Source organism: Protomyctophum bolini, assembly GCF_963924005.1.
Source record: "Protomyctophum bolini genome assembly, chromosome: 6".
Taxonomy (NCBI): domain Eukaryota; kingdom Metazoa; phylum Chordata; class Actinopteri; order Myctophiformes; family Myctophidae; genus Protomyctophum; species Protomyctophum bolini.
The window spans coordinates 49,969,688-50,041,776 of NC_137867.1; the positions used below are offsets into that span (position 1 = coordinate 49,969,688).

At 35.5% G+C, this 72,089-nt stretch overlaps 1 protein-coding gene across 1 annotated transcript; it reads left to right on the plus strand.

Annotated features, from left to right (window-relative positions):
- The first annotated feature begins 11,035 nt into the window (after window positions 1-11,035).
- Window positions 11,036-58,638, plus strand: wdr41 (WD repeat domain 41). Its single transcript, XM_080765576.1, has 13 exons — window positions 11,036-11,362; window positions 13,539-13,654; window positions 14,565-14,613; window positions 15,381-15,503; window positions 16,609-16,671; window positions 17,154-17,268; window positions 17,759-17,821; window positions 42,256-42,360; window positions 44,162-44,349; window positions 50,273-50,394; window positions 51,393-51,478; window positions 51,572-51,705; window positions 58,029-58,638. Exons 1-13 carry the CDS (start codon window positions 11,315-11,317, stop codon window positions 58,173-58,175), a joined length of 1,359 nt encoding a protein of 452 aa, XP_080621702.1. The 5' UTR covers window positions 11,036-11,314; the 3' UTR covers window positions 58,176-58,638.
- The last annotated feature ends 13,451 nt before the right edge of the window (window positions 58,639-72,089 follow it).

The window sequence follows — 72,089 nt, forward strand, 5'->3', positions numbered from 1 at the left end:
GTTTTTTTTTTATATATGATGATCCTTATGGATGGTGATCCAGAATAACATCATTCAAATGTATTAGTATTTACATTTTGGATCGTGGTAAATTCAGCGGTTGAACGTTGGGGTACTGAATTGCTTCAACCCATTCTGACCTGAGAAAATATTCTACAAATGTCTTGGTTTTCTGAAAAACCAAGTCAACTTCAACCTTTTTCATGTCAAGGAGTCCCAGAATGATCTGCCGACCCCCATCTGAATATATGTTTTTTCCACGGACCCCCCCTCCCCCAGGGACCCCCCCCCACGGACCCCCCCTCCCCCAGGGACCCGCCCTTCCCAGAAGCAACAATTTTAGTTCAAAACGTTTGCTCTGAAAGATTTGCAACAAATTTTCCCTGATTAAAAAAACATATATATATATATATCAGACCTACAAGTGAGTGCCGCACTACGAGCTTGTAGATCTGCTAATGAGCAACTCTATCAGCTTGTAGATCTGCTATTTTCCAATATAGCTAAGCAGGGGTTCCCACACAGAATGGATTAAGTAGCATGTCAAACAAATGTGATGAGGTCAGCACATGTTGGCTATGGCTGCTCTTACTAATGCTTGGAATGGATTCAAATGAGATTCTCTTTTGCTTTTTAGGCCTGTAGGTTTTCAATGGTACCCCGACGTTGGACCCCTGAATTTACCCTCATCCAACATTTATATAATAATCCATTTTGTAATGTTGTTTGGATGACCGTAAGGATCATAAAAAAAACAACCTGTGAACGATTATTTGGGCCACGCCCCTTTTTAGCTTGGATTGACTGGCCTATAATACGGTGTGTGTATATATTATATTTAGGAGGCTTGTTAGATGAAGAACACTGCCCCCCGGGGGAGGGACTTGGTATTGTTGCGGATGAATGCTGTGCATTCTTATACTTGTGTTTTTTTTTTTTTTTTCGCCTTTACAAATTATACCCCCCCCCCCCCCCCCAAAAAAAATACAATGAAAAATGAACGACGTCTCCGATTTGTGAATGGACCGACATGTCATATAATTGGTCCTCATTAATTAATGTTCATGATAAAATACCACCATATTTTCCTACTCAGTCTGTGTCTCATAGGAGGGCTGTGGGCAGTTCAGAAACCAGTCTGTGTCTCATAGGAGGGCTGTGGGCGGTTCAGAAACCAGTCTGTGTCTCATAGGAGGGCTGTGGGCAGTTCAGAAACCAGTCTGTGTCTCATAGGAGGGCTGTGGGCAGTTCAGAAACCAGTCTGTGTCTCATAGGAGGGCTGTGGGCAGTTCAGAAACCAGTCTGTGTCTCATAGGAGGCCTGTGGAGTGTGGACAGTTCAGAAACCCGTCCACCAGTGAAAAAAAACTAGAGTACAAACAAATGGTGGTATTTTGTCATGAATATTAGTGAGTGAGGACCAATTCCATTTGCCGGGTTGAAAAGTGGTGAAGTGGTCCTTTTTTTAAAGGATGAAAAATACTCATGTTTAATGTGTTATTATTACTATTTATTAGGTTCACAGCTGTCACTAATAATTATCCACGTATACTTAGATTTTACCAAGTGTGTGTTATCTATTTTCAATTATTCTATTACCCATTCAGACCTGAGGCCAAAACCAAAGTCTTCTAAATCCTGACAGTTTTCTGATTAAACCTCGTGTTTCTATGATGTCATCGCTTCTCTGTTTCATGTCAAGGACCCCCCCCCCCCCAAATATGTAACACAATGACGTGTATGACACACACACACACACACACACACACACACACACACACACATACACACATACACACACATACACACACAAAGATTTGCACTCGTTTTCGTAATTAAAAAAAAATAGCAGATCTACAAGATCGTAGCGCGGCACCGAGTGCCGCGCTACGATCTTGTAGATCTGCTATTTTCTTTTCAACAGCTAAAGTTTTTAAAATAATGGTTAAAGTTGCTAAAAGCTATAATACGGTGACACAGATTCGTCCTCAGGTCTAAATGGGACTTTTCTTCTTTTTTTTTTTTTGTGCATTTTCATCCAATTCTTTAAGATGTGACAGAATTAAGTGCATTTTAAGAACATAATAATGTACGCCGAGCCGTGCGTTGCAGAAATGCTATAAATTGAGATCGTTCGCGAGAAACAAAACCTTTTTTCTTTACATGAGAAAGTACGTGTCCTTATAATTGAATTTAATTAAAGTATGTGTCCTTATAATTGAATTTAATTAAAGTACGTGTCCTTATAATTTAATTTAATTAAAGTACGTGTCCTTATAATTTAATTTAATTAAAGTACGTGTCCTTGTAATTGAATTTAATTAAAGTACGTGTCCTTATAATTGAATTTAATTAAAGTACGTGTCCTTATAATTGAATTTAATTAAAGTACGTGTCCTTATAATTGAATTTAATTAAAGTACGTGTCCTTATAATTTAATTTAATTAAAGTACGTGTCCTTATAATTGAATTTAATTAAAGTACGTGTCCTTATAATTTAATTTAATTAAAGTACGTGTCCTTATAATTGAATTTAATTAAAGTACGTGTCCTTATAATTTAATTTAATTAAAGTACGTGTCCTTATAATTGAATTTAATTAAAGTACGTGTCCTTATAATTTAATTTAATTAAAGTACGTGTCCTTATAATTGAATTTAATTAAAGTACGTGTCCTTGTAATTTAATTTAATTAAAGTACGTGTCCTTATAATTTAATTTAATTAAAGTACGTGTCCTTATAATTGAATTTAATTAAAGTACGTGTCCTTATAATTTAATTTAATTAAAGTACGTGTCCTTATAATTGAATTTAATTAAAGTACGTGTCCTTATAATTTAATTTAATTAAAGTACGTGTCCTTATAATTTAATTTAATTAAAGTACGTGTCCTTATAATTTAATTTAATTAAAGTACGTGTCCTTATAATTGAATTTAATTAAAGCACGTGTCCTTATAATTGAATTTAATTAAAGTACGTGTCCTTGTAATTGAATTTAATTAAAGTACGTGTCCTTGTAATTGAATTTAATTAAAGTACGTGTCCTTATAATTGAATTTAATTAAAGTACGTGTCCTTATAATTGAATTTAATTAAAGTACGTGTCCTTGTAATTGAATTTAATTAAAGTACGTGTCCTTATAATTGAATTTAATTAAAGTACGTGTCCTTATAATTTAATTTAATTAAAGTACGTGTCCTTGTAATTGAATTTAATTAAAGTACGTGTCCTTATAATTGAATTTAATTAAAGTACGTGTCCTTATAATTGAATTTAATTAAAGTACGTGTCCTTATAATTTAATTTAATTAAAGTACGTGTCCTTATAATTGGATTTAATTAACGTACGTGTCCTTATAATTGTTGGTGTGAGCAAAGATATGTTTGTGTAATTATTCCTGTTTGTTGGAGACTTGAAGACGATGATAAAAAGTGCTTTGTGGAGATTTACCTCCGTTTCGCTCGGGTTGTGTTTTTAGTACACACACACACACACACACACACACACACACACACACACACACACACACACGCAAACAAACAGTAAAACTTGTTCATATACTTTTGTCGTCCAACCAGGCGTGCATACGTTGGTCCTACGTACAACTGACAACATGCGTGGCGGGTTAAGACTCATGTTTCTATATCAGTGGTTCTCACAGGGTTAAACCCTCATGTTTCTATATCAGTGGTTCTCACAGGCTTAAAACCTCATGTTTCTATATCAGTGGTTCTCACAGGGTTAAACCTCATGTTTCTATATCAGTGGTTCTCACAGGGTTAAACCTCATGTTTCTATATCAGTGGTTCTCGGGTTAAACCTCATGTTTCTATATCAGTGGTTCTCACAGGGTTAAACCTCATGTTTCTATATCAGTGGTTCTCACAGGGTTAAACCCGATCATGTTTCTATATCAGTGGTTCTCACAGGGTTAAACCTTCATGTTTCTATATCAGTGGTTCTCACAGGGTTAAACCCTCATGTTTCTATATCAGTGGTTCTCACAGGGTTAAACCCTCATGTTTCTATATCAGTGGTTCTCACAGGGTTAAACCCTCATGTTTCTATATCAGTGGTTCTCACAGGGTTAAACCTCATGTTTCTATATCAGTGGTTCTCGGGTTAAACCTCATGTTTCTATATCAGTGGTTCTCGGGTTAAACCTCATGTTTCTATATCAGTGGTTCTCACAGGGTTAAACCCTCATGTTTCTATATCAGTGGTTCTCACAGGGTTAAACCCGATCATGTTTCTATATCAGTGGATCTCACAGGGTTAAACCTTCATGTTTCTATATCAGTGGTTCTCACAGGGTTAAACCTTCATGTTTCTATATCAGTGGTTCTCACAGGGTTAAACCCTCATGTTTCTATATAAGTGGTTCTCACAAAAAAACGTTCGCTCTGGAAGAATATATATTGAAATATTTGGGCCACATTTTAAGGGCCGGTTAATACCTTTTCATTTGAAATGAACCCATTCTGCAAACTGTTAATGTTTTTCAATCAATCAATCAATCAATAATTCAAACTGTCCTGAATGAGACAATGAATACCTGTGTTTTAAGGCAGGTACACAACGCCATCTAGTGGTAGAACCACGTCAGAGCAGGGGAAACGGTTGGTTGATTGAAAAATGTATTAACAGTTTGCAGAATTACAGTACATTTCAAGCACAAACTCAATACAAAGACTTAACTGTGAGTGGACGACAACATAAAGCATTACACTTGTTTACAACAGGGTCCACCTTGTTCAATTCATCAAAACATTTAGAGATGTACAAATAGACACTTCTATATAGTTAAAGAACAGAACAGGAATTCATCATATATAAGCAAAAAGGGAAAAGATACATATACAGTGAGGGGGGAAAGGGGGGGGGGGGGGGGGGGGGGGGGCGGTGGGGGGGATTCAGATTTTCCGGGGGCCAGTTTGGAATTGCAGCCGTCCGTATAGGTGCCCTTTGAGAGCGGTTTTGAAGGAGTCAAGGGATTCACATGTCTTAATGACTGTTGGTAGGGCGTTCCACATTTTGGTTCTATGATGCGCTGATTGACTGAAGTATTAACAGATTTACAGTACATTTCAAGCACAACTCAATACAAATACAAAACTGTTAATTGTGTACTGCACCATAAATAAAGCATTACACTTGTTTACAAGAGGGTCCACCATGTTCAATTCATCATAAAATACACTGTGTTTTTGCAGTGTATATTAATGATGCCTATAGGTACAGTGTTGCATTGTTGTTAATGATCTCTGTTTGCCAGGTCGGACGCTGTTGTAATGACGTCACGGGTCACACGTACATTGCTTCACCTGTAACCCCTTAAATGTGGAACGCCCTACCAACTGGCGATAAGAAATGTGAATCCCCGGCTAGACTCCTTCAAAACCGCAGCACTTATGGGACGGCTGCCACTCGAAAATGGCCCCTGTAAAAAGAGTTAATGCGCCTCCAATATTTATTGCGAATTCAGTGAGCACTTACTATGAGACCTAGCAGATCATGTCTGTGTGTGTGTCTGTCTGTCCCGCTTTTGTAAAGCAGCTATACGTCCAAAACCCAAATATGTACGAGCTGCGTTCGCTTCCCGCGTTTGCGCGTCTTACTTGTATATATATATATATATATATATATATATATATATATATATACTGTAGGCAAATGTTTTCCTTTTTTTCCTAAACGTGTATAATATTTATATTTTACATAGAAGTGTATGTCTGTATGTCTTTAAATGTTCTGATGAATTGAACATGGAAGACCCTCATGCAAAGAAGTCTTGGTGCTTTATGTGGTTTTATCCTCTTCTTTAAGCACATTTTGTATTGACCTGTACCTTCGTAGAACTGGACCCATTCGGACCTGTACCTTCGTAGAACTGGACCCATTCGGACCTGTACCTTCCTAGAACTGGACCCATTCGGACCTGTACCTTCCTAGAACTGGACCCATTCGGACCTGTACCTTCGTAGAACTGGACCCGTTCGGACCTGTACCTTCGTAGAACTGGACCCATTCGGACCTGTACCTTCCTATTAACTGGACCCATTCGGACCTGTACCTTCCTAGAACTGGACCCATTCGGACCTGTACCTTCCTAGAACTGGACCCATTCGGACCTGTACCTTCCTAGAACTGGACCCATTCGGACCTGTACCTTCCTAGAACTGGACCCATTCAGACCTGTACCTTCCTAGAACTGGACCCATTCTGAAGCTGTTTTTCAACACTGCACCGCAGAGGTACAGTATATTAATGGTCTACTTCCAGCTGTGTTCAGAGGTACATTATATTAATGGTCTACTTCCAGCTGTGTTCAGAGGTACAGTATATTAATGGTCTACTTCCAGCTGTGTTCAGAGGTACATTATATTAATGGTCTACTTCCAGCTGTGTTCAGAGGTACATTATATTAATGGTCTACTTCCAGCTGTGTTCAGAGGTACAGTATATTAATGGTCTACTTCCAGCTGTGTTCAGAGGTACATTATATTAATGGTCTACTTCCAGCTGTGTTCAGAGGTACAGTATATTAATGGTCTACTTCCAGCTGTGTTCAGAGGTACAGTATATTAATGGTCTACTTCCAGCTGTGTGCAGATCGAGGTACAGTATTTTAATGGTCTACTTCCAGCTGTGTGCAGATCGAGGTACAGTATTTTAATGGTCTACTTCCAGCTGTGTGCAGAGGTACATTATATTAATGGTCTACTTCCAGCTGTGTTCAGAGGTACAGTATATTAATGGTCTACTTCCAGCTGTGTGCAGATCGAGGTACAGTATTTTAATGGTCTACTTCCAGCTGTGTGCAGAGGTACATTATATTAATGGTCTACTTCCAGCTGTGTTCAGAGGTACATTATATTAATGGTCTACTTCCAGCTGTGTTCAGAGGTACAGTATATTAATGGTCTACTTCCAGCTGTGTTCAGAGGTACAGTATATTAATGGACTACTTCCAGCTGTGTTCAGAGGTACAGTATATTAATGGACTACTTCCAGCTGTGTTCAGAGGTACAGTATATTAATGGTCTACTTCCAGCTGTGTTCAGAGGTACATTATATTAATGGTCTACTTCCAGCTGTGTTCAGAGGTACATTATATTAATGGTCTACTTCCAGCTGTGTTCAGAGGTACAGTATATTAATGGTCTACTTCCAGCTGTGTGCAGAGGTACAGTATATTAATGGTCTACTTCCAGCTGTGTTCAGAGGTACATTATATTAATGGTCTATACTTCCAGCTGTGTTCAGAGGTACAGTATATTAATGGTCTACTTCCAGCTGTGTGCAGATCGAGGTACAGTATTTTAATGGTCTACTTCCAGCTGTGTGCAGAGGTACATTATATTAATGGTCTACTTCCAGCTGTGTTCAGAGGTACAGTATATTAATGGTCTACTTCCAGCTGTGTGCAGATCGAGGTACAGTATTTTAATGGTCTACTTCCAGCTGTGTGCAGAGGTACATTATATTAATGGTCTACTTCCAGCTGTGTTCAGAGGTACATTATATTAATGGTCTACTTCCAGCTGTGTTCAGAGGTACATTATATTAATGGTCTACTTCCAGCTGTGTTCAGAGGTACATTATATTAATGGTCTACTTCCAGCTGTGTGCAGAGGTACATTATATTAATGGTCTACTTCCAGCTGTGTTCAGAGGTACATTATATTAATGGTCTACTTCCAGCTGTGTTCAGAGGTACATTATATTAATGGTCTACTTCCAGCTGTGTGCAGAGGTACATTATATTAATGGTCTACTTCCAGCTGTGTGCAGAGGTACATTATATTAATGGTCTACTTCCAGCTGTGTTCAGAGGTACAGTATATTAATGGACTACTTCCAGCTGTGTTCAGAGGTACATTATATTAATGGTCTACTTCCAGCTGTGTTCAGAGGTACAGTATATTAATGGTCTACTTCCAGCTGTGTTCAGAGGTACAGTATATTAATGGTCTACTTCCAGCTGTGTTCAGAGGTACATTATATTAATGGTCTACTTCCAGCTGTGTTCAGAGGTACAGTATATTAATGGACTACTTCCAGCTGTGTGCAGAGGTACATTATATTAATGGACTACTTCCAGCTGTGTTCAGAGGTACAGTATATTAATGGACTACTTCCAGCTGTGTTCAGAGGTACAGTACATTAATGGTCTACTTCCAGCTGTGTTCAGAGGTACAGTATATTAATGGTCTACTTCCAGCTGTGTTCAGAGGTACAGTATATTAATGGTCTACTTCCAGCTGTGTGCAGATCGAGGTACAGTATTTTAATGGTCTACTTCCAGCTGTGTGCAGAGGTACATTATATTAATGGTCTACTTCCAGCTGTGTTCAGAGGTACATTATATTAATGGTCTACTTCCAGCTGTGTTCAGAGGTACAGTATATTAATGGTCTACTTCCAGCTGTGTTCAGAGGTACAGTACATTAATGGTCTACTTCCAGCTGTGTTCAGAGGTACATTATATTAATGGTCTACTTCCAGCTGTGTGCAGAGGTACATTATATTAATGGTCTACTTCCAGCTGTGTTCAGAGGTACAGTATATTAATGGTCTACTTCCAGCTGTGTTCAGAGGTACAGTACATTAATGGTCTACTTCCAGCTGTGTTCAGAGGTACATTATATTAATGGTCTACTTCCAGCTGTGTTCAGAGGTACATTATATTAATGGTCTACTTCCAGCTGTGTTCAGAGGTACATTATATTAATGGTCTATACTTCCAGCTGTGTTCAGAGGTACAGTATATTAATGGTCTACTTCCAGCTGTGTTCAGAGGTACAGTATATTAATGGTCTACTTCCAGCTGTGTGCAGATCGAGGTACAGTATTTTAATGGTCTACTTCCAGCTGTGTGCAGAGGTACATTATATTAATGGTCTACTTCCAGCTGTGTGCAGAGGTACATTATATTAATGGTCTACTTCCAGCTGTGTTCAGAGGTACAGTATATTAATGGTCTACTTCCAGCTGTGTTCAGAGGTACAGTATATTAATGGTCTACTTCCAGCTGTGTTCAGAGGTACATTATATTAATGGTCTACTTCCAGCTGTGTTCAGAGGTACAGTATATTAATGGACTACTTCCAGCTGTGTTCAGAGGTACAGTATATTAATGGTATACTTCCAGCTGTGTTCAGAGGTACAGTATATTAATGGTCTACTTCCAGCTGTGTTCAGAGGTACAGTATATTAATGGTCTACTTCCAGCTGTGTTCAGAGGTACATTATATTAATGGTCTACTTCCAGCTGTGTTCAGAGGTACAGTATATTAATGGTCTACTTCCAGCTGTGTTCAGAGGTACATTATATTAATGGTCTATACTTCCAGCTGTGTGCAGAGGTACAGTATATTAATGGTCTACTTCCAGCTGTGTTCAGAGGTACAGTACATTAATGGTCTACTTCCAGCTGTGTTCAGAGGTACATTATATTAATGGTCTACTTCCAGCTGTGTTCAGAGGTACAGTATATTAATGGACTATACTTCCAGCTGTGTTCAGAGGTACATTATATTAATGGTCTACTTCCAGCTGTGTTCAGAGGTACATTATATTAATGGTCTACTTCCAGCTGTGTGCAGAGGTACAGTATATTAATGGTCTACTTCCAGCTGTGTTCAGAGGTACAGTACATTAATGGTCTACTTCCAGCTGTGTTCAGAGGTACAGTATATTAATGGTCTACTTCCAGCTGTGTTCAGAGGTACAGTACATTAATGGTCTACTTCCAGCTGTGTTCAGAGGTACATTATATTAATGGTCTACTTCCAGCTGTGTGCAGAGGTACATTATATTAATGGTCTACTTCCAGCTGTGTTCAGAGGTACATTATATTAATGGTCTACTTCCAGCTGTGTTCAGAGGTACATTATATTAATGGTCTACTTCCAGCTGTGTTCAGAGGTACAGTATATTAATGGTCTACTTCCAGCTGTGTTCAGAGGTACAGTATATTAATGGTCTACTTCCAGCTGTGTTCAGAGGTACAGTATATTAATGGTCTACTTCCAGCTGTGTTCAGAGGTACAGTATTTTAATGGTCTACTTCCAGCTGTGTACAGAGGTACAGTATTTTAATGGTCTACTTCCAGCTGTGTTCAGAGGTACAGTATTTTAATGGTCTACTTCCAGCTGTGTACAGAGGTACAGTATTTTAATGGTCTATACTTCCAGCGGTGTGCAGATCGAGGTACAGTATTTTCTGTTACTTCTAAATGTGTACAGCAGTGGTTCAGAATACAAGGATGAAGCTGGAAGAAGACCTAAACTCATTGGTACGCACTGCCATCTAGTGGTACAACCATGTCAGAGCAGAGGCTGCGGAGACATTATGATTTATCATACCTTGTGCGTCTTTAATGGGAAATGCACAATGTTTAACCAGTGTACTGTTTAATGCATTTAATATAATATAAACATTAATAAACAACTGCATAGATCAAAACATGTGACCTACTTTTTATATAATTTTGAGCATTATTTTATTTTTTTATCTTTCTGTGTTTATAGAAGTGTGAACGCTGCTGTAGAATGATTTTTGTCCATCCCAGGCTTCCGTAGTAATGAGCAGTGTTGCCATGTCCGCTTATTATGAGCGACTTTGGGTTTATTTAGTCGCGGGTTGTGGGTTTTTGCTCTTGTTTCTGGCTTGTTTCTAAAGTGTAGTTGTTTATTTGGTCTTGTTTAATGTTGTTTGAACCAGTGATTTTCACGCAGTTCCATGTCATTTGGACCCCCAAATAATTGTGTAAATTTGTCTGCAGACCATAATCTAAGCTGCAGAATATAGAACATCTGAAAATATTGTATGCACAGGGACAAGATTTGTGTTGTTAAAATGTAAAAATATATTCCACAACTACATTTAATTATTATTATTTTTTTTAAATGAAAATAGCATCTACATCCACAAGAAAATAGCATCTATAATAGCAGCTTGTTTTCATAGAACCGGTCGCTTGATAATCTTAAATCTGGCAACACTGGTTGTGAGTCACGTGACCGTTATGGTCGACACTGTTATGTCTTCCTGCAGAAAAAAACAACAAAACCATCGATATTTATCATTTTAACGCTTTTAAAAAGCTCTTTATTCACCAGATTGGACTCGTCTATGAACACAGCGATGATAGAAACCACAGGCTGTGACAGTCAGTGTGTTTTAGTGCTGCTAAATATCATAAAAACGACTTTATATGAGATGATGATGATGCAGCTGTTCTATGTTCACTAAGAGCTGTTATTGATTATTATATCATAAATAAATCAATAAATCAGTCATTATGCTGCGATGGATCCTCGGAGGACGAGAAGCTCAGGGTGCGGTGGAGGTTGTAAGATTTATACATTTACTGTCTTAATACTGTAAGATGTATCCATAAATACTGTTATATTGATTTGATTGATTGACATTTGTATTTCACAGTAGGCTATGTAGTAGTAGTAGTAGTTGCGAATGCAGTGAGCACTTACTATGAGACCTAGCAGATCATGTCTGTCTGTCCGTGTGTCCGTTTGTGCCCATATATGGAGCTGAGTGATTTGTTTGTGATTGATGCAACACACTCCATATTTGGACGTATAGCTGCTTTGGGGACTCCTTATATGGTTATGGCTAAGTTAAAAACTTAACTTAAAAATAACTTAACTTAAAAAAATAATAACTTAAAAATAAATCTTAAAAAACCCAAATATGTACGAGTTGCGTTCGCTTCCCGCGTTTGCGCGTCTTACTGGTAGTAGTTGTGCTTAACTGTAATTCTGCAAACTGCTAATAAATACTCCAAATCAATCAAGAATGAGTTTATTTCAAACGAAAGCTATGATTTCCAGTTTTGATGTAGAAGTGCTAAATGTTCTGATGGATTGTAAAAGGAACCTGTTGTGGGTTGTACTTAAACGTAAACAAGTCTAATGCTTATCAGTGTGCTTGATCGATCAATCGATTGATTGAAATATGTATTAACAGTTTGCAGAATTACAGTACATTTCAAGCACAAACTCAATACAAATAAACTGTTAACTGTGAGTGGACGACCCAATAAAGCATTACACTTGTTTACAACAGGGTCCACCTTGTTCAATTCATCAAAACATTTAGAGACATACAAATAGACACACTTCTATATACAAAAATCAGGACATTTTGAAGGCGGTAAAAAGGGAATGGAAACATGAACAGCAATTAAGGGGGTTGGAGGTGCCCTTTGAGAGCAGTTTTGAAGGAGTCTAGGGATTCACACCGTCTAAATGGCTGCCTGTTGGTAGGGCGTTCCACATTCTGGTGACATAGGAGCAAAATTAATTTAGTCCAATCAAAATATTCTGAAAAAAACATAAAGGGTTGAAAACCACTGATCTAAAATGATATCCGAAAAGGTCCTTAATGCGGTCTTGTTGGATTCAGGTCCTAAAATTGATTTATACATACTATAACTGTATGTTATTTTAAGGGGCGACTGTGGCTCAGGAGGTAGAACAGGTCGTCCAATGATCCGTTGGTCGGCGGTTCGAATCCCGCCTCCTCCTCCTGTCTACATGTCGAAGTGTCCTTGGGCAAGACGCTGAACCCCGATGTGGTGGTTGGTGCCTTGCATTAACCTGACGCTACCAGATCCAAGAAGCTTGCTACACAAATTTGTTTCACAGCTTATTGGGATCTGGGATCTCGGAAGCAAATTCGATGACGGGGCTTTTCCTTTTTTTCAAGATACTTGGTAGATGATTGGATGGGACCGTCTGTCTATCACCGTGTGGGCGTGCAAACACAACCAATCATATTGACGTGTCTATATAGCTTCACATCCGGTTTCGCACATATCCCGCCCTTAGCTCACGCTGATTGGTTCGGTACGGAGCGTTTCGGTGTTAGCTCAATAACTCCCTGAGAGATCCCAGATGGAAGCTGTGTTGGGGAACATGGTTACCCGATACCGCCCCCATCTGGCAGCGTCAGGTTAGCCTTGCATGGCTTCCGCCGCAATCGGTGTATGAATGTGTGTGTGAACGGGTGAATGTAATGCACAATCTATGTAAAGCGCCTTGGATAAAGTCGCTATATAAATGCACCATTTACCATTTTATTAAACGTGTGTGTGTGCGTGTGCGTGTGCGTGTGCGTGTGTGTGTGTGTGTGTGTGTGTGTGTGTGTGTGTGTGTGTGTGTGTGTGTGTGTGTGTGTGTGTGTGTGTGTGTGTGTGTGTGTGTGTGTGTGTGTGTGTGTGCGCGCGCGTGTGCGCGTACTGTAAGTCAACTTTTTTATATAGCACTTCTCACAGAGAAGACTCAAAGTGCTTTTCATACAAAGAATTAAAGAAAAAACAATATAGAACAAAATAGTACAGAACAGAAAAGTGCGTGCGGGCGCACACTGTATGAGGGAAATCACCCTTAACAAACAAACACTATAGATTATAATTGTGTTATTGCTCTTGTGTTGTTTACATTGTGTTGTTTACATTGTGTTGTTTACATTGTGTTGTTTACGTTGTGGTGTTTGCGTTCCAGAGGAGCAGTGTGATGTGCATCGGAGAGGAACAGCCTAAAAACGTCTTCACTGAACTGCAGGTCCTGAAAGGACATTTTGACATCGTTCGCTTCCTGGTGCAGATCGATGACGTCAGGTGACAAATCATGACAATAAAGTAAACACATCCGGACAAATGATTAGAAAGGGTTTAGGACTAGTAGTCACTAGATCCCAAAATGTTCTCCCCTAATATTCATGCTTAACACATTTAGCGCTATCACTTATTGAACGATTAGGACCTAATTCACGCCAGCATTTTTTCCAGTCGAGCTCTTATTTTGAAAAGCCACATTTTCCGTCGAGCGGAAGTGGATTATCCCAGCCAGCTAGACGGTTTACATGATGGATCTATGCCGAAGGGCTTCCGCAAAGGCGTTAAGCGTCAGTACCAAAATTAGGCTTCAATTGCCGAAGCGATTCGGCAATGCTGCTAAAAGTATTAATGGTTGTAAAGGTAAATATGTGTTTCATTTAGCCTACAGTATCTGTTGTATTTCTACTGTGTGTTATGTTTATAATAATAATAATAATAATAATAATAGCTCAAATTTATATAGCGCTTTTCTAAATACCCAAAGCGCTTTACATGGGAACACAAGGAACAGACTTTATTAAGGAAAATAATCGAAGCAAAACATAACAGATACAACAACAGCACAGGGTTAAAAAGACACAAGGATAAAACGAGACCTCAGCTGGAGGGAAAGCTATTCTGAAGAGGTGGGTTTAGAGTGAGGTTTTGAAGGAGAGGAGAGAGGGAGCAACTCTGAGACGGTTATAAGGGAGTTCATTCCAGAGTTTGGGGGCCGAAACATAGAAGGCCCTGCCCGTCCCCCCAGGTGTCCCCCCAGGTGGCCTTGCGGACCTTGTGGTGAGCAGCATTTTATAGTGAATTCTTTGTTTGACGGGAAGCCAGTGTAGGTCGTGGAGGACGGGTGTGATGTGGTCTCTGGAGCGTGTACTGGTGATAATGTCATATTTCACCTGTTTTCTCTTATTTCCAGGTGTGCGTCAGCAGGAGACGATGGCCTGGTTTTGGTTTGGAATATGAAGGTAAATATCATTCTGTATTATCGGTCCGGCCGATGTATCGGTCGTTAGTTTCTTTACGACGTCGTATCGGCAGTTATGCAACCAATTTGTCCCGATTTCTTTCAGCCTTTACGTCCATAATGTTTTTCGGGGGTGTCATTCGTGAAAATGTTCCAAAAGCTTCCAAAGTAATTAAAAAATATCTCAAATCTACAGATCTTGTAGATCGGCTATTTTTTAACATTTTCTGATGGGTTTAAATATTTAAATAAATAAATTCAAGTTAGATGTTGTCAAATAGAAACTTGACTCAAATCTAACATTTATTTTTTCAAATGCATTAGTCTAATCAATTTGAAAAAAGACATAAATAAATTAAACCATTAGACAATGTTGCACATTTCTGAGAAAACATCGGGGGTCTAGGACTCGGTCGGCTCAATTATTATAATATATATATATATATATATATATATATATATATATATAAGTATTTCACTCGCATCATAAAAGCATTGTATGGTTCTGGTTTGGAATATGAATTTCATTCTGTATTTCAACTCATAACGTAAATTCTTCATTACATTTGGTTACTGTAATTATGCTAGGTAGCTGTTGTCACTGCTATGGATTAATGAACCACTACCAAGCGGCCTAATGTTGAGATAAGAATGATGTCGTGGAAATGTTCTTAAGATTGTCGTAATTGTCTGATCTACAAGCTCGCATCGTGCGTGTGCGTGTGCGTGCGTGTGCGTGTGCGTGTGTGTGTGTGTGTGTGTTTCCAGACAGGACAGAGGTTGGTAGAATGCAGAGGTCATTGTCAACAGATCACCTCCATCACGACCTTGACCTCCACGACCTCCTCACACACCTGGCTCATTACTGCCTCTAGTGACCGCACGCTCAGCGTATCCTCTAACAGTCGTACTGCCATGGGTCCTTGAGGGAGTTCCAGGGGGTACCTATAGCTCAATTACAAACCTTATGGGTCTGTACTGTAACTCTGAGCGTGTACAAATGGAACCAACTGGACCCTTATGGGTCTGTAACTCTGAGAGTGTACAAATGGAACCAACTGGAATCAATTAATATTGATTTTACAATATAAATCGGGGGTCCCAGAGATGTAAATGCCATTAAATGGGGGTCCGTAGAACTAATGCATGTCACACTGGGGGTTCCATGAAATTAATATGTTTTTCGGAATCACTGCTGGAGCCGTAAAGATCCTCCCGTATCGGGGGTCACTGGCGTGTGTTTTCAAACGGGGGTCCGTGGCCTAATACATGTTGATTTGGGGGTCCGTGGCCCGATAGATTTGATTTGGGGGTCTACGCTACCTAGATTGTCGTCTTACCTTTCCGGTTTCGTCGTCATAATGCGACGGCCTCGTCACCAGGTCCGCGACAATTAAATAGCGGGTTTAGCGTATTACGCAGGGGGGGGGGGGGACATTGGATTAAACCATTTAACCATCTAAGACCCAGTGTTGCTTTTTAGCAACAATTTTATTTTAATTAATTACTAAAAAAATATATATTTTCTTTTTTCACCTAAACGTCATCAGTGATGTTCATTGCAATGCCATTTCAATGCCATTGGTCATGATATTTGCATATAAATACCCCCCACAGAGGCTGAAATTCACACAAATCAATCAATTTAATAAAAGTAGGTAAAATAATTGTAATGTATGTTTTTTTTGTGGTCATTAGAATGTCTAGAACAACGTTTTATTCATTATTGTGAAAGATATCCCCCAAATGTAAATTAATTTATTATATTATTATATACTTATTATATAATTATTATATAATTATTATAAATTTTTCATCAAACTTTATTTTTTTTAACATATGTTTTAGTCTTAGTCCTAGTAGTACAAAGTAGTAGTGAGGTTGAAATCTATTTCTTGCAAGTAGAAATGAATGCGGGTCTTAGAGGGTTAAAGTGTTAAAGTGTTTTAACGCACGCACAAGCGCACATTTTTCTCCTTAACGTCGTTGTGATCAGCTGTGGGATCCAGACACGGGGAACAGAGTGCAGACCATCTCTGACCTGCAGTCGTCTGCCAAGGTAAACCATCCATGCATCCATCCATCCATCCATCCATGCATTTAGCCATCCATCTAGCCCTGGCCCAGTGCTTACAGTGAGTCTCTCTGGTCATATTTTCACTCCCGTGCGCGGTTTTTCTAATACCAGCAAATAAACAAAACGACGTAACTACTCACCGAAACAAAGCCTGCTAGATCTTAAGGTTAAAAGTGTATTCTCGTAGCTGGGAAGCGTCTCAGGTCCCCATCAGTTTCTCTCTAAAGTGCACTTTGTGCCATTTTAATAACGCAATGTGTACCCTGAATTTACCGGGCAGTCATTTCTTCTACTATGGCAGGTTTTGCCTGCGCCGATCTGGTTGGATTCATTTTATTTAATGATTAAAATAATATGTATTATTTGCGCGTGTGCGTGTGCGTGTTCGTCTGTGCGTGTGCGTGTGTGTGTGTGTGTGTGTGCGTCTGTGCGTGTGTGTGTGTGCGTGCCCGGCCCTCCCTCAGTGTTTGCTGGTGCTGCATCAGACTGATGGTTTATGGGCTTCGGGCGGAGCTGAGCTGTGTGTCTGGAACACTGAGTTCACCCTGAAGTGTCAACGACTCAACCACACTGACACAGGTAAACCACACTGACACAGGTAAACCACACTGACACAGGTAAACCACACTGACACAGGTAAACCACAATGACACAGGTAAACCACACTGACACAGGTAAACCACACTGACACAGGTAAACCACACTGACACAGGTAAACCACACTGACATACAAATTGGGTACCTCCCCAGCTCATCATACACCATATTGCTACAGGTAGTTGTTTTAACTTTCAGGATATACTTGAGAAATGTAAGATGCAATTTTTCTAGTTTTTCACATTATTTATAGTATTTCACATATGTACAGCCCAACATCCATCCGTCTATTCTCCTGTGATGGTCACAGTACGATATGATCATCACAATATCCATACTGAGGGTATTTCTTTATATGTATTTTGATAGGATATCTGATGTAGATTAAAGCAAAGGGAAACAATAATGCCATGACAGTAAAGATAATAATGTTATTAACATTAATGGATCATTGCTGTGTCGTCCGCTGTAGGAATCACTGCTTTGATCGAGTTGCCCAAGAAATGTCTGGCAGCGGCAATGGATAAAGAGATCGGTAAGAACTAATTTATATATACAGTTATGGATAAAGAGATCGGTAAGAACTAATTTATATATACAGTTATGGATAAAGAGATCGGTAAGAACTAATTTATAAATACAGTTATGGATAAAGAGATCGGTAAGAACTAATTTATATATACAGTTATGGATAAAGAGATCAGTAAGAACTAATTTATATATACAGTTATGGATAGGATAACTAATTTATATATACAGTTATGGATAAAGAGATCGGTAAGAACTAATTTATATATACAGTTATGGATAAAGAGATCGGTAAGAACTAATTTATATATACAGTTATGGATAAAGAGATCAGTAAGAACTAATTTATATATACAGTTATGGATAAAGAGATCAGTAAGAACTAATTTATATATACAGTTATGGATAAAGAGATCGGTAAGAACTAATTTATATATACAGTTATGGATAAGGAGATCGGTAAGAACTAATTTATATATACAGTTATGGATAAAGAGATCAGTAAGAACTAATTTATATATACAGTTATGGATAGGATAACTAATTTATATATACAGTTATGGATAGGATAACTAATTTATATACCGGTATACAGTTATGGATAGGATAACTAATTTATATACACAGTTATGGATAGGATAACTAATTTATATATACAGTTATTGATAGGATAACTAATTTATATATACAGTTATTGATAGGATAACTAATTTATATATTCAGTTATGGATAGGAGAACTAATTTATATATACAGTTATGGATAAGGAGAACTAATTTATATATACAGTTATGGATAAAGAGATCAGTAAGAACTAATTTATATATACAGTTATGGATAAAGAGATCAGTAAGAACTAATTTATATATACAGTTATGGATAAAGAGATCAGTAAGAACTAATTTATATATACAGTTATGGATAAAGAGATCAGTAAGAACTAATTTATATATACAGTTATGGATAAAGAGATCAGTAAGAACTAATTTATATATACAGTTATGGATAAAGAGATCAGTAAGAACTAATTTATATATACAGTTATGGATAAAGAGATCAGTAAGAACTAATTTATATATACAGTTATGGATAGGATAACTAATTTATATATACAGTTATGGATAAGGAGAACTAATTTATATATACAGTTATGGATAAAGAGATCAGTAAGAACTAATTTATATATACAGTTATGGATAAAGAGATCAGTAAGAACTAATTTATATATACAGTTATGGATAAAGAGATCGGTAAGAACTAATTTATATATACAGTTATGGATAAAGAGATCGGTAAGAACTAATTTATATATACAGTTATGGATAAAGAGATCGGTAAGAACTAATTTATATATACAGTTATGGATAAAGAGATCAGTAAGAACTAATTTATATATACAGTTATGGATAAGGAGAACTAATTTATATATACAGTTATGGATAAAGAGATCAGTAAGAACTAATTTATATATACAGTTATGGATAAAGAGATCAGTAAGAACTAATTTATATATACAGTTATGGATAAAGAGATCGGTAAGAACTAATTTATATATACAGTTATGGATAAAGAGATCGGTAAGAACTAATTTATATATACAGTTATGGATAAGGAGATCAGTAAGAACTAATTTATATATACAGTTATGGATAAAGAGATCAGTAAGAACTAATTTATATATACAGTTATGGATAAAGAGATCAGTAAGAACTAATTTATATATACAGTTATGGATATAGAGATCAGTAAGAACTAATTTATATATACAGTTATGGATAAAGAGATCAGTAAGAACTAATTTATATATACAGTTATGCATAAAGAGATCAGTAAGAACTAATTTATATATATACAGTTATGGATAAAGAGATCAGTAAGAACTAATTTATATATACAGTTATGGTTAAGGAGATCAGTAAGGAGAACTAATTTATATATACAGTTTTGGATAAAGAGATCAGTAAGAACTAATTTATATATACAGTTATGGATAAAGAGATCAGTAAGAACTAATTTATATATACAGTTATGGATATAGAGATCAGTAAGAACTAATTTATATATACAGTTATGGATAAAGAGATCAGTAAGAACTAATTTATATATACAGTTATGGATAAAGAGATCAGTAAGAACTAATTTATATATACAGTTATGGATAAAGAGATCAGTAAGAACTAATTTATATATACAGTTATGGATAAAGAGATCAGTAAGAACTAATTTATATATACAGTTATGGATAAAGAGATCAGTAAGAACTAATTTATATATACAGTTATGGATAAAGAGATCAGTAAGAACTAATTTATATATACAGTTATGGATAGGAGAACTAATTTATATATACAGTTATGGATAGGAGAACTAATTTATATATACAGTTATGGATAGGAGAACTAATTTATATATACAGTTATGGATAGGAGAACTAATTTATATATACAGTTATGGATAAAGAGATCGGTAAGAACTAATTTATATATACAGTTATGGATAAAGAGATCGGTAAGAACTAATTTATATATACAGTTATGGATAAAGAGATCGGTAAGAACTAATTTATATATACAGTTATGGATAAAGAGATCAGTAAGAACTAATTTATATATACAGTTATGGATAAGGAGAACTAATTTATATATACAGTTATGGATAAAGAGATCAGTAAGAACTAATTTATATATACAGTTATGGATAAAGAGATCAGTAAGAACTAATTTATATATACAGTTATGGATAAAGAGATCGGTAAGAACTAATTTATATATACAGTTATGGATAAAGAGATCGGTAAGAACTAATTTATATATACAGTTATGGATAAGGAGATCAGTAAGAACTAATTTATATATACAGTTATGGATAAAGAGATCAGTAAGAACTAATTTATATATACAGTTATGGATAAAGAGATCAGTAAGAACTAATTTATATATACAGTTATGGATAAGGAGATCGGTAAGAACTAATTTATATATACAGTTATGGATAAGGAGATCGGTAAGAACTCATTTATATATACAGTTATGGATAAAGAGATCAGTAAGAACTAATTTATATATACAGTTATGGATAAGGAGATCAGTAAGAACTAATTTATATATACAGTTATGGATAAAGAGATCAGTAAGAACTAATTTATATATACAGTTATGGATAAAGAGATCAGTAAGAACTAATTTATATATACAGTTATGGAAAAAGAGATCAGTAAGAACTAATTTATATATACAGTTATGGATAAAGAGATCTGTAAGAACTAATTTATATATATACAGTTATGGATAAAGAGATCAGTAAGAACTAATTTATATATACAGTTATGGTTAAGGAGATCAGTAAGGAGAACTAATTTATATATACAGTTATGGATAAAGAGATCAGTAAGAACTAATTTATATATACAGTTATGGATAAAGAGATCAGTAAGAACTAATTTATATATACAGTTATGGATAAAGAGATCAGTAAGAACTAATTTATATATATACAGTTATGGATAAAGAGATCAGTAAGAACTAATTTATATATACAGTTATGGTTAAGGAGATCAGTAAGGAGAACTAATTTATATATACAGTTTTGGATAAAGAGATCAGTAAGAACTAATTTATATATACAGTTATGGATAAAGAGATCAGTAAGAACTAATTTATATATACAGTTATGGATATAGAGATCAGTAAGAACTAATTTATATATACAGTTATGGATAAAGAGATCAGTAAGAACTAATTTATATATACAGTTATGGATAAAGAGATCAGTAAGAACTAATTTATATATACAGTTATGGATAAAGAGATCAGTAAGAACTAATTTATATATACAGTTATGGATAAAGAGATCAGTAAGAACTAATTTATATATACAGTTATGGATAAAGAGATCAGTAAGAACTAATTTATATATACAGTTATGGATAAAGAGATCAGTAAGAACTAATTTATATATACAGTTATGGATAGGAGAACTAATTTATATATACAGTTATGGATAGGAGAACTAATTTATATATACAGTTATGGATAGGAGAACTAATTTATATATACAGTTATGGATAGGAGAACTAATTTATATATACAGTTATTGATAGGATAACTAATTTATATATACAGTTATGGATAGGAGAACTAATTTATATATACAGTTATGGATAGGAGAACTAATTTATATATACAGTTATGGATAAAGAGATCAGTAAGAACTAATTTATATATACAGTTATGGATAAAGAGATCAGTAAGAACTAATTTATATATACAGTTATGGATAAAGAGATCAGTAAGAACTAATTTATATATACAGTTATGGATAAAGAGATCAGTAAGAACTAATTTATATATACAGTTATGGATAAAGAGATCAGTAAGAACTAATTTATATATACAGTTATGGATAAAGAGATCAGTAAGAACTAATTTATATATACAGTTATGGATAAAGAGATCAGTAAGAACTAATTTATATATACAGTTATGGATAGGAGAACTAATTTATATATACAGTTATGGATAGGAGAACTAATTTATATATACAGTTATGGATAGGAGAACTAATTTATATATACAGTTATGGATAGGAGAACTAATTTATATATACAGTTATTGATAGGATAACTAATTTATATATACAGTTATGGATAGGAGAACTAATTTATATATACAGTTATGGATAGGAGAACTAATTTATATATACAGTTATGGATAAAGAGATCAGTAAGAACTAATTTATATATACAGTTATGGATAAAGAGATCAGTAAGAACTAATTTATATATACAGTTATGGATATAGAAATCAGTAAGAACTAATTTATATATACAGTTATGGATAAAGAGATCAGTAAGAACTAATTTATATATACAGTTATGGATAAGGAGATCAGTAAGAACTAATTTATATATACAGTTATGGATAAAGAGATCAGTAAGAACTAATTTATATATACAGTTATTGATAAAGAGATCAGTAAGAACTAATTTATATATACAGTTATGGATAAAGAGATCAGTAAGAACTAATTTATATATACAGTTATGGATAAAGAGATCAGTAAGAACTAATTTATATATACAGTTATGGATAAAGAGATCAGTAAGAACTAATTTATATATACAGTTATGGATAGGACAACTAATTTATATATACAGTTATGGATAAAGAGATCGGTAAGAACTATTTTATATATACAGTTATGGATAAAGAGATCAGTAAGAACTAATTTATATATACAGTTATGGATAAAGAGATCAGTAAGAACTAATTTATATATACAGTTATGGATAAAGAGATCAGTAAGAACTAATTTATATATACAGTTATGGATAAAGAGATCAGTAAGAACTAATTTATATATACAGTTATGGATAGGACAACTAATTTATATATACAGTTATGGATAAAGAGATCGGTAAGAACTATTTTATATATACAGTTATGGATAAAGAGATCAGTAAGAACTAATTTTATATATACAGTTATGGATAAAGAGATCAGTAAGAACTAATTTATATATACAGTTATTGATAAAGAGATCAGTAAGAACTAATTTATATATACAGTTATTGATAAAGAGATCAGTAAGAACTAATTTATATATACAGTTATGGATAAAGAGATCAGTAAGAACTAATTTATATATACAGTTATGGATAAAGAGATCAGTAAGAACTAATTTATATATACAGTTATGGATAAAGAGATCAGTAAGAACTAATTTATATATACAGTTATTGATAAAGAGATCAGTAAGAACTAATTTATATATACAGTTATGGATAAAGAGATCAGTAAGAACTAATTTATATATACAGTTATGGATAAAGAGATCAGTAAGAACTAATTTATATATACAGTTATGGATAAAGAGATCAGTAAGAACTAATTTATATATACAGTTATGGATAAAGAGATCAGTAAGAACTAATTTATATATACAGTTATGGATAAAGAGATCAGTAAGAACTAATTTATATATACAGTTATGGATAGGATAACTAATTTATATATACAGTTATGGATAAAGAGATCGGTAAGAACTATTTTATATATACAGTTATGGATAAAGAGATCAGTAAGAACTAATTTATATATACAGTTATGGATAAAGAGATCAGTAAGAACTAATTCATATATACAGTTATGGATAAAGAGATCAGTAAGAACTAATTTATATATACAGTTATGGATAAAGAGATCAGTAAGAACTAATTTATATATACAGTTATGGATAAAGAGATCAGTAAGAACTAATTTATATATACAGTTATGGATAAAGAGATCAGTAAGAACTAATTTATATATACAGTTATGGATAAAGAGATGGATAAAGAGATCAGTAAGAACTAATTTATATATACAGTTATGGATAAAGAGATCAGTAAGAACTAATTTATATATACAGTTATGGATAGGATAACTAATTTATATATACAGTTATGGATAAAGAGATCGGTAAGAACTATTTTATATATACAGTTATGGATAAAGAGATCAGTAAGAACTAATTTATATATACAGTTATGGATAAAGAGATCAGTAAGAACTAATTTATATATACAGTTATGGATAGGATAACTAATTTATATATACAGTTATGGATAAAGAGATCGGTAAGAACTATTTTATATATACAGTTATGGATAAAGAGATCAGTAAGAACTAATTTATATATACAGTTATGGATAAAGAGATCAGTAAGAACTAATTTATATATACAGTTATGGATAAAGAGATCAGTAAGAACTAATTTATATATACAGTTATGGATAAAGAGATCAGTAAGAACTAATTTATATATACAGTTATGGATAAAGAGATCAGTAAGAACTAATTTATATATATACAGTTATGGATAAAGAGATCAGTAAGAACTAATTTATATATACAGTTATGGATAGGAGAACTAATTTATATATACAGTTATGGTTAAGGAGATCAGTAAGGAGAACTAATTTATATATACAGTTATGGATAGGAGAACAAATTTATATATACAGTTATGGATAGGATAACTAATTTATACATACAGTTATGGATAGGATAACTAATTTATATATACAGTTATTGATAAAGAGATCAGTAAGAACTAATTTATATATACAGTTATGGATAAAGAGATCAGTAAGAACTAATTTATATATACAGTTATGGATAAAGAGATCAGTAAGAACTAATTTATATATACAGTTATGGATAGGAGAACTAATTTATATATACAGTTATGGATAAATAGATCAGTAAGAACTAATTTATATATACAGTTATGGATAATGAGATCAGTAAGAACTAATTTATATATACAGTTATGGATAAAGAGATCAGTAAGAACTAATTTATATATACAGTTATGGATAAAGAGATCAGTAAGAACTAATTTATATATACAGTTATGGATAAAGAGATCAGTAAGAACTAATTTATATATACAGTTATGGATAAAGAGATCAGTAAGAACTAATTTATATATACAGTTATGGATAAAGAGATCAGTAAGAACTAATTTATATATACAGTTATTGATAAAGAGATCAGTAAGAACTAATTTATATATACAGTTATTGATAAAGAGATCAGTAAGAACTAATTTATATATACAGTTATGGATAAAGAGATCAGTAAGAACTAATTTATATATACAGTTATGGATAAAGAGATCAGTAAGAACTAATTTATATATACAGTTATGGATAAAGAGATCAGTAAGAACTAATTTATATATACAGTTATTGATAAAGAGATCAGTAAGAACTAATTTATATATACAGTTATGGATAAAGAGATCAGTAAGAACTAATTTATATATACAGTTATGGATAAAGAGATCAGTAAGAACTAATTTATATATACAGTTATGGATAAAGAGATCAGTAAGAACTAATTTATATATATACAGTTATGGATAAAGAGATCAGTAAGAACTAATTTATATATACAGTTATGGTTAAGGAGATCAGTAAGGAGAACTAATTTATATATACAGTTTTGGATAAAGAGATCAGTAAGAACTAATTTATATATACAGTTATGGATAAAGAGATCAGTAAGAACTAATTTATATATACAGTTATGGATATAGAGATCAGTAAGAACTAATTTATATATACAGTTATGGATAAAGAGATCAGTAAGAACTAATTTATATATACAGTTATGGATAAAGAGATCAGTAAGAACTAATTTATATATACAGTTATGGATAAAGAGATCAGTAAGAACTAATTTATATATACAGTTATGGATAAAGAGATCAGTAAGAACTAATTTATATATACAGTTATGGATAAAGAGATCAGTAAGAACTAATTTATATATACAGTTATGGATAAAGAGATCAGTAAGAACTAATTTATATATACAGTTATGGATAGGAGAACTAATTTATATATACAGTTATGGATAGGAGAACTAATTTATATATACAGTTATGGATAGGAGAACTAATTTATATATACAGTTATGGATAGGAGAACTAATTTATATATACAGTTATGGATAAAGAGATCGGTAAGAACTAATTTATATATACAGTTATGGATAAAGAGATCGGTAAGAACTAATTTATATATACAGTTATGGATAAAGAGATCGGTAAGAACTAATTTATATATACAGTTATGGATAAAGAGATCAGTAAGAACTAATTTATATATACAGTTATGGATAAGGAGAACTAATTTATATATACAGTTATGGATAAAGAGATCAGTAAGAACTAATTTATATATACAGTTATGGATAAAGAGATCAGTAAGAACTAATTTATATATACAGTTATGGATAAAGAGATCGGTAAGAACTAATTTATATATACAGTTATGGATAAAGAGATCGGTAAGAACTAATTTATATATACAGTTATGGATAAGGAGATCAGTAAGAACTAATTTATATATACAGTTATGGATAAAGAGATCAGTAAGAACTAATTTATATATACAGTTATGGATAAAGAGATCAGTAAGAACTAATTTATATATACAGTTATGGATAAGGAGATCGGTAAGAACTAATTTATATATACAGTTATGGATAAGGAGATCGGTAAGAACTAATTTATATATACAGTTATGGATAAAGAGATCAGTAAGAACTAATTTATATATACAGTTATGGATAAGGAGATCAGTAAGAACTAATTTATATATACAGTTATGGATAAAGAGATCAGTAAGAACTAATTTATATATACAGTTATGGAAAAAGAGATCAGTAAGAACTAATTTATATATACAGTTATGGATAAAGAGATCTGTAAGAACTAATTTATATATATACAGTTATGGATAAAGAGATCTGTAAGAACTAATTTATATATATACAGTTATGGATAAAGAGATCAGTAAGAACTAATTTATATATACAGTTATGGTTAAGGAGATCAGTAAGGAGAACTAATTTATATATACAGTTATGGATAAAGAGATCAGTAAGAACTAATTTATATATACAGTTATGGATAAAGAGATCAGTAAGAACTAATTTATATATACAGTTATGGATAAAGAGATCAGTAAGAACTAATTTATATATATACAGTTATGGATAAAGAGATCAGTAAGAACTAATTTATATATACAGTTATGGTTAAGGAGATCAGTAAGGAGAACTAATTTATATATACAGTTTTGGATAAAGAGATCAGTAAGAACTAATTTATATATACAGTTATGGATAAAGAGATCAGTAAGAACTAATTTATATATACAGTTATGGATATAGAGATCAGTAAGAACTAATTTATATATACAGTTATGGATAAAGAGATCAGTAAGAACTAATTTATATATACAGTTATGGATAAAGAGATCAGTAAGAACTAATTTATATATACAGTTATGGATAAAGAGATCAGTAAGAACTAATTTATATATACAGTTATGGATAAAGAGATCAGTAAGAACTAATTTATATATACAGTTATGGATAAAGAGATCAGTAAGAACTAATTTATATATACAGTTATGGATAAAGAGATCAGTAAGAACTAATTTATATATACAGTTATGGATAGGAGAACTAATTTATATATACAGTTATGGATAGGATAACTAATTTATATATACAGTTATGGATAGGAGAACTAATTTATATATACAGTTATGGATAGGAGAACTAATTTATATATACAGTTATTGATAGGATAACTAATTTATATATACAGTTATGGATAGGAGAACTAATTTATATATACAGTTATGGATAGGAGAACTAATTTATATATACAGTTATGGATAAAGAGATCAGTAAGAACTAATTTATATATACAGTTATGGATAAAGAGATCAGTAAGAACTAATTTATATATACAGTTATGGATAAAGAGATCAGTAAGAACTAATTTATATATACAGTTATGGATAAAGAGATCAGTAAGAACTAATTTATATATACAGTTATGGATAAAGAGATCAGTAAGAACTAATTTATATATACAGTTATGGATAAAGAGATCAGTAAGAACTAATTTATATATACAGTTATGGATAGGAGAACTAATTTATATATACAGTTATGGATAGGAGAACTAATTTAGGAGAACTAATTTTTATATACAGTTATGGATAGGAGAACTAATTTATATATACAGTTATTGATAGGATAACTAATTTATATATACAGTTATGGATAGGAGAACTAATTTATATATACAGTTATGGATAGGAGAACTAATTTATATATACAGTTATGGATAAAGAGATCAGTAAGAACTAATTTATATATACAGTTATGGATAAAGAGATCAGTAAGAACTAATTTATATATACAGTTATGGATAAAGAGATCAGTAAGAACTAATTTATATATACAGTTATGGATAAAGAGATCAGTAAGAACTAATTTATATATACAGTTATGGATAAGGAGATCAGTAAGAACTAATTTATATATACAGTTATGGATAAAGAGATCAGTAAGAACTAATTTATATATACAGTTATTGATAAAGAGATCAGTAAGAACTAATTTATATATACAGTTATGGATAAAGAGATCAGTAAGAACTAATTTATATATACAGTTATGGATAAAGAGATCAGTAAGAACTAATTTATATATACAGTTATGGATAAAGAGATCAGTAAGAACTAATTTATATATACAGTTATGGATAGGACAACTAATTTATATATACAGTTATGGATAAAGAGATCGGTAAGAACTATTTTATATATACAGTTATGGATAAAGAGATCAGTAAGAACTAATTTATATATACAGTTATGGATAAAGAGATCAGTAAGAACTAATTTATATATACAGTTATGGATAAAGAGATCAGTAAGAACTAATTTATATATACAGTTATGGATAAAGAGATCAGTAAGAACTAATTTATATATACAGTTATGGATAGGACAACTAATTTATATATACAGTTATGGATAAAGAGATCGGTAAGAACTATTTTATATATACAGTTATGGATAAAGAGATCAGTAAGAACTAATTTTATATATACAGTTATGGATAAAGAGATCAGTAAGAACTAATTTATATATACAGTTATTGATAAAGAGATCAGTAAGAACTAATTTATATATACAGTTATTGATAAAGAGATCAGTAAGAACTAATTTATATATACAGTTATGGATAAAGAGATCAGTAAGAACTAATTTATATATACAGTTATGGATAAAGAGATCAGTAAGAACTAATTTATATATACAGTTATGGATAAAGAGATCAGTAAGAACTAATTTATATATACAGTTATTGATAAAGAGATCAGTAAGAACTAATTTATATATACAGTTATGGATAAAGAGATCAGTAAGAACTAATTTATATATACAGTTATGGATAAAGAGATCAGTAAGAACTAATTTATATATACAGTTATGGATAAAGAGATCAGTAAGAACTAATTTATATATACAGTTATGGATAAAGAGATCAGTAAGAACTAATTTATATATACAGTTATGGATAAAGAGATCAGTAAGAACTAATTTATATATACAGTTATGGATAGGATAACTAATTTATATATACAGTTATGGATAAAGAGATCGGTAAGAACTATTTTATATATACAGTTATGGATAAAGAGATCAGTAAGAACTAATTTATATATACAGTTATGGATAAAGAGATCAGTAAGAACTAATTTATATATACAGTTATGGATAAAGAGATCAGTAAGAACTAATTTATATATACAGTTATGGATAAAGAGATCAGTAAGAACTAATTTATATATACAGTTATGGATAAAGAGATCAGTAAGAACTAATTTATATATACAGTTATGGATAAAGAGATCAGTAAGAACTAATTTATATATACAGTTATGGATAAAGAGATGGATAAAGAGATCAGTAAGAACTAATTTATATATACAGTTATGGATAAAGAGATCAGTAAGAACTAATTTATATATACAGTTATGGATAGGATAACTAATTTATATATACAGTTATGGATAAAGAGATCGGTAAGAACTATTTTATATATACAGTTATGGATAAAGAGATCAGTAAGAACTAATTTATATATACAGTTATGGATAAAGAGATCAGTAAGAACTAATTTATATATACAGTTATGGATAGGATAACTAATTTATATATACAGTTATGGATAAAGAGATCGGTAAGAACTATTTTATATATACAGTTATGGATAAAGAGATCAGTAAGAACTAATTTATATATACAGTTATGGATAAAGAGATCAGTAAGAACTAATTTATATATACAGTTATGGATAAAGAGATCAGTAAGAACTAATTTATATATACAGTTATGGATAAAGAGATCAGTAAGAACTAATTTATATATACAGTTATGGATAAAGAGATCAGTAAGAACTAATTTATATATATACAGTTATGGATAAAGAGATCAGTAAGAACTAATTTATATATACAGTTATGGATAGGAGAACTAATTTATATATACAGTTATGGTTAAGGAGATCAGTAAGGAGAACTAATTTATATATACAGTTATGGATAGGAGAACTAATTTATATATACAGTTATGGATAGGATAACTAATTTATACATACAGTTATGGATAGGATAACTAATTTATATATACAGTTATTGATAAAGAGATCAGTAAGAACTAATTTATATATACAGTTATGGATAAAGAGATCAGTAAGAACTAATTTATATATACAGTTATGGATAAAGAGATCAGTAAGAACTAATTTATATATACAGTTATGGATAGGAGAACTAATTTATATATACAGTTATGGATAGGAGAACTAATTTATATATACAGTTATGGATAGGATAACTAATTTATATATACAGCTATGGATAGGAGAACTAATTTATATATACAGTTATGGATAAAGAGATCAGTAAGAACTAATTTATATATACAGTTATGGATAAATAGATCAGTAAGAACTAATTTATATATACAGTTATGGATAATGAGATCAGTAAGAACTAATTTATATATACAGTTATGGATAAAGAGATCAGTAAGAACTAATTTATATATACAGTTATGGATAAAGAGATCAGTAAGAACTAATTTATATATACAGTTATGGATAAAGAGATCAGTAAGAACTAATTTATATATACAGTTATGGATAAAGAGATCAGTAAGAACTAATTTATATATACAGTTATGGATAAAGAGATCAGTAAGAACTAATTTATATATACAGTTATGGATAAAGAGATCGGTAAGAACTGATTTATATATACAGTTATGGATAAAGAGATTAGTAAGAACTAATTTATATATACAGTTATGGATAAGGAGATCAGTAAGAACTAATTTATATATACAGTTATGGATAAAGAGATCAGTAAGAACTAATTTATATATACAGTTATGGATAGGAGAACTAATTTATATATACAGTTATGGATAGGATAACTAATTTATATATACAGTTATGGATAGGAGAACTAATTTATATATACAGTTATGGATAGGAGAACTAATTTATATATACAGTTATGGATAGGAGAACTAATTTATATATACAGTTATGGATAGGAGAACTAATTTATATATACAGTTTTGGATAAAGAGATCAGTAAGAACTAATTTATATATACAGTTATGGATAAAGAGATCAGTAAGAACTAATTTATATATACAGTTATGGATAAAGAGATCAGTAAGAACTAATTTATATATACAGTTATGGATAAAGAGATCAGTAAGAACTAATTTATATATACAGTTATGGATAGGAGAACTAATTTATATATACAGTTATGGATAAAGAGATCAGTAAGAACTAATTTATATATACAGCTATGGATAAAGAGATCAGTAAGAACTAATTTATATATACAGTTATGGATAAAGAGATCAGTAAGAACTAATTTATATATACAGTTATTGATAAAGAGATCAGTAAGAACTAATTTATATATACAGTTATTGATAAAGAGATCAGTAAGAACTAATTTATATATACAGTTATGGATAAAGAGATCAGTAAGAACTAATTTATATATACAGTTATGGATAAAGAGATCAGTAAGAACTAATTTATATATACAGTTATGGATAAAGAGATCAGTAAGAACTAATTTATATATACAGTTATTGATAAAGAGATCAGTAAGAACTAATTTATATATACAGTTATGGATAAAGAGATCAGTAAGAACTAATTTATATATACAGTTATGGATAAAGAGATCAGTAAGAACTAATTTATATATACAGTTATGGATAAAGAGATCAGTAAGAACTAATTTATATATACAGTTATGGATAAAGAGATCAGTAAGAACTAATTTATATATACAGTTATGGATAAAGAGATCAGTAAGAACTAATTTATATATACAGTTATGGATAGGATAACTAATTTATATATACAGTTATGGATAAAGAGATCGGTAAGAACTATTTTATATATACAGTTATGGATAAAGAGATCAGTAAGAACTAATTTATATATACAGTTATGGATAAAGAGATCAGTAAGAACTAATTTATATATACAGTTATGGATAAAGAGATCAGTAAGAACTAATTTATATATACAGTTATGGATAAAGAGATCAGTAAGAACTAATTTATATATACAGTTATGGATAAAGAGATCAGTAAGAACTAATTTATATATACAGTTATGGATAAAGAGATCAGTAAGAACTAATTTATATATACAGTTATGGATAAAGAGATCAGTAAGAACTAATTTATATATACAGTTATGGATAAAGAGATCAGTAAGAACTAATTTATATATACAGTTATGGATAGGATAACTAATTTATATATACAGTTATGGATAAAGAGATCAGTAAGAACTAATTTATATATACAGTTATGGATAAAGAGATCAGTAAGAACTAATTTATATATACAGTTATGGATAAAGAGATCAGTAAGAACTAATTTATATATACAGTTATGGATAAAGAGATCAGTAAGAACTAATTTATATATACAGTTATGGATAGGATAACTAATTTATATATACAGTTATGGATAGGAGAACTAATTTATATATACAGTTATGGATAAAGAGATCAGTAAGAACTAATTTATATATACAGTTATGGATAGGATAACTAATTTAAATATACAGTTATGGATAAAGAGATCAGTAAGAACTAATTTATATATACAGCTATGGATAGGAGAACTAATTTATATATACAGTTATGGATAAAGAGATCAGTAAGAACTAATTTATATATACAGTTATGGATAAAGAGATCAGTAAGAACTAATTTATATATACAGTTATGGATAGGAGAACTAATTTATATATACAGTTATGGATAAAGAGATCAGTAAGAACTAATTTATATATACAGTTATGGATAGGAGAACTAATTTATATATACAGTTATGGATAAAGAGATCAGTAAGAACTAATTTATATATACAGTTATGGATAGGAGAACTAATTTATATATACAGTTATGGATAGGAGAACTAATTTATATATACAGTTATGGATAAAGAGATCAGTAAGAACTAATTTATATATACAGTTATGGATAGGAGAACTAATTTATATATACAGTTATGGATAAAGAGATCGGTAAGAACTAATTTATATATACAGTTATGGATAAAGAGATCAGTAAGAACTAATTTATATATACAGTTATGGATAAGGAGATCAGTAAGAACTAATTTATATATACAGTTATGGATAAAGAGATCAGTAAGAACTAATTTATATATACAGTTATGGATAAAGAGATCAGTAAGAACTAATTTATATATACAGTTATGGATAGGATAACTAATTTATATATACAGTTATGGATAAAGAGATCAGTAAGAACTAATTTATATATACAGTTATGGATAGGATAACTAATTTATATATACAGTTATGGATAAAGAGATCGGTAAGAACTATTTTATATATACAGTTATGGATAAAGAGATCAGTAAGAACTAATTTATATATACAGTTATGGATAAAGAGATCAGTAAGAACTAATTTATATATACAGTTATGGATAAGGAAATCAGTAAGAACTAATTTATATATACAGTTATGGATAAAGAGATCGGTAAGAACTAATTTATATATACAGTTATGGATAAAGAGATCAGTAAGAACTAATTTATATATACAGTTATGGATAAAGAGATCAGTAAGAACTAATTTATATATACAGTTATGCATAAAGAGATCAGTAAGAACTAATTTATATATACAGTTATGGATAAAGAGATCAGTAAGAACTCATTTATATATACAGTTATGGATAAAGAGATCAGTAAGAACTAATTTATATATACAGTTATGGATAGGAGAACTAATTTATATATACAGTTATGGATAAAGAGATCAGTAAGAACTAATTTATATATACAGTTATGGATAGGAGAACTAATTTATATATACAGTTATGGATAAAGAGATCAGTAAGAACTAATTTATATATACAGTTATGGATAGGAGAACTAATTTATATATACAGTTATGGATAGGAGAACTAATTTATATATACAGTTATGGATAAAGAGATCAGTAAGAACTAATTTATATATACAGTTATGGATAGGAGAACTAATTTATATATACAGTTATGGATAAAGAGATCGGTAAGAACTAATTTATATATACAGTTATGGATAAAGAGATCAGTAAGAACTAATTTATATATACAGTTATGGATAAGGAGATCAGTAAGAACTAATTTATATATACAGTTATGGATAAAGAGATCAGTAAGAACTAATTTATATATACAGTTATGGATAAAGAGATCAGTAAGAACTAATTTATATATACAGTTATGGATAGGATAACTAATTTATATATACAGTTATGGATAAAGAGATCAGTAAGAACTAATTTATATATACAGTTATGGATAGGATAACTAATTTATATATACAGTTATGGATAAAGAGATCGGTAAGAACTATTTTATATATACAGTTATGGATAAAGAGATCAGTAAGAACTAATTTATATATACAGTTATGGATAAAGAGATCAGTAAGAACTAATTTATATATACAGTTATGGATAAGGAAATCAGTAAGAACTAATTTATATATACAGTTATGGATAAAGAGATCGGTAAGAACTAATTTATATATACAGTTATGGATAAAGAGATCAGTAAGAACTAATTTATATATACAGTTATGGATAAAGAGATCAGTAAGAACTAATTTATATATACAGTTATGCATAAAGAGATCAGTAAGAACTAATTTATATATACAGTTATGGATAAAGAGATCAGTAAGAACTCATTTATATATACAGTTATGGATAAAGAGATCAGTAAGAACTAATTTATATATACAGTTATGGATAAAGAGATCAGTAAGAACTAATTTATATATACAGTTATGAATAAAGAGATCAGTAAGAACTAATTTATATATACAGTTATGCATAAAGAGATCAGTAAGAACTAATTTATATATACAGTTATGGATAAAGAGATCAGTAAGAACTAATTTGTATATACAGTTATGGATAAAGAGATCAGTAAGAACTAATTTATATATACAGTTATGGATAAAGAGATCAGTAAGAACTAATTTATATATACAGTTATGGATAAAGAGATCAGTAAGAACTAATTTATATATACAGTTATGGATAAAGAGATCAGTAAGAACTAATTTATATATACAGTTATGGATAAAGAGATCAGTAAGAACTAATTTATATATACAGTTATGGATAAAGAGATCAGTAAGAACTAATTTATATATACAGTTATGGATAAAGAGATCAGTAAGAACTAATTTATATATACAGTTATGGATAAAGAGATCAGTAAGAACTAATTTATATATACAGTTATGGATAAGGAGATCAGTAAGAACTAATTTATATATACAGTTATGGATAAAGAGATCAGTAAGAACTAATTTATATATACAGTTATGGATAAAGAGATCAGTAAGAACTAATTTATATATACAGTTATGGATAGGATAACTAATTTATATATACAGTTATGGATAGGAGAACTAATTTATATATACATTTATGGATAGGATAACTAATTTATATATACAGTTATGGATAGGAGAACTAATTTATATATACAGTTATGGATAAAGAGATCAGTAAGAACTAATTTATATATACAGTTATGGATAAAGAGATCAGTAAGAACTAATTTATATATACAGTTATGGATAAAGAGATCAGTAAGAACTAATTTATATATACAGTTATGGATAAAGAGATCGGTAAGAACTAATTTATATATACAGTTATGGATAAAGAGATCAGTAAGAACTAATTTATATATACAGTTATGGATAAAGAGATCGGTAAGAACTAATTTATATATACAGTTATGGATAAAGAGATCAGTAAGAACTAATTTATATATACAGTTATGGATAGGATAACTAATTTATATATACAGTTATGGATAAAGAGATCAGTAAGAACTAATTTATATATACAGTTATGGATAAAGAGATCAGTAAGAACTAATTTATATATACAGTTATTGATAAAGAGATCAGTAAGAACTAATTTATATATACAGTTATGGATAAGGAGATCAGTAAGAACTAATTTATATATACAGTTATTGATAAAGAGATCAGTAAGAACTAATTTATATATACAGTTATGGATAAAGAGATCAGTAAGAACTAATTTATATATACAGTTATGGATAAAGAGATCAGTAAGAACTAATTTATATATACAGTTATGGATAAAGAGATCAGTAAGAACTAATTTATATATACAGTTATGGATAAAGAGATCAGTAAGAACTAATTTATATATACAGTTATGGATAGGATAACTAATTTATATATACAGTTATGGATAAAGAGATCAGTAAGAACTAATTTATATATACAGTTATGGATAAAGAGATCAGTAAGAACTAATTTATATATACAGTTATTGATAAAGAGATCAGTAAGAACTAATTTATATATACAGTTATGGATAAAGAGATCAGTAAGAACTAATTTATATATACAGTTATGGATAAAGAGATCAGTAAGAACTAATTTATATATACAGTTATTGATAAAGAGATCAGTAAGAACTAATTTATATATACAGTTATGGATAAGGAGATCAGTAAGAACTAATTTATATATACAGTTATTGATAAAGAGATCAGTAAGAACTAATTTATATATACAGTTATGGATAAAGAGATCAGTAAGAACTAATTTATATATACAGTTATGGATAAAGAGATCAGTAAGAACTAATTTATATATACAGTTATGGATAAAGAGATCAGTAAGAACTAATTTATATATACAGTTATGGATAAAGAGATCAGTAAGAACTAATTTATATATACAGTTATGGATAGGATAACTAATTTATATATACAGTTATGGATAAAGAGATCAGTAAGAACTAATTTATATATACAGTTATGGATAAAGAGATCAGTAAGAACTAATTTATATATACAGTTATTGATAAAGAGATCAGTAAGAACTAATTTATATATACAGTTATGGATAAAGAGATCAGTAAGAACTAATTTATATATACAGTTATGGATAAAGAGATCAGTAAGAACTAATTTATATATACAGTTATGGATAAAGAGATCAGTAAGAACTAATTTATATATACAGTTATTGATAAAGAGATCAGTAAGAACTAATTTATATATACAGTTATGGATAAGGAGATCAGTAAGAACTAATTTATATATACAGTTATTGATAAAGAGATCAGTAAGAACTAATTTATATATACAGTTATGGATAAAGAGATCAGTAAGAACTAATTTATATATACAGTTATGGATAAAGAGATCAGTAAGAACTAATTTATATATACAGTTATGGATAAAGAGATCAGTAAGAACTAATTTATATATACAGTTATGGATAAAGAGATCAGTAAGAACTAATTTATATATACAGTTATGGATAAAGAGATCAGTAAGAACTAATTTATATATACAGTTATTGATAAAGAGATCAGTAAGAACTAATTTATATATACAGTTATGGATAAAGAGATCAGTAAGAACCAATTTATATATACAGTTATGGATAAAGAGATCAGTAAGAACTAATTTATATATACAGTTATGGATAAAGAGATCAGTAAGAACTAATTTATATATACAGTTATGGATAGGAGAACTAATTTATATATACAGTTATGGATAGGAGAACTAATTTATATATACAGTTATGGATAAAGAGATCAGTAAGAACTAATTTATATATACAGTTATGGATAAAGAGATCAGTAAGAACTAATTTATATATACAGTTATGGATAAAGAGATCAGTAAGAACTAATTTATATATACAGTTATGGATAGGAGAACTAATTTATATATACAGTTATGGATAAAGAGATCAGTAAGAACTAATTTATATATACAGTTATGGATAAAGAGATCGGTAAGAACTAATTTATATATACAGTTATGGATAGGATAACTAATTTATATATACAGTTATGGATAGGAGAACTAATTTATATATACAGTTATGGATAAAGAGATCAGTAAGAACTAATTTATATATACAGTTATGGATAAAGAGATCAGTAAGAACTAATTTATATATACAGTTATGGATAAAGAGATCAGTAAGAACTATTTTATATATACAGTTATGGATAAAGAGATCGGTAAGAACTAATTTATATATACAGTTATGGATAAAGAGATCAGTAAGAACTAATTTATATATACAGTTATGGATAAAGAGATCAGTAAGAACTAATTTATATATACAGTTATGGATAAAGAGATCAGTAAGAACTAATTTATATATACAGTTATGGATAAAGAGATCGGTAAGAACTAATTTATATATACAGTTATGGATAGGAGAACTAATTTATATATACAGTTATGGATAGGAGAACTAATTTATATATACAGTTATGGATAAAGAGATCAGTAAGAACTAATTTATATATACAGTTATGGATAAAGAGATCAGTAAGAACTAATTTATATATACAGTTATGGATAAAGAGATCAGTAAGAACTAATTTATATATACAGTTATGGATAAAGAGATCAGTAAGAACTATTTTATATATACAGTTATGGATAAAGAGATCAGTAAGAACTAATTTATATATACAGTTATGGATAAAGAGATCGGTAAGAACTAATTTATATATACAGTTATGGATAAAGAGATCGGTAAGAACTAATTTATATATACAGTTATGGATAAAGAGATCAGTAAGAACTAATTTATATATACAGTTATGGATAAAGAGATCAGTAAGAACTAATTTATATATACAGTTATGGATAAAGAGATCAGTAAGAACTAATTTATATATACAGTTATGGATAGGATAATTAATTTATATATACAGTTATGGATAAAGAGATCAGTAAGAACTAATTTATATATACAGTTATGGATAAAGAGATCAGTAAGAACTAATTTATATATACAGTTATGGATAAAGAGATCAGTAAGAACTAATTTATATATACAGTTATGGATAGGATAATTAATTTATATATACAGTTATGGATAAAGAGATCAGTAAGAACTAATTTTTATATACAGTTATGGATAGGAGAACTAATTTATATATACAGTTATGGATAAAGAGATCAGTAAGAACTAATTTATATATACAGTTATGGATAAAGAGATCAGTAAGAACTAATTTATATATACAGTTATGGATAAAGAGATCAGTAAGAACTAATTCATATATACAGTTATGGATAAGGAGATCAGTAAGAACTAATTTATATATACAGTTATGGATAAAGAGATCGGTAAGAACTAATTTATATATACAGTTATGGATAGGAGAACTAATTTATATATACAGTTATTGATAGGATAACTAATTTATATATACAGTTATGGATAGGAGAACTAATTTATATATACAGTTATGGATAGGATAACTAATTTATATATACAGTTATGGATAGGAGAACTAATTTATATATACAGTTATGGATAGGATAACTAATTTATATATAAAGTTATGGATAGGATAACTAATTTATATATACAGTTATGGATAGGATAACTAATTTATATATACAGTTATGGATAGGAGAACTAATTTATATATACAGTTATGGATAGGAGAACTAATTTATATATACAGTTATTGATAGGATAACTAATTTATATATACAGTTATGAATAGGAGAACTAATTTATATATACAGTTATGGATAGGATAACTAATTTATATATAAAGTTATGGATAGGATAACTAATTTATATATACAGTTATGGATAGGATAACTAATTTATATATACAGTTATGGATAAGGAGATCAGTAAGAACTAATTTATATATACAGTTATGGATAGGATAACTAATTTATATATACAGTTATGGATAGGAGAACTAATTTATATATACAGTTATGGATAGGAGAACTAATTTATATATACAGTTATTGATAGGATAACTAATTTATATATACAGTTATGGATAGGATAACTAATTTATATATACAGTTATGGATAGGATAACTAATTTATATATACAGTTATGGATAGGATAACTAATTTATATATACAGTTATGGATAGGAGAACTAATTTATATATACAGTTATGGATAGGATAACTAATTTATATATACAGTTATGGATAGGAGAACTAATTTATATATACAGTTATTGATAGGATAACTAATTTATATATACAGTTATGGATAGGATAACTAATTTATATATACAGTTATGGATAGGATAACTAATTTATATATACAGTTATGGATAGGATAACTAATTTATATATACAGTTATGGATAGGAGAACTAATTTATATATACAGTTATGGATAGGATAACTAATTTATATATAAAGTTATGGATAGGATAACTAATTTATATATACAGTTATGGATAGGATAACTAATTTATATATATACAGTTATGGATAGGATAACTAATTTATATATACAGTTATGGATAGGAGAACTAATTTATATATACAGTTATTGATAGGATAACTAATTTATATATACAGTTATGGATAGGAGAACTAATTTATATATACAGTTATGGATAGGAGAACTAATTTATATATACAGTTATGGATAAAGAGATCAGTAAGAACTAATTTATATATACAGTTATGGATAGGAGAACTAATTTATATATACAGTTATGGATAAGGAGATCAGTAAGAACTAATTTATATATACAGTTATGGATAGGAGAACTAATTTATATATACAGTTATGGATAAGGAGATCAGTAAGAACTAATTTATATATACAGTTATGGATAGGAGAACTAATTTATATATACAGTTATGGATAAGGAGATCGGTAAGAACTAATTTATATATACAGTTATGGATAAAGAGATCAGTAAGAACTAATTTATATATACAGTTATGGATAGGAGAACTAATTTATATATACAGTTATGGATAAAGAGATCAGTAAGAACTAATTTATATATACAGTTATGGATAGGAGAACTAATTTATATATACAGTTATGGATAGGAGAACTAATTTATATATACAGTTATGGATAAAGAGATCAGTAAGAACTAATTTATATATACAGTTATGGATAAAGAGATCAGTAAGAACTAATTTATATATACAGTTATGGATAAAGAGATCAGTAAGAACTAATTTATATATACAGTTATGGATAAAGAGATCAGTAAGAACTAATTTATATATACAGTTATGGATAAAGAGATCAGTAAGAACTAATTTATATATACAGTTATGGATAAGAGAACTAATTTATATATACAGTAATGGATAAAGACATCTTCCTACCCAATTCATTGTTATATCATCGTTTACAGTAATATATAGGTTATAAGTGTCTATAACTGTTCACATTTACAGTAATCTACAGATTATCAGTGTCTATAACTATTCATATTTACAGTAATCTATAGATCATCAGTGTCTATAAATCTTATTGTTTACAGTAATCTACAGATTAACAGTATATATAATTGATTGTTTACAGTAATCTACAGATTAACAGTATATATAATTGATTGTTTACAGTAATCTACAGATTAACAGTATATATAATTGATTGTTTACAGTAATCTACAGATTATCAGTGTCCAGTGACTCGTCGGTGTCGCTGGCGGAGGTGCGCTGTCTGTCGGACCACCAGGACAACATCAGAACTCTCATCAATGTCACGGGTCAGTGCTCTTTTGAGATTCGGGTTTTGAAGGAGTCTAGGGATTATTACATTCACCCATTCACACACACACATTCACACACCGATGGTGGAGGAAACCATGCAAGGCACCAACCTGCACATCGGGAGCAATCAGGGGGTTCAGAGTCTTGCTCAAGGACACTTGGACACCGACTCTGGGGGAGCCCACAGGGATCGAACCGGGGACCTCGCGGTTCTCATCCGGGCACACTCTGCCGCTGACCCACTGCCGCCCCCCCCGGTATAACCCATTCAGAACGGGAACCCCTTTTGGTGTTTTAAGCATTATGTTATACTTTAGCTGTTGAAAGATCGTGTAAATTTGGCGCAAATCTTTGAATATATATATGTTCTTTCAGAGCGAACGTTTTTTAACTCAAATCTTTGCTTCTGGGGGGGGGGGGGGGTCCCTGGAACAACATATTTTCAGATGGGGGTCGGCGGCCAAATACATATCATTTCTGGGGTTCTTGACATTTAAATAGGCTTATCTTTTAGACCGCGCCCATTGCAAGTAGCTGTAGTCTGTCTCAAAGTGGGGTCCTGGGACCCCCAGGGGTCCTTGAGGGAGTTCCAGGGGGTCCCGCAGCTAAATGATGGTTAGGAACCAAATGGACCCTTATGGGTCTGTAACTCTGAGAGTGTAACACATGGTTGTACACTCAGAGTTAAATTATCATTGATTTGATCAATGATAATTGATCAAATCCATATCCATATCCATATCATTTGATTGATTTGAACACTTTATGGACAAACCCACGCCTTGACATGAAAAAATAGAATACACACATTTATCAATAGAAGGTGTAGAGATATGGAATGGAAAATTCGACCCATTTTGGGCGGGAACCCCTTTTGGTGTTGGCATCATGTCATGCTTTAGCTATTGAAAAATAGCAGACCTACAAGCTCATAGCTACGAGCTTGTAGGTCTGCTATTTTTGAAAAATCGAAGAACGACTGACATAGAGAAACATAGCTTTTTCAGAAAACTGTCAGGATGTAGAAGACATTTTTAGAATCTGATCTCAGGTCAGAATGGGTTAAACCCATCTTTTTCTCTTTTCTTCTTAAAATTGCTAAAAAAGTATTGGTATTAGTATTGATTTAAATTGACTATTTACATTACAAAACAATACGATACAATATTTGTTTTTTACATATCGATATGCTTCATATTGTTTTAATTCAAATTGCTATATCGTTACACCCATATAACTAATAAGTGTCAATTTGGGGCAGTGGTTCCCAAAGTGGGGTCCGGGGACCCCCAGGGGTCCTTGAGGGACTTCCAGGGGGTCCCCAGCTAAATGACAATTTGGAACCAAATGGACCCTTATGGGTCTGTGACTCTGACAGTGCATGTACAAATGTAACCAAATGTTTTTTGTACACTCAGAGTTAAATTAACATTGATTTTACAATATAAATTGGGGGTCGCAGAGATAGAAATTCCATTAAATGGGGGTCCGTAGACTAATGCATGTCAAACTGGGGGTCCTTGAAATTAAACGGGTTGAGAATCACTTCTAGAGAGCCGTATAAATCTTCCCTCATGGGGGTCCCTGAATAAAGATCTTCTCTTATGGGGGTCCCTGGCATGTCTTTTCAAACGGGGGGGGGGGGGGGGGGGCACTCCGCGAGCTGATGAGGGGTCATGTGGGGGTCCTTGGGGTCATGTGGGGGTCCTTGGGGTCATGTGTGGGTCCTTACAGACAGCCTGTTAGATGATGAGGGGTCATGTGGGGGTCCTTGGGGTCATGTGGGGGTCCTTACAGACGGCCTGTTCGCCAGCGGTTCTCACGCGGGCGAGCTGATCCTGTGGGACGCCTGTGATTGGACCATCCTGGCCTACGAGCACATCCTGTGGGAGGAGTCACAGGCCGACAGCGCGCAGGCCGACATGGGATTGGCTGCTCCTCAGCCCAGTGAGATGTCAATCCAACATCTGACCACCAATGGGAACGTGAGTGTGTGTGTGTGTGTGTGTGTGTGTGTGTGTGTGTGCGTGCAGCTCATCCTGTATATAATGGGTGTGTGTGTGCGTGCAGCTCATCAGTGTTATAATGGGTGTGTGTGTGCGTGCAGCTCATCAGTGTTATAATGGGTGTGTGTGTGCGTGCAGCTCATCAGTGTTATAATGGGTGTGTGTGTGTGTGTGTGCAGCTCATCAGTGTTATAATGGGTGTGTGTGTGCGTGCAGCTCATCCTGTATATAATGGGTGTGTGTGTGCGTGCAGCTCATCAGTGTTATAATGGGTGTGTGTGTGCGTGCAGCTCATCCTGTATATAATGGGTGTGTGTGTGCGTGCAGCTCATCCTGTATATAATGGGTGTGTGTGTGCGTGCAGCTCATCCTGTATATAATGGGTGTGTGTGTGCGTGCAGCTCATCAGTGTTATAATGGGTGTGTGTGTGTGTGTGTGTAGCTCATCAGTGTTATAATGGGTGTGTGTGTGCGTGCAGCTCATCCTGTATATAATGGGTGTGTGTGTGCGTGCAGCTCATCCTGTATATAATGGGTGTGTGTGTGCGTGCAGCTCATCCTGTATATAATGGGTGTGTGTGTGCGTGCAGCTCATCCTGTATATAATGGGTGTGTGTGTGTGCGTGCAGCTCATCAGTGTTATAATGGGTGTGTGTGTGCGTGCAGCTCATCAGTGTTATAATGGGTGTGTGTGTGCGTGCAGCTCATCCTGTATATAATGGGTGTGTGTGTGCGTGCAGCTCATCCTGTATATAATGGGTGTGTGTGTGCGTGCAGCTCATCAGTGTTATAATGGGTGTGTGTGTGCGTGCAACTCATCCTGTATATAATGGGTGTGTGTGTGCGTGCTGCTCATCCTGTATATAATGGGTGTGTGTGTGCGTGCACCTCATCCTGTATATAATGGGTGTGTGTGTGCGTGCAGCTCATCAGTGTTATAATGGGTGTGTGTGTGCGTGCAGCTCATCAGTGTTATAATGGGTGTGTGTGTGCGTGCAGCTCATCAGTGTTATAATGGGTGTGTGTGTGCGTGCAGCTCATCCTGTATATAATGGGTGTGTGTGTGCGTGCAGCTCATCAGTGTTATAATGGGTGTGTGTGTGCGTGCAGCTCATCCTGTATATAATGGGTGTGTGTGTGCGTGCTGCTCATCCTCTATATAATGGGTGTGTGTGTGCGTGCACCTCATCCTGTATATAATGGGTGTGTGTGTGCGTGCAGCTCATCAGTGTTATAATGGGTGTGTGTGTGCGTGCAGCTCATCAGTGTTATAATGGGTGTGTGTGTGCGTGCAGCTCATCCTGTATATAATGGGTGTGTGTGTGCGTGCAGCTCATCCTGTATATAATGGGTGTGTGTGTGCGTGCAGCTCATCAGTGTTATAATGGGTGTGTGTGTGCGTGCAGCTCATCAGTGTTATAATTGGTGTGTGTGTGCGTGCAGCTCATCAGTGTTATAATGGGTGTGTGTGTGCGTGCACCTCATCCTGTATATAATGGGTGTGTGTGTGCGTGCAGCTCATCAGTGTTATAATGGGTGTGTGTGTGCGTGCAGCTCATCCTGTATATAATGGGTGTGTGTGTGCGTGCAGCTCATCCTGTATATAATTGGTGTGTGTGTGCGTGCAGCTCATCAGTGTTATAATGGGTGTGTGTGTGCGTGCAGCTCATCCTGTATATAATGGGTGTGTGTGTGCGTGCAGCTCATCCTGTATATAATGGGTGTGTGTGTGCGTGCAGCTCATCAGTGTTATAATGGGTGTGTGTGTGTGTGTGTGTGCAGCTCATCCTGTATATAATGGGTGTGTGTGTGCGTGCAGCTCATCAGTGTTATAATGGGTGTGTGTGTGTGTGCGTGCAGCTCATCCTGTATATAATGGGTGTGTGTGTGCGTGCAGCTCATCAGTGTTATAATGGGTGTGTGTGTGCGTGCAGCTCATCCTGTATATAATGGGTGTGTGTGTGCGTGCTGCTCATCCTGTATATAATGGGTGTGTGTGTGCGTGCAGCTCATCAGTGTTATAATGGGTGTGTGTGTGTGTGCGTGCACCTCATCCTGTATATAATGGGTGTGTGTGTGTGTGTGCGTTCAGCTCATCAGTGTTATAATGGGTGTGTGTGTGCGTGCAGCTCATCAGTGTTATAATGGGTGTGTGTGTGCGTGCAGCTCATCAGTGTTATAATGGGTGTGTGTGTGCGTGCAGCTCATCCTGTATATAATGGGTGTGTGTGTGCGTGCAGCTCATCCTGTATATAATGGGTGTGTGTGTGCGTGCAGCTCATCAGTGTTATAATGGGTGTGTGTGTGCGTGCAGCTCATCCTGTATATAATGGGTGTGTGTGTGTGTGCGTGCAGCTCATCCTGTATATAATGGGTGTGTGTGTGTGTGCGTGCAGCTCATCCTGTATATAATGGGTGTGTGTGTGTGCGTGCAGCTCATCAGTGTTATAATGGGTGTGTGTGTGCGTGCAGCTCATCCTGTATATAATGGGTGTGTGTGTACGTGCAGCTCATCCTGTATATAATGGGTGTGTGTGTGCGTGCAGCTCATCAGTGTTATAATGGGTGTGTGTGTGCGTGCAGCTCATCCTGTATATAATGGGTGTGTGTGTGTGTGCGTGCAGCTCATCCTGTATATAATGGGTGTGTGTGTGCGTGCAGCTCATCAGTCTTATAATGGGTGTGTGTGTGTGTGTGCGTGCACCTCATCCTGTATATAATGGGTGTGTGTGTGCGTGCAGCTCATCAGTGTTATAATGGGTGTGTGTGTGCGTGCAGCTCATCAGTGTTATAATGGGTGTGTGTGTGCGTGCAGCTCATCAGTGTTATAATGGGTGTGTGTGTGCGTGCAGCTCATCCTGTATATAATGGGTGTGTGTGTGCGTGCAGCTCATCCTGTATATAATGGGTGTGTGTGTGCGTGCAGCTCATCAGTGTTATAATGGGTGTGTGTGTGCGTGCAGCTCATCCTGTATATAGGGTGTGTGTGTGCGTGCAGCTCATCCTGTATATAATGGGTGTGTGTGTGCGTGCAGCTCATCAGTGTTATAATGGGTGTGTGTGTGCGTGCAGCTCATCAGTGTTATAATGGGTGTGTGTGTGCGTGCAGCTCATCAGTGTTATAATGGGTGTGTGTGTGCGTGCAGCTCATCCTGTATATAATGGGTGTGTGTGTGTGTGTGCGTGCAGCTCATCCTGTATATAATGGGTGTGTGTGTGCGTGCAGCTCATCAGTGTTATAATGGGTGTGTGTGTGCGTGCAGCTCATCCTGTATATAATGGGTGTGTGTGTGCGTGCAGCTCATCAGTGTTATAATGGGTGTGTGTGTGCGTGCAGCTCATCAGTGTTATAATGGGTGTGTGTGTGCGTGCAGCTCATCCTGTATATAATGGGTGTGTGTGTGCGTGCAGCTCATCCTGTATATAATGGGTGTGTGTGTGCGTGCAGCTCATCAGTGTTATAATGGGTGTGTGTGTGCGTGCAGCTCATCAGTGTTATAATGGGTGTGTGTGTGCGTGCAGCTCATCCTGTATATAATGGGTGTGTGTGTGCGTGCAGCTCATCCTGTATATAATGGGTGTGTGTGTGCGTGCAGCTCATCAGTGTTATAATGGGTGTGTGTGTGCGTGCACCTCATCCTGTATATAATGGTTGTGTGTGTGCGTGCAGCTCATCAGTGTTATAATGGGTGTGTGTGTGCGTGCAGCTCATCAGTGTTATAATGGGTGTGTGTGTGCGTGCAGCTCATCAGTGTTATAATGCGTGTGTGTGTGCAGCTCATCCTGTATATAATGGGTGTGTGTGTGCGTGCAGCTCATCAGTGTTATAATGGGTGTGTGTGTGCGTGCAGCTCATCCTGTATATAATGGGTGTGTGTGTGCGTGCAGCTCATCCTGTATATAATGGGTGTGTGTGTGCGTGCAGCTCATCAGTGTTATAATGGGTGTGTGTGTGTGTGTGTGTGTGTGTGTGCAGCTCATCCTGTATATAATGGGTGTGTGTGTGCGTGCAGCTCATCAGTGTTATAATGGGTGTGTGTGTGCGTGCAGCTCATCCTGTATATAATGGGTGTGTGTGTGCGTGCAGCTCATCCTGTATATAATGGGTGTGTGTGTGCGTGCAGCTCATCAGTGTTATAATGGGTGTGTGTGTGCGTGCACCTCATCCTGTATATAATGGTTGTGTGTGTGCGTGCAGCTCATCAGTGTTATAATGGGTGTGTGTGTGCGTGCAGCTCATCAGTGTTATAATGGGTGTGTGTGTGCGTGCAGCTCATCAGTGTTATAATGCGTGTGTGTGTGCAGCTCATCCTGTATATAATGGGTGTGTGTGTGCGTGCAGCTCATCAGTGTTATAATGGGTGTGTGTGTGCGTGCAGCTCATCAGTGTTATAATGGGTGTGTGTGTGCGTGCAGCTCATCCTGTATATAATGGGTGTGTGTGTGCGTGCAGCTCATCAGTGTTATAATGGGTGTGTGTGTGCGTGCAGCTCATCCTGTATATAATGGGTGTGTGTGTGCGTGCTGATCATCCTGTATATAATGGGTGTGTGTGTGCGTGCAGCTCATCAGTGTTATAATGGGTGTGTGTGTGCGTGCAGCTCATCCTGTATATAATGGGTGTGTGTGTGCGTGCAGCTCATCCTGTATATAATGGGTGTGTGTGTGCGTGCAGCTCATCCTGTATATAATGGGTGTGTGTGTGCGTGCAGCTCATCCTTTATATAATGGGTGTGTGTGTGCGTGCAGCTCATCAGTGTTATAATGGGTGTGTGTGTGCGTGCACCTCATCCTGTATATAATGGGTGTGTGTGTGTGCGTGCAGCTCATCAGTGTTATAATGGGTGTGTGTGTGCGTGCAGCTCATCAGTGTTATAATGGGTGTGTGTGTGCGTGCAGCTCATCAGTGTTATAATGGGTGTGTGTGTGCGTGCAGCTCATCCTGTATATAATGGGTGTGTGTGTGCGTGCAGCTCATCCTGTATATAATGGGTGTGTGTGTGCGTGCAGCTCATCAGTGTTATAATGGGTGTGTGTGTGTGCGTGCAGCTCATCCTGTATATAATGGGTGTGTGTGTGCGTGCAGCTCATCCTGTATATAATGGGGGTGTGTGTGTGCGTGCAGCTCATCCTGTATATAATGGGTGTGTGTGTGCGTGCAGCTCATCCTGTATATAATGGGTGTGTGTGTGCGTGCAGCTCATCAGTGTTATAATGGGTGTGTGTGTGCGTGCAGCTCATCAGTGTTATAATGGGTGTGTGTGTGCGTGCAGCTCATCAGTGTTATAATGGGTGTGTGTGTGCGTGCAGCTCATCCTGTATATAATGGGTGTGTGTGTGCGTGCAGCTCATCAGTGTTATAATGGGTGTGTGTGTGCGTGCAGCTCATCAGTGTTATAATGGGTGTGTGTGTGCGTGCAGCTCATCAGTGTTATAATGGGTGTGTGTGTGCGTGCAGCTCATCAGTGTTATAATGGGTGTGTGTGTGCGTGCAGCTCATCCTGTATATAATGGGTGTGTGTGTGCGTGCAGCTCATCAGTGTTATAATGGGTGTGTGTGTGCGTGCAGCTCATCAGTGTTATAATGGGTGTGTGTGTGCGTGCAGCTCATCCTGTATATAATGGGTGTGTGTGTGCGTGCAGCTCATCAGTGTTATAATGGGTGTGTGTGTGCGTGCAGCTCATCAGTGTTATAATGGGTGTGTGTGTGCGTGCAGCTCATCAGTGTTATAATGGGTGTGTGTGTGCGTGCAGCTCATCAGTGTTATAATGGGTGTGTGTGTGCGTGCAGCTCATCCTGTATATAATGGGTGTGTGTGTGCGTGCAGCTCATCAGTGTTATAATGGGTGTGTGTGTGCGTGCAGCTCATCAGTGTTATAATGGGTGTGTGTGTGCGTGCAGCTCATCCTGGCGGCGGTGGGTTCTGGGCTGTATGTTTACTCTGTGGTGAAGAGGAGCGTCGTCGCCTACAAGAAGATCGCCCACGACTCCAACGTCCTGCACACCGTGCTGCTGCATGATGGGTAATGTAGTCCACACCGTGCTGCTGCATGATGGGTAATGTAGTCCACACTGTGCTGCTGCATGATGGGTAATGTAGTCCACACCGTGCTGCTGCATGATGGGTAACGTAGTCCACACCGTGCTGCTGCATGATGGGTAATGTAGTCCACACCGTGCTGCTGCATGATGGGTAACGTAGTCCACACTGTGCTGCTGCATGATGGGTAACGTAGTCCACACCGTGCTGCTGCATGATGGGTAATGTAGTCCACACCGTGCTGCTGCATGATGGGTAATGTAGTCCACACCGTGCTGCTGCATGATGGGTAACGTAGTCCACACCGTGCTGCTGCATGATGGGTAATGTAGTCCACACCGTGCTGCTGCATGATGGGTAATGTAGTCCACACCGTGCTGCTGCATGATGGGTAATGTAGTCCACACTGTGCTGATGCATGATGGGTAAAGTAGTCCACACTGTGCTGCTGCATAATGGGTAATGTAGTCCACAATGTGCTGATGCATGATGGGTAACGTAGTCCACACCGTGCTGCTGCATGATGGGTAATGTAGTCCACACTGTGCTGCTGCATGATGGGTAACGTAGTCCACACCGTGCTGCTGCATGATGGGTAATGTAGTCCACACTGTGCTGCTGCATGATGGGTAACGTAGTCCACACTGTGCTGCTGCATGATGGGTAATGTAGTCCACACCGTGCTGCTGCATGATGGGTAATGTAGTCCACACCGTGCTGCTGCATGATGGGTAACGTAGTCCACACCGTGCTGCTGCATGATGGGTAATGTAGTCCACACCGTGCTGCTGCATGATGGGTAACGTAGTCCACTGCTGCATGATGGGTAATGTAGTTCCCCTTAACCTCTTCAGGATGGGTATTTTGTGTGTGTGTGTGTGTGTGTGTGTGTGTGTGTGTGTGTGTGTGTGTGTGTGTGTGTGTGTGTGTGTGTGTGTGTGTGTGTGTGTGTGTGTGTGTGTGTGTGCGTGCACGGTACAGTGAGCTGATGTCGTGCTCAGAGGACGGCAGTGTGAGGATGTGGGAGATGCAAGACCCGCCCCTTCCTGCCGAGCCTGCCAATCCAGGTACACACACGCACGCACACACACGCACACACACACACACACACACACACCTCTTGTTTTAGCGGTACGGTATGAGGTCATTTCTCTCTCCAGGGTTCTTTGGCATGTGGTCGTTTGGACGAGCCAATAAACAGCCGGCTCCGCCTTCCAGGAGGATCCCGGACACGCCCACCGTGCGGACGCTGGAGCTGACGGGAGACCTGATTGGTCACTCCGGTGCCGTCCAGGTATGACGATGTCATCATCATCGGACCACCTGTTATTAACACCAGCATGTCTGAATTAACCCGTTCTGACCTGAGATCAGATTCTATAAATGTTCTTCTACATCCTGACAGTTTTCATTCTGACCTGAGATCAGATTCTATAAATGTCTTCTACATCCTGACAGTTTTCTGAAAAAGCTATGTTTCTATGTCAGTCGTTCTTCGATTTTTTTCAAAAATAGCAGACCTACAAGCTCGTAGCGCGCCACTCGGTGGCGCGCTATGAGCTTGTAGATCTGTTATTTTTCAATAGCTAAAGCATAACATGATGCTAACACCAAAACGGGTTCCCTCACTAGAAATGGGTTAAACTCACTACTGACGTGTTTTTCGTGGCTACTCTCTCCCTGCATCTGTTCACACCTGTCCCCCCGCGGCGGAGGGGGGGGGGGGGGGGGGGTTGACGACTTGTCTTATTTAAATGTCACATTCCGACTTCAAGGCAGCAGCTTCAACTCCACACAGGACGACTCAAGTTATTCTTTTCTTTTTCATTTCAGTTTACCAAACTATATAATTATAGTGACGGTGTGAGTGCCATGTTGAATACCCAAACACTCAGACGAAATACGACGTTAGAGTTATACGTATATTGTATTTTTTTATATAGAGGGGGAAACATTATAGGCTACACGTACGTGTGTTATCCATGTAATTAATATATATTTATATAGAGGAGGAAACATTATAGGCTACACATACGTGTGTTATCCATGTAATTAATATATATTTATATAGAGGAGGAAACATTATAGGCTACACGTACGTGTTTTATCCATGTAATTAATATATATTTATATAGAGGAGGAAACATTATAGGCTACACGTACGTGTGTTATCAATGTAATTAATATATATTTATATAGAGGAGGAAACATTATAGGCTACACGTACGTGTGTTATCCATGTAATTAATATATATTTATATAGAGGAGGAAACATTATAGGCTACACGTACGTGTGTTATCCATGTAATTAATATATATTTATATAGAGGAGGAAACATTATAGGCTACACGTACGTGTGTTATCCATGTAATTAATATATATTTATATAGAGGAGGAAACATTATAGGCTACACGTACGTGTTTTATCCATGTAATTCATATATATTTATATAGAGGAGGAAACATTATAGGCTACACGTACGTGTGTTATCCATGTAATTAATATATATTTATATAGAGGAGGAAACATTATAGGCTACACGTACGTGTTTTATCCATGTAATTAATATATATTTATATAGAGGAGGAAACATTATAGGCTACACGTACGTGTGTTATCAATGTAATTAATATATATTTATATAGAGGAGGAAACATTATAGGCTACACGTACGTGTGTTATCCATGTAATTAATATATATTTATATAGAGGAGGAAACATTATAGGCTACACGTACGTGTGTTATCCATGTAATTAATATATATTTATATAGAGGAGGAAACATTATAGGCTACACGTACGTGTGTTATCCATGTAATTAATATATATTTATATAGAGGAGGAAACATTATAGGCTACACGTACGTGTTTTATCCATGTAATTCATATATATTTATATAGAGGAGGAAACATTATAGGCTACACGTACGTGTTTTATCCATGTAATTCATATATATTTATATAGAGGGGGAAACATTATAGGCTACACGTACGTGTTTTATCCATGTAATTAATATATATTTATATAGAGGAGGAAACATTATAGGCTACACGTACGTGTTTTATCCATGTAATTAATATATATTTATATAGAGGAGGAAACATTATAGGCTACACGTACGTGTGTTATCCATGTAATTAATATATATTTATATAGAGGAGGAAACATTATAGGCTACACGTACGTGTGTTATCCATGTAATTAATATATATTTATATAGAGGAGGAAACATTATAGGCTACACGTACGTGTGTTATCCATGTAATTAATATATATTTATATAGAGGAGGAAACATTATAGGCTACACGTACGTGTGTTATCCATGTAATTAATATATATTTATATAGAGGAGGAAACATTATAGGCTACACGTACGTGTTTTATCCATGTAATTCATATATATTTATATAGAGGAGGAAACATTATAGGCTACACGTACGTGTTTTATCCATGTAATTCATATATATTTATATAGAGGGGGAAACATTATAGGCTACACGTACGTGTTTTATCCATGTAATTAATATATATTTATATAGAGGAGGAAACATTATAGGCTACACGTACGTGTTTTATCCATGTAATTAATATATATTTATATAGAGGAGGAAACATTATAGGCTACACGTACGTGTGTTATCCATGTAATTAATATATATTTATATAGAGGAGGAAACATTATAGGCTACACGTACGTGTGTTATCCATGTAATTAATATATATTTATATAGAGGAGGAAACATTATAGGCTACACGTACGTGTTTTATCCATGTAATTAATATATATTTATATAGAGGAGGAAACATTATAGGCTACACGTACGTGTGTTATCCATGTAATTAATATATATTTATATAGAGGAGGAAACATTATAGGCTACACGTACGTGTTTTATCCATGTAATTAATATATATTTATATAGAGGAGGAAACATTATAGGCTACACGTACGTGTGTTATCCATGTAATTAATATATATTTATATAGAGGAGGAAACATTATAGGCTACACGTACGTGTGTTATCAATGTAATTAATATATATTTATATAGAGGAGGAAACATTATAGGCTACACGTACGTGTGTTATCCATGTAATTAATATATATTTATATAGAGGAGGAAACATTATAGGCTACACGTACGTGTGTTATCCATGTAATTAATATATATTTATATAGAGGAGGAAACATTATAGGCTACACGTACGTGTGTTATCCATGTAATTAATATATATTTATATAGAGGAGGAAACATTATAGGCTACACGTACGTGTGTTATCCATGTAATTAATATATATTTATATAGAGGAGGAAACATTATAGGCTACACGTACGTGTTTTATCCATGTAATTAATATATATTTATATAGAGGAGGAAACATTATAGGCTACACGTACGTGTTTTATCCATGTAATTAATATATATTTATATAGAGGAGGAAACATTATAGGCTACACGTACGTGTGTTATCAATGTAATTAATATATATTTATATAGAGGGGGAAACATTATAGGCTACACGTACGTGTTTTATCAATGTAATTAATATATATTTATATAGAGGAGGAAACATTATAGGCTACACGTACGTGTGTTATCCATGTAATTAATATATATTTATATAGAGGAGGAAACATTATAGGCTACACGTACGTGTGTTATCCATGTAATTAATATATATTTATATAGAGGAGGAAACATTATAGGCTACACGTACGTGTGTTATCAATGTAATTAATATATATTTATATAGAGGGGGAAACATTATAGGCTACACGTACGTGTGTTATCAATGTAATTAATATATATTTATATAGAGGAGGAAACATTATAGGCTACACGTACGTGTTTTATCCATGTAATTAATATATATTTATATAGAGGAGGAAACATTATAGGCTACACGTACGTGTGTTATCCATGTAATTAATATATATTTATATAGAGGAGGAAACATTATAGGCTACACGTACGTGTGTTATCCATGTAATTAATATATATTTATATAGAGGAGGAAACATTATAGGCTACACGTACGTGTGTTATCAATGTAATTAATATATATTTATATAGAGGGGGAAACATTATAGGCTACACGTACGTGTGTTATCCATGTAATTAATATATATTTATATAGAGGGGGAAACATTATAGGCTACACGTACGTGTGTTATCAATGTAATTAATATATATTTATATAGAGGGGGAAACATTATAGGCTACACGTACGTGTGTTATCAATGTAATTAATATATATTTATATAGAGGAGGAAACATTATAGGCTACACGTACGTGTTTTATCCATGTAATTAATATATATTTATATAGAGGAGGAAACATTATAGGCTACACGTACGTGTGTTATCCATGTAATTAATATATATTTATATAGAGGAGGAAACATTATAGGCTACACGTACGTGTGTTATCCATGTAATTAATATATATTTATATAGAGGAGGAAACATTATAGGCTACACGTACGTGTTTTATCCATGTAATTAATATATATTTATATAGAGGAGGAAACATTATAGGCTACACGTACGTGTGTTATCCATGTAATTAATATATATTTATATAGAGGAGGAAACATTATAGGCTACACGTACGTGTTTTATCCATGTAATTCATATATATTTGATCGATTGTGCCAAAAAAGGAGAGAGCCGTGCGTGCGTGCAAATCAGTTCCACTGGTCGCTTGCAGAAAAGTTTACAGACAAAGGACAGAACTAACTAAAGTTTACAGACAAAGGACAGACGGACAGAACTAACTAAAGTTTACAGACAAAGGACAGACAGACAGAACTAACTAAAGTTTACAGACAAAGGACGGACGGACAGAACTAACTAAAGTTTACAGACAAAGGACAGACAGACAGAACTAACTAAAGTTTACAGACAAAGGACGGACGGACAGAACTAACTAAAGTTTAGTTAGTTACAAAGGACAGACAGACAGAACTAACTAAAGTTTACAGACAAAGGACGGACGGTCAGAACTAACTAAAGTTTACAGACAAAGGACAGACAGACAGAACTAACTAAAGTTTACAGACAAAGGACAGACGGACAGAACTAACCGTTATCTTTTGACTGACAAAACATTTAGACGTTCGGGAGGTCTTCTGTCAATTTTATTTAGAATCGCATCGGCAAGCATTCTCGCTCCAAGGAAAGGACATTTTGGTCCGGTCAAAGCGAGCATGCAAACGAAAAGGTTTTGGGAGCGGATTAAAACACTTGTTTTACTTCCCCCAGATGGTCTAAAAACGAGTTACTTTGACCAACGTATTACCAATCTTGTACACCATTGCTCACAAGAAAGCAACACCCTTGACCCAATAGCCTTCTATATAATGCTGTGCACATATACCTATATATTAAAAAAATATACCCAGCATAATTTGTGGGAAGGCTAAGCCTTGCCTAGCCTTACATACCCGCCGCCTATGACGATGTCATTTATATAATTATGTTTGATTGATTGTGCCAGTCCGTAGCAGAAGCTTATAGCGCGGCACGGTTTTTATAATATACACCATAGGATAGATTAAGTCATGTGAGAGCATCACCGCCACAAATAGTGCTACAGCGTTATCTAAAATGCACTTCCGCCTACCTCACCGTCAGTTACTTGAATTCATGAACATTTACGTGCCTCCCTGAGAGGGAGAGAGAGAGAGAGGGAAAAAGGAAAGCCGTGCGTGCGTGGAATCCGTTCCACGGGTCTGGTCGCTTGCAGAAAAGTTTGCAGACCAAATAAGGACGGACAGAACCGTTATCTTTTGACTGACAAAGCGCTGGCGATATGTATATGCCAGAACAAATTAATCCACAGCAGCTGGCTATAATGCCGGTTTTAGTTCCGAACCATCAGGATAATTTATTTATTTTTTATCATCACCACCAGACATTGTTATTTCTGCAAAAACAACATTTAGTCTACATGTTGATGCTGTGAGTACATTCGTAATGTAAGTTTGCCTACATGTGGAAGTAGTGGGAATGCAAATGAGCCATTAGCTTGAACAACGCCTGGCCGGGGGGGAGGTGTGAACTTCACTGCTTGGGAGGGAGGTTTGAACTTCACTGCTTGGGAGGGAGGTGTGAACTTCACTGCTTGGGAGGGAGGTGTGAACTTCACTGCTTGGGAGGGAGGTGTGAACTTCACTGCTTGGGAGGGAGGTGTGAACTTCACTGCTTGGGAGGGAGGTGTGAACTTCACTGCTTGGGAGGGAGGTGTGAACTTCACTGCTTGGGAGGGAGGTGTGAACTTCACTGCTTGGGAGGGAGGTGTGAACTTCACTGCTTGCGGGGGAGAAAGGCTGACGGCGGTCATTTGGGCGAAAAAGAGCAGATATAATAGGTATCTAAGTATGCCTAAAATCATATTTACAAAACGTTTCAGATGGAAGAAAAAAACTGAGGTGATTTCAATGGAACAGTTAGTAAAAGTCATGCAAGGGGAACTTTCTCAAGACTTCATGGGCTTAGAAAATCCACCTTTAAAATATCAAACCGCTCCGACGTGCTAGTGTTAATAGAGTTGAATAATTCCTAATATTCACATGATTTGATAATTCACATAATCTATCGACCAATCAGATGTTCCTGAGCTTCGGAGGGGCGGAGCCGTGCTTGGTCACGTGCTCCGCGGACCACCTGCTGATCCTGTGGAAGAACGGCGACGCCCAGTCCCACCTGAGGAGCCACGCCCTGTTCCAGAAACTACAGGACAGCGGGGGTCTCTGAGGAGAAGGGATGGAGCTCAAAACCCGAAGAAATCTTATAACAAGCTTACCGAATACCCGGTATCGATAAGCTTTGGGCTCATCCAGTACCCGTTATCGATAAGCTTTGGGCTTATCCAGTACCCGGTATGGATAAGCTTTTGGTTTATCCAGTACCCGGTATCGATAAGCTTTTGGCTTATCCAGTACCCGGTATCGATAAGCTTTGGGCTCATCCAGTACCCGGTATCGATAAGCTTTGGGCTTATCCAGTACCCGGTATCAATAAACTGTGGGCTTATCCAGTACCCGGTATCAATAAGCTTTGGGCTTATCCAGTACCCGGTATCGATAAGCTTTGGGCTTATCGAGTACCCGGTATCGATAAGCTTTGGGCTTATCCAGTACCCGGTATCGGTCCCACCTGAGGAGGACCCTGTCCCCCCCCCCCCCCCTCCCTACTACAGGGCAACCTGCAATCTCTGACCTCGGAGGCACTGTTCAGAATCTGTCTCTGACCTCGGAGGCACTGTTCAGAATCTGTCTCTGACCTCGGAGGCACTGTTCAGAATCTGTCTCTGACCTCGGAGGCACTGTTCAGAATCTGTCTCTGACCTCGGAGGCACTGTTCAGAATCTGTCTCTGACCTCGGAGGCACTGTTCAGAATCTGTCTCTGACCTCGGAGGCACTGTTCAGAATCTGTCTCTGACCTCGGAGGCACTGTTCAGAATCTGTCTCTGACCTCGGAGGCACTGTTCAGAATCTGTCTCTGACCTCGGAGGCACTGTTCAGAATCTGGAGAAGGAGAAGAACAAGGTTCTGACCTTTGATGCTCTCACACCTGGTCTGCCCCCGAAGCCCCAAACCACAGCCCCGGTGCCCCAAACCACAGCCCCGGTGCAGAGCCCCAAACCACAGCCCCGGTGCCCCAAACCACAGCCCCGGTGCAGAGCCCCAAACCACAGCCCCGGTGCCCCAAACCACAGCCCCGGTGCAGAGCCCCAAACCACAGCCCCGGTGCCCCAAACCACAGCCCCGGTGCCCCAAACCACAGCCCCGGTGCAGAGCCCCAAACCACAGCCCCGGTGCCCCAAACCACAGCCCCGGTGCGGAGCCCCAAACCACAGCCCCGGCGCGGAGCCCCAAACCACAGCCCCGGTGCGGAGCCCCAAACCACAGCCCCGGTGCGGAGCCCCAAACCACAGCCCCGGTGCGGAGCCCCAAACCACAGCCCCGGTGCGTAGCCCCAAACCACAGCCCCGGTGCGGTGCGGAGCCCCAAACCACAGCCCCGGTGCGGAGCCCCAAACCACAGCCCCGGTGCGGAGCCCCAAACCACAGCCCCGGTGCGGAGCCCCAAACCACAGCCCCGGTGCGGAGCCCCAAACCACAGCCCCATGCGGGCTCGGATCCAGAATATTTTTCCTTGTGTCCCTCCTTGGGTCGTGTACGAGTCCGGCTCGGAACCAGTCGTCACATGTCTTTTGGGTTCAGGCCAGGGCGTCGGGGGGGAAATGGATTCTTAATGTTTCACTACTGATTGTCATGCAGTAATTTACATAGATGTACATGTCTGTTTATTTACATAGATGTACACGTCTGTCTGCACGGGTGGATGTTTGTGTGTTTATTGTCTGGCCTTGGTTGCGTGGCTCTGTTAAACTGTTGCTATGAAAACCTGTCTTTTTGCCAAATATGTTGTGTCTTCATCAGCGGTGCATTGTTTTATTATTACTAATACAATTATAATTATTATTATTATAGGTGTTGTATTGTTATCATTCGATTGTCTTGTGTGTCAGCCTGACACCTCATCTGTAGCGAGCGTTGCGCCGGCGATATCGCGCGGAATAAAATCCGTCCTGTCTCTGAGCTACAACGTTATGCCAACTTGGCTATAATTCTAGTGGGCTAAAATATGTTGTTCCAGGGAACCCCGCAGAAGCAAAGATTTGAGTTAAAAACATTTGCTCTGAAAGACTATATACTATATAGTCTTTCAGAGCAAATGCCACGCTACGAGCTTGTAAATCAGATTTACAAGCTCGTAGCGTGGCACAGAGTGCCGCGCTATGAGCTTGTAAATCTGCTAAATCAGATTTACAAGCTCGTAGCGTGGCACAGAGTGCCGCGCTATGAGCTTGTAAATCTGCTATTTTTCAACAGCTAAAGCATAACGTGATGCTTAAAACACCAAAAGGGGTCCCCGCCCAGAATGGGTAAGTCTCATAGGTTTACATCAATCATTGCCTCTCAATCCCAGATACATGACGTGCGTGATATGCACCGTTGCCAATCCAAAACAACGACATACGAGCCGTCAGCGCACCGCGCATGGTCCAAAACAACGATACAAGCCATCAGCGCACCGCGCATGGTCCAAAACAACGATACAAGCCATCAGCGCACCGCTCATGGTCCAAAACAACGATACAAGCCATCAGCGCACCGCGCATGGTCCAAAACAACGATACAAGCCATCAGCGCACCGCGCATGGTCCAAAACAACGATACAAGCCATCAGCGCACCGCGCATGGTCCAAAACAACGATACAAGCCATCAGCGCACCGCGCATGGTCCAAAACAACGATACAAGCCATCAGCGCACCGCTCATGGTCCAAAACAACGATACAAGCCATCAGCGCACCGCTCATGGTCCAAAACAACGATACAAGCCATCAGCGCACCGCGCATGGTCCAAAACAACGATACAAGCCATCAGCGCACCGCGCATGGTCCAAAACAACGATACAAGCCATCAGCGCACCGCGCATGGTCCAAAACAACGACATACAAGCCATCAGCGCACCGCTCATGGTCCAAAACAACGATACAAGCCATCAGCGCACCGCGCATGGTCCAAAACAACGATACAAGCCATCAGCGCACCGCGCATGGTCCAAAACAACGATACAAGCCATCAGCGCACCGCGCATGGTCCAAAACAACGATACAAGCCATCAGCGCACCGCTCATGGTCCAAAACAACGATACAAGCCATCAGCGCACCGCGCATGGTCCAAAACAACGATACAAGCCATCAGCGCACCGCGCATGGTCCAAAACAACGATACAAGCCATCAGCGCACCGCTCATGGTCCAAAACAACGATACAAGCCATCAGCGCACCGCGCATGGTCCAAAACAACGACATACAAGCCATCAGCGCACCGCGCATGGTCCAAAACAACGACATACGAGCCATCAGCGCACCGCGCATGGTCCAAAACAACGATACAAGCCATCAGCACACCGCTCATGGCGTGACAGCTTACATATCTGTTGTTTTGGAGGAGGCTATAATTCTATTGCATTTTGGAAAAAAGCCTAAAAACATATTGCGTGGTCATGTAACTCGCTGGTAGCTCACGTTTATGCAGTAGATTTTGAACATTATAATACTATGTAAGATGTTTTAGACTTTTTTTAGTATGATTTTAAATGAGTGTGTTTGATGGATAACGAATATATTATGTCAACAGAAAAATGTCAACCACTGTTTTACAAACTAACAAATAATCCGATATCTCTGACTCCTATAAACAGTCCAGAGAACAGAAGCACTGAAGAGTTTCACTCGACCTTTGAGTTATGGATTACTATCCGTGCAGTAATGAAGGCAGTCCACTAGAGGGAACTGTCGCACAGGAGAAACAACACAGTATGCAGAGCACAATGAGCTGTGGACAGGCCAGGAGCCAGACCCCCCCCCCCCCCCCCCTAATTTGCGCGTTAATTACGAAATGGGTGGGCAAATTCTTGTTTGATTTTTTGACTAGCTGTCCGTCTCTACTTCACAATTTTTGTATGATAACAATCGCAGACTAGCATCTTCGTGGTAGTTATCAATACCATGCATTGAATACATGCACCCCTATATATTGTCACATGCAAATTGTGACAACAAATATATGATCAACTTTTGAACCTTACTTTGTGCAGAGACCAATGAAACCACTTTTCTGCGTAATTAAAATATGGTGAATTGAATGGAATCAGGGCCAGATTAACTAACCTGACGCTGCCAGATCCAAAAAGCTTGCTACACAAATTTGTTTAACAGCTTGTGTAGCAAGCTTTTTGGATCTGGCAGCGTCAGGTTACAGATTAACCCCCCTGTGCAGATCATTTTTAATGCCCCCCGCCCCCCATAGCGCGGACATGACCAACCCCGAACACATGGAACACAATAAGGTAGGTATAGGCAAATAGTACAACTTCACTGGAATACAACTGGCAACCATTGCAATAAATTACATTGGTTTTCTTGTTTTGACCAGTAAAATGCATTTCAGAAATGTGAATGGATTTCTTTGCATTTTCTGGGCATTTTCAGGGCAACCAAAACCATCTGGGCACTAGGGACATGTGGGCACCAGGACAACTGGGCACTATAGGGACATGTTGGCACCGGGACATGTGGGCACCAGGACAACTGGGCAGTTGTCCATGTGCAGTTTGTGCACACATGTCCCTAGTGCCCAGGTTTCCAGTTTAGGGAAACACTGACTGTTCTACCTGCAAAAGTATTTCAGACGCAGATCTCACCAAGTCAAGGGTCTAATGTCAACTAAATTAGAGGTCCCCGATATGAAAAAGGTTGAATTATGAATTATTTTACTTCCACAAAACGTCCATAATATGCTTAAAAATGGGCTTTTAATGCAGTGTTTTGCACACGCATCTAATACATTTAAAATAAGGCTTGCAAATATATCCCCATTTTGGAAGTGTGTGCTAAAAGAACCAACATGTTCCTATAATGGCCATAGCAAACTGCTCACCATTCTAAGCTTTAATATGAGCGGTTACATGTGTTTGTACGTTTTGTAACTAGATACCATCAGAAACACTCTTATAGCGATAACACGAGCCAGGGCCAAAGCTACAGTATAGAAGCAAATGGGTGGGCGAAGCACTTGTTGTGCATCTCTACTTCACAGTGTGGCATGATAACCATATCGTTATCATGCATTGAATATGTGGCCCCCTATAATTATAAAATAGCCTAATAATAATAATGATAATAATATATACGATTTATATAGCGCTTTTCTAGGTACCCAAAGTCGCTTTGATATGATATATGATCAACGTTTGAGCCCTTATTGTGCACACCTTTCTGCATAATTCAACCCACTGAGCAATAGAATAGCCGGCTATTAACGTGCGTTATTTCACTTTGATATTTTGAGCACACATATTTTTCAGCCAAAGATTGTGCCTGTTATTGCACTTTATTGCCTCAATACAAGTCAAGTTGCCTCAAACATTATGGAACAACCGTCTTTTATTTAAGAAGGGAGATGTAACACACTGCATGTATTTAAACCACCACAAGATGGCGCTGTAGCAACAACAGACCACCTGTTACGCTCCACACTGTGCAGACCAAGTCCTGCGAGACTTTGGGACGGGAGTTGAGTTGATGCATGAAATCCAAGATGGCGGAATAAACAAACCTATAAGCCTGATACAGACAGTCACAGACACACACGTCTGTGTTTATTAATATAAGGGCCGTTTGCACCAAGAAAGATTAAATAAAGTTTAGTTTAGTGTTAATCAGGGATTTGTTGATCAAGGATTAATTTTAATTCGAGTTGTGTTGCACCACTTAATTTTAAGCATTGCTCAACAGATCTGTGATTAAATCCTTAACCTGTGATTAAAATCCATTAAACTGTGATTAAAACTTTAAACTGTGATTAATTCATGGATTAAACTTTGTTGTGTGTCCGCCATCTTGGTTTTGCGCTGTAAATAAACAGCAGCAGTCGTGAGCATCATTAGCATTACTATTTCATTCATATTTGAGAATGTTTAAATTATAGTGCCTGCAGCAAAAATATATATAATAATAAAAGTCGTCTCGCTCGCTAAAAAAAACAACAGACGTATGGTCACTCCGTGGTGCGTGGTAGGTTTATAGATCTGTTCCGTCGATCACACACACCACCACTTCCTCCGATAGTTTCCCAAACAACAACAAACACGTAGAGGTATATATGCTGCCATGTTGTTTTCAATTAAACCTCCTCTCCTGCTGGTTTAGAATTAATCCCTTATTGATACTTAAATCAAAGTTTAAAGTAGTGCTGCAACAGGATTGACATTAATCCAGGTTTAATGTGAAAATTAAAACCAAGATTAAAAAAACAAAACCAAGATTAAAAGGATGGTTTAAAACTAAACCGGATTAGTGAAAACTAGGTTTAAAGTTTGGTGCAACTGGATTAATAGATAAACCTTGATTTAAACCAGATTAAGGCTTAATCTTTCTTGGTGCAAATGGCCCTAAGTGTTTTAAAACCAACCAAAGGGTAAAATAATGCACGTGCGTGCATGTGCACACAGCTGTGATGATCAACAGTGGATGATGCAATCACTTATCACTCTGACCAACGGACCAATGACGGACGGACTAGTTGAACAGGTGACCGGATCCAGTGGGCGGGGCTTTGGATTTAAATAGGAGCGGCCATGTTGTTTCCCAGCATGCAGTTTGGTTTTGGATCCAGTCTGTGTCACTGCATGCTGTCTCTGAGCAGAGCTGTTTGGTCCAAGGTAAGAAGCGTTTGTTTGAGAAACACGGTTTTATCCTTGAGCACTGTTATTGTTTAGACATTAGAGGATTTATAGGACTGTTGTTTATTGTGACACTAAAAGGACAACAATGTCAGGAATGTTTGTCCTTTTAGGACTCATTCACACATGAAGAATACTGTTCTGTTGCCCTGCCTGTGTTTGATGGCCGCCTCAATGCTTTTCCAATGGGAGGCAAATGGTTTGACCAAACACTTGTGTTTGATTTGCCCCCCTCCATCAAACACAAATGTTTGGTCAAACCATGTGACTTCCATTGGAAAAGCATTGAGGCGGCCATCAAACACAGGCAGAGCACAGAACATATGTTTGTGCGACTGAGGCCTTGGGCCTCGATCACACCAAAAAAGCATTGTCTTGTCAGTGTCTTGTGTCTTGTTTGTGTTTAATGGCCGCCTCAATGCATTTCCAATGGGAGGCACATGGTTTGACCAAACATTTGTGTTTGATAGCTGTGTTCTGTCCCTCTACCCTCCATCAAAGAAATGTTTGGTCATACCATGTGACTCATTGGAAAAGCATTGAGGTGGCCATCAACCACAGGCTGAGCACAGAACATTATGTTTATGTGTGAAACATTTGTCTTGTCTGTGTTTAATGGCTGCCCCAATGTATTTCCACTGGGAGTCACATGGTTTGACCAAACATTTGTTTGATGGCGGGGAGGGGGACAGAACACAGCCATCAAACAAATGTTTGCTCAAACCATGTGACTTCCATTGGAAAAGCATTGAGGCGGCCATCAAACGCAGACAAGACGGGTGTTTTTTTAGGTGTGATCGAGGCTAACAAACAAACCATGGTTCCCAACAGTGGTGGAAAGTAAATCATTACCTTTACTGAAGTATAGTTTAGAAAATATACTCTATTTTGAAACTTAACTAGTTTGTAGATTTGTAATGTATTATTACTAAACATACTAGTCTACATTGTTCATTTACCACTACAGCCATATTTTGGCCATTTGAAAATGGCTGATCTACAAGCTCACAATGCATTGTGAATATGATGTGACACATTGTGAGCTGCTATTTTCAAAAGGTTTTTTTCTGTTCAAAATGACCAAGTATGCAGATTGTCCCATTTGAAATGTTTAAGTACATTTTGATGCCAAAACCTTTTTACTTTGACTCAAGTTATATAATGTAGATTTTGAAGTTTAGATTTTTTTTTACCAATATCTTAAAGGGACAATTCACTTTAAAAAACAAACTTTTTGTCATTTTATTATCTACTCGGGTTTATGTGAACACTACAGACAGTTTTTAAGTTAAAATGCTAAAAAGCTAAAATAATATCGAATATCTAAATACTGAATCAAGCAACTTAAAAGCTGTCTGCAGTGTTCACATAAGCCTGAGTAGACGATAAAGATAAATATCATTTTAATATTATATGAATTTTACAATGTATGAAATCTGGATAAAGAGTAATGTTGTTTTTATTTATGTCTTACAGGTTAATCATGTGACCTTGGTGTCATGTGTGACCTTGGATGGGGTCATCAGGAGATGGCTGGTATTGATAATAGAGTGTCTACTCGGCTGAGCTGAAACGTATAACGGTGTCAACGAACGCTCCCTGAGATTACGAGGCGTACGGTGCTCGGGACGTATTGTGCCATACAACCTACGCGGCTCTATTAATACCGGCTATCTTCAACCGAGCGACGGAAGCCCCCCCATGGTATGTACCTGGATTACATGTGGCTGTAGTAGAAACAAGGGCTGTGTCACCATTACATGTCAAGTTGACCATTCATTGTCATACATATGATTTTACATATGTTTGGGTGGAAAAACCTTACTGAGGTTTTTATGTGTTTTTAGTATTTCAATGTGTCCATGATTTCATGGACACTTCCTACCCAGACTACAATTCCCATAATGCTTTGGTGCACTGCTCCTTGTGCATAGGGGAGGGCTGTCTTACTGAGACAACATGTAGTCTAGGGAGGAAGTGAGCCCAGTGTCCATGACATCATGGAGCCCATGGACACTTTTGAAATACTACATATCTTAAAAACGACGATTACCCACATAAAAAACCCAGGAAAGTGTTTATTGTCTCCCAAACATTACAATAAGCTCTGGTTGCAAAAGGGGTGAAGTCGCCGTTTAATGGGTTGAATCATTAAAGCTGCTATAAGCAATATGTCAAATGTAATTACTTTTTTATTTTTTGTTATTCAGACTGCCAGCAATGGGTAAAACAATATTTTGTCTCTGACACATCTTGGGGCCACAATCTGCATTCAAAGATGTTCCCAGCTTTGTCATTGGTCGATTTGCCTGTCTACTTCCTGATTGGTCAGTCATTTTGACCGGGTTCTTTTTTTTCTCTGACCAATGACAAAGCTTCTAGGAACATCTTTGACTGCAGATTGTGGCCCCTAGATGTATCGCAGAGACTAAATCATTTTTGGGAGTGTTTTACTCATTGCTGAATGAAATAAAAATCATTAAAATTGACATTATTGCTTATAGCAGCTTTAATCACAATTTGTGACAATAATAAAGTAAGATATTGGTGACACAGCTTTCAGTGACTGTTATGGCTTCCAAAATGTCATCCTGTAGGCCGACAACTAAATATATATATATTTTTTATTGTCATTTCAGAACGTGAAGCTGACAAGGCGACGTCGGTATTGAAGGTACAAACTCTAAGCTGTTGTTGCCACTCCTGGGTGCTGTTGGCAGTGAAGGTTAGTAATGAACCTTTTGATTCCTGATGCTTGTGTAAGTGGGCTACATGCTACATGCTACCATACCATAGGTTGTCATTCGCACCGTGTATCGTTTCACGTAATTTGTGTATAATGCCACTCTACATCACATGCCGCAATGTGATTTATGTATTGTTTAACATAATTTACGGGTAAAGCTGTCACGTCACGTCACATCACATTATGTATGTTCTGTTGTAGTCTTTCTGTGCTGTTTTCTGTGTCGAGTTATTAGAATTTCTATTTCCTTTCTCTTTTAATAAATTTTATTTATTTCTCCTTGCCTATTGCCCTAGTTCTTCACTAGTGGACTGTGTACAAAATGTGATGTGGCGTCATGTGACTTATTTCCGGTATCATTATGGTAGCATGTAGCATGCTTAACACTGTTTACAGCCTTCTATGCTGTAGATCTGTCCAAACTAACAGGAAGAAAATTATGGCAGATTTTCTTCGCTGGTTAGTTTATTTTGTTTAGTGCTGATATTGAAGGTAAGTGGGCATAGTTTATTATCTTTTGATGTCGGGCAGAAACCTTGTATCTCCATAGTTCAACCTTTTGTAAATTAATTTCCTTACTTGGTCATGCTACAGTGTCACACACTAAAGTAGCAAATAGCTGATCTACAAGCTCACGATGCAAAGATCATCCATTATTGAATATAACCTATTAGTATCGAACATGCACGGTTTCTACCCCGACCTTTCATCTTCTCTTCTATTCTTTGCTTTAATAAAGTTATTGTTTTTTCTGGTCTGAGTTTTTAATCGCATTTTGCTTTATTTTTCATAAGTAAATTCTTTATTTCCTTCTTTCCTATCTATCACTAGTTCTTCACTAGTGTATGTGGTGCGTGTGTCGGGTCGTGTCTCTCATACAGTTTCTAATCATTTGATTGGAGCTGTATCGTTTCACGTCATTTGCGTTGTGTCATTTGCCGGTAAAGCGCCATCACGTCAGTTCACATCAGATATGAACACAGGCCGGTATGTGATGTGCATTTATGTGATATTATTATGTGATTATTTCAAATTGCGGATAGCTCGTTGCACGCCATGCACTCTGTTCATTGCTCTTGTGTTCTAATGTCATCCTCAGTGTTGTATGTATGTTGTGTTCTCATGTTCATAGTGTTGCTGTATTGCTGACAAATACTGGGGTCCAAAGAATGCTTCTGCCATTGCATAATTTGCACCTCGTATAATTTCAATTCTTTTGAAAACATGTAGATTTTAAAATAGAAATGTGGGACAACTGGCTAGAAAAACTGGCCACAAACCTAAGGCCGACTGCTTGGGCGGAGACCAAGAATCTTTTTGTTTTGTTCATGTTCATAAAGCGCTCCAAGTGCTTTAAGTGAGAAGTCCAGCAGCAAACCTCTAGGTCATAAGAGCATTGTTTGTGCTATATTATCAGATCCAATTTGTGAGTAAAGCTTCATCTAAGCCCACATCACATATGAACACAGGCCCGGTATGTGATGTGTGTTTATGTCTCGTATCATTTCACATTGGTGAGTAAGGCTTCATCACGTCATCCCCACATCACATGATGAATTTAGGGTTATGGCTAGGGTTAGGTATGTGATGTGGATTGATGTGATGTATGTCTTTTATAATGTGCGAGTGAAGCTTAATCGCGTCAGTTCACATCACATTATGTGGTGTGTATTGATGTGATTTATTTATGCTGCCATTTGCAGCTAAAACTTAATTCATGCCGGTCAGTAGGCGAGGCATTGTCGATGGGCCTATGACCCAAAGGTTTTCTGCTGCACTTTTCACTTTTAGCACTTTGCAGCTCTTTATGAGCACGGAAAAATAAAATATTTTCTTAGTTTATGTCTGAGGAGTTTTCCTTAGTCTTCTTCTCGATTTCAATTGTAAGACATAATCATGGCTATCATTTATAGTCCATTATGATTCAAATTATTATTAATGTGATTGCTTTTGGACCTGTAAATTACAACAAAACAAACTAAGGCACTGGTGTGGTACTACTGGTTTACCAGAATGGGGTTCAACTCCCTGCGGTGCCCTCAATTTGTTGTATTTACATGGTTCATTTTCTGCTCATTGTTGCCTTTTCATAGATGATAACCCCCAGGTTCTTTACTGCGTTTGTACTCTATACAGTTGGGTTACAAGTCTATTTAGGGACAAGCCCGGAGGTACTCTTGTTTTTCTCTTCTCCTTCCACCAAAAATGGAAGTTCTGGCTGAACCGTTCTGTCGGTTTCGCGAAATAATATGGTAGCCCCCTATTTTTATTTTATTTTTGGAATGACGATTGACCCTGATTTCTGATCACCCCATCTGATCGGTGTTGTGTTCTTGTATCCTTACTGAATTGAATCGTATTCCGTACGATATAGGATATAGCCCATGGTCCAAAATGATGAGAAACGAGGCTAACTTTTTTTTTTTTTTAATTAAAAAAAACATGGGCTATAACCCATTGTTTTTGTCATTTCGTCATTTTTTTCAAATCCTCAAAAATGATTAAAACGGCGCGCTATAGTATGCCGTACGATATGGGCTATAGCCCACGGTCCAAAATGATGTGAAACGAGGCTAACTTTTTTTTTCAAAATTTCAAAAAACATGGGCTATAACCCATCGTTTTTGTCATTTCGTCATTTTTTTCAAATCCTCAAAAATGATGAAAAACGGCGCGCTATAGTATGCCGTACGATATTGGCTATAGCCCACGGTCCAAAATGATGTGAAACGAGGCTAACTTTTTTTTTCAAAATTTCGAAAAACATGGGCTATAACCCATCGTTTTTGTCATTTCGTCATTTTTTTCAAATCTTCAAGAATGATGAAAAACTGCGCGCTATAGTATGCCGTACGATATGGGCTATAGCCCACGGTCCAAAATGATGAGAAACGAGGCTAACTTTTTTTTTCAAAATTTAAAAAAACATGGGCTATAACCCATCGTTTTTGTCATTTCGTCTTTTTTTCAAATCCTCAAAAATGATGAAAAACGGCGCGCTATAGTATGCCGTACGATATGGGCTATAGCCCACGGTCCAAAATGATGTGAAACGAGGCTAACTTTTTTTTTCAAAAAACATGGGCTATAACCCATCGTTTTTGTCATTTCGTCATTTTTTTCAAATCTTCAAAAATGATGAAAAACTGCGCGCTATAGTATGCCGTACGATATGGGCTATAGCCCACGGTCCAAAATGATGAGAAACGAGGCTAACTTTTTTTTTAGAAATTTCAAAAAACATGGGCTATAACCCATCGTTTTTGTCATTTCGTCATTTTTTTCAAATCTTCAAAAATGATGAAAAACTGCGCGCTATGGTATGCCGTACGATATGGGCTATAGCCCACGGTCCAAAATGATGAGAAACGAGGCTAACTTTTTTTTCCAAAATTTAAAAAAACATGGGCTATAACCCATCGTTTTTGTCATTTCGTCGTTTTTTTCAAATCTTCAAAAATGATGAAAAACTGCGCGCTATGGTATGCCGTACGATATGGGCTATAGCCCATGGTCCAAAATGATGAGAAACGAGGCTAACTTTTTTTTTCAAATTTTCAAAAAACATGGGCTATAACCCATCGTTTTTGTCATTTCGTCATTTTTTTCAAATCTTCAAAAATGATGAAAAACTGCGCGCTATGGTATGCCGTACGATATGGGCTATAGCCCATGGTCCAAAATGATGAGAAACGAGGCTAACTTTTTTTTTCAAATTTTCAAAAAACATGGGCTATAACCCATCGTTTTTGTCATTTCGTCATTTTTTTCAAATCTTCAAAAATGATGAAAAACTGCGCGCTATAGTATGCCGTACGATATGGGCTATAGCCCACGGTCCAAAATGATGAGAAACGAGGCTAACTTTTTTTTCCAAAATTTCAAAAAACATGGGCTATAACCCATCGTTTTTGTCATTTCGTCATTTTTTTTCAAATCTTCAAAAATGATGAAAAACTGCGCGCTATAGTATGCCGTACGATATGGGCTATAGCCCACGGTCCAAAATGATGAGAAACGAGGCTAACTTTTTTTTTCAAAATTTCAAAAAACATGGGCTATAACCCATCGTTTTTGTCATTTTGTCATTTTTTTCAAATCTTCAAAAATGATGAAAAACTGCGCGCTATAGTATGCCGTACGATATGGGCTATAGCCCACGGCCCAAAATGATGAGAAACGAGGCTAACTTTTTTTTTTTTTAATTTAAAAAAACATGGGCTATAACCCATCGTTTTTGTCATTTCGTCGTTTTTTTCAAATCTTCAAAAATGATGAAAAACTGCGCGCTATAGTATGCCGTACGATATGGGCTATAGCCCACGGCCCAAAATGATGAGAAACGAGGCTAACTTTTTTTTTTTTTAATTTAAAAAAACATGGGCTATAACCCATCGTTTTTGTCATTTCGTCATTTTTTTCAAATCTTCAAAAATGATGAAAAACTGCGCGCTATGGTATGCCGTACGATATGGGCTATAGCCCACGGTCCAAAATGATGTGAAACGAGGCTAACTTTTTTTTCCAAAATTTCAAAAAACATGGGCTATAACCCATCGTTTTTGTCATTTTGTCATTTTTTTCAAATCTTCAAAAATGA

Bases quoted from the DNA above. Each gene is read 5' to 3' on its own strand.
- wdr41 (XM_080765576.1), top strand. From the start codon at position 11,315: ATGCTGCGATGGATCCTCGGAGGACGAGAAGCTCAGGGTGCGGTGGAG. The intron at 16,672-17,153 runs GTAAACCATCCA...GCCCTCCCTCAG, and splicing joins ACCTGCAGTCGTCTGCCAAG to TGTTTGCTGGTGCTGCATCA. The intron at 42,361-44,161 runs GTCAGTGCTCTT...GGGTCCTTACAG, and splicing joins AACTCTCATCAATGTCACGG to ACGGCCTGTTCGCCAGCGGT.